Raw genomic sequence first — 72089 nt, forward strand, 5'->3', positions numbered from 1 at the left:
CAACGCCGGGAGAATCCGCTCTTCGGGCGCAACCTGAATCCCGACTTCACCCGAGCTATGAACACGCCAAGCGAAGTCGGAGGGGTACTAGCTCGGATAGCTGATGGACTTCCTCGGACTCCCGACGCCGAGGGATACCGACGCTTGTTCACCCAGGCAGCCAACCATCTTCTACCGCTCGCTCACCCGCCGAACGATCTACGACACGCCATCAACAGTCGCCGAGACGCACGAAGCTCCATCAATGCTTCGCGCGAGCGGCGGCATGAAAACGAGATTCACCGTCGGGAGGAGTACGACCGGGATCATGGCATCCCGACTCAGAGCCAGGCCACCAGGACTGAGTCGGCAACGGCCTCAACTGGCGGAACCACCCGGGGACGGTCGAGGAACCACAATCACAACTCCCCTCCCCGGTACAGACATCGTCCCCGACGACAGGAGGACACGTGCGGAGTGTCCGCTCTTACTCCGCGCCTTAGGGCCATCCAGTGGCCTCCTAACTTCAAGGTATCCAATGTCGACAAGTATGAACCTAAGCAGGATCCAGGGGGTTGGCTAGCCGTCTACACCACCGCTACTCGGGCTGCCGGAGCATCTGAGGACGTTATGACCGCGTATCTGCCCATCGTCCTTGGGCAAGATGTGCTACAGTGGCTACGGCATCTACCCCGACACTGCATCGACGACTGGAGAGACTTCAGTCGACGTTTCACCGCCAACTTCCAGTCCCTCTCCGACAAGCCAGCGCAACCGTGGGACCTCAAATCCATCAAGCGCTGGGGGGATGAAACTCTCCGGTCGTACCTCAAAAGGTTCCAGACCATGAGAAATCGTATCCCCGAGGTCACGGAGGCGGCCGTGATTGAGGACTTCTACAGAGGATCCAACGACTCGGCTTTTGTCCGAGCCATACTACAGAAGGCGCCGACTACTTCCGAGGAGCTGTTCCGGGAAGCCGACCTCTACATCACCGCCGACGAGCGAGCTCAGGACCTCATCGGAGGAGCAAAGCCTGTACCGGCAGCACCACGACGCGACGCGAACCAGCCACCCGACAAACGCTGGGAGAAGAGGCCTCGCGAAGAAGTACGTGCCGCCGGACCGCCTGCCTCTCGCGCCCGAGGAGGACCTCGCGGAGGCGAGCGCACGCTGGACGACATCCTCGACGCCCAGTGCCCATATCACAAGGACATGCGCCACACTCTTCGCAACTGCCGGGACTTCAAGCACTCCATTGGGCATGGCCGACCCTTCCAACCTCTACCTCCTCCTCCGCCGAGAGGAGGACCGGATGAACCGCGACAACCTCATCAGCCGGAGGAGGGAGGAGGAGGAGCTTTCCCACGCGTCGACAGGGAGGTCAACGTCATCTTCGGCGGACATGGGTCGCTGGAGAACAAGAGACAACAAAAGCTCAACGACCGCCAGATACTGGTGGCGACCACCGGTCCTCCCGCCCCATACCGGTGGTCAGAACACCCAATCACTTTCACTCGGGAGGATCAATGGCTCAACTTCGACCATCCGGGCAAATACCCGCTCCTCGTCGATCCGGTGATCCGAGAGAGCCGGGTAAAGAAGGTGCTAGTGGACGGGGGGAGCAGCATCAATGTCACCTTCCCCCGAACACTCCAAGGCTTGGGAGTTCACCTCAAGGAGCTCCACGAATCGGACACTCCTTTCTTCGGCATCGTGCCGACAGAAGGAGAATATCCGCTGGGCCACATCTACATGCCAGTCACCTTCGGAACTCCGGAGAACTACAGAACCGAGTTCCTGAGGTTCGAAGTGGCGAACTTCGACTGCGGGTACAACGCCATCATCGGGAGGCCGGGGCTGGCCAAATTCATGGCCATCCCCCACTACACATACATGGTACTGAAGATGCCAGGACCACAAGGAATCATAACTGTGCGCGCCGACTTCCAAGGCGCCGCAGAATGTTTCCGAGTGGCCATCCAAGCAGCCCTCAACACCAAGCCCTCGACGGTTTCCTCGATACCGGCGAACTCTAAGCCTGGAGAAAGCCTCGCAGTACCGGCAAATGAAGCCCAGGCCACGACCTCTATGCGGTCGACTGAAGATACTAAGAGAATCAACCTGGGGTTCGCTGATGAGCGCAAGACGGCCATCATCAGCTCCAGCTTGAGCGACAAAAAGGAAAGCGCGCTCGTCCAGTTCCTGCAAGATAACCGGGATGTATTCGCATGGCAACCTGCGGATATGCCGGGAGTCCCGAGAGAACTGGCCGAGCACAAGTTCAAGGTTTATCTCCAGGCAAGGCCGATCCGGCAAAAGCTACGTCGTTTCACGCCCGACAAGAGAGAGGTCATTCGCGCCGAGTTAGCTCGCTTGGTTGCGGCCGGATTTATTAGAGAAGTATTACACCCCGAGTGGCTAGCTAACCCTGTTCTTGTACTCAAAAAGAATAAAGTGGATTGGCGCATGTGCGTCGACTATACTGATCTCAACAAACACTGTCCGAAGGATCCCTTCGGGCTCCCAAGGATAGATCAGGTGGTGGACTCTACCGCCGGATGTTCTGTGCTGTCTTTCTTAGATTGCTATTTCGGGTATCATCAGATTAGTTTGGCAAAGGAAGACGAGGAAAAAACGGCGTTCATCACTCCGTTTGGTGCTTTCTGTTATACCTCCATGTCGTTTGGCCTCAAAAACGCTGGAGCGACTTATCAAAGAGCCATTCAAACATGCTTAGCCGATCACTGGGGCAAGCGTGTGGAAGCTTACGTAGATGATGTGGTGATCAAAACAGAGAATTCGGAAAACTTCATCGAAGATTTACAGCTGGTTTTCAACAGCCTAAGAAGATATAGATGGAAGCTCAATCCTGAAAAATGTGTTTTCGGGGTACCAGCAGGAAAGTTGCTCGGGTTTATCGTCAGCCACCGAGGAATTGAGGCTAATCCAGATAAGATTGAAGCTATCATGAAGATGGAAGCTCCTCGATCACAAAAGAAGGTTCAGCGACTCACTGGATGTATGGCAGCTCTGAGCAGATTTATATCCAGGCTGGGAGAAAAAGGTTTGCCATTTTACAAGCTACTCAAGAAGGTGGATAAGTTTCAATGGACTTCAGAAGCACAAGAAGCTCTAGACGCATTGAAGAAATTCTTGACAACACCACCAGTACTGAAACCACCCCGGCGAGCTACGCTGACTCAACCGGCTGAAGATTTGTTGCTGTATATCTCTTGCACGACTCACGTGGTAAGCACCGCGTTGGTAGTCGAGCGAGTAGAAGAAGGACATGCCCATCCAGTACAACATCCTGTTTACTTCATCAGTGAGGTTCTAGGCCCCTCGAAGAAAAAGTATCCTCAGGTTCAGAAGCTGTTATATGCAGTACTTCTAACTGCCCGCAAGTTGCGCCACTACTTTGACGACCACAAAGTCATAGTAGTCACTGGTTTTCCAATAGGGGACATTCTTCACAACAAGGAAGCCATTGGACGAATAGCCAAGTGGGCTTGCGAGCTGGGATCTCATGACATCGAGTTCCGGCCTCGCACTGCCATCAAAACTCAAGCACTGGTTGATTTCGTATCAGAGTGGACAGAACAGCAAGTACCTGATAATCCAGAAACTGCAGAAGTGTGGCGAATGTATTTTGATGGCTCGCTGAAGCTGCAGGGAGCAGGGGCAGGGATCCTCTTCACCGCACCTGGAGGCGAACACCTCAAGTACGCCCTCCAGTTGCTATTCCCGGCCTCTAACAATGCAGCCGAGTATGAAGCTTTGATACACGGATTGAACATCGCCATATCGCTGGGCGTCAAGAGATTGATGGTATACGGAGATTCTCTGGTAGTCATCAGCCAGATAAACAAGGAATGGGATTGTTCAAGTGATTCAATGGGAAAATACTGCGCGGCCGTCCGAAAGTTGGAAGATAAATTCGAGGGTCTGGAATTTCATCATGTAGAAAGAGATCGGAACACAGCAGCCGATGTACTGTCCAAGCTCGGATCCAGTCGAAGTCAGGTCCCACCCGGGGTCTTCGTGCAAGAAATTCTTCAGCCGAGTATCTCAATGGATCAAACAGAAGAGTGCAACATCATAGATCAACCCGAGTCAGACCTTGATGACTGGAGGCGGCCGATTATTAAGTATATAAAGAATGAAGAAGAGCCAGATGACAAGAACTCGGCAGATCGCATTGCCAGGCAGTCAGCTCACTATACACTCATTGAGGAAGTATTGTACAGAAGGGGAGCGTCAGGCATCCTCATGAAGTGCGTTCTCCCGTCCACCGGGAAGCAACTTCTGGAGGAGGTCCATGCAGGGCAATGTGGAATTCATGCAGCATCCAGAACACTAGTCGGAAAGGTTTTCAGATCAGGATTCTATTGGCCGACGGCGAAGAACGATGCGGCTGAGTTAGTCCAGAGGTGTGAAGCTTGCCAATACTTGTCAAAGCAACAGCATATGCCAGCACAGCAACTGCAGACCATACCAGTAACCTGGCCTTTCGCATGCTGGGGACTGGATATGATTGGACCTTTCAAGAAAGCTCAAGGGGGATATACTCATGTATTGGTGGCGATTGACAAATTCACTAAATGGATAGAGTTCAAGCCCATTGCTTCTTTAACCTCTGCTAAGGCTGTGGAATTCATACAAGACATAATATTCAGATTCGGGATACCAAACAGCATCATCACCGACTTAGGATCCAACTTCACCAGTTCAGAATTCTTCGACTTCTGCGAGCAAAAGAGCATTCAGATCAAGTATGCATCTGTAGCACATCCAAGAGCCAACGGGCAGGTTGAGCGAGCCAACGGAATGATATTGGAGGCACTCAGGAAAAGGGTCTTCAATAAGAATGAAAAATTCGCTGCAAAGTGGATAAGAGAATTGCCTTATGTTGTTTGGAGCCTGAGAACCCAACCTAGCCGAGCCCTGCATGGAAACACTCCTTTCTTCATGGTTTATGGGTCGGAGGCAGTGCTACCTGCTGATCTCAAATTTGGGGCGCCAAGGTTGATCTTCGAAAGCATAGCAGAAGCCGAGGCCACCAGGCTGGAGGACGTTGATGTACTTGAGGAAGAACGGCTGAATGCGGTAATCCAATCAGCACGGTACCAGCAGACTCTAAGGCGCTATCACGACAAGGCTGTGCGGCAACGGTTCTTTTCAGTAGGAGACCTCGTCCTCCGCCGAATTCTAACGGGGGAGGGACGGCACAAGTTATCACCCTTATGGGAAGGACCCTTCATAGTAGCAGAAGTCACTCGGCCCGGATCGTATCGCCTCACTCAGATGGATGGCACAGAAGTTGGGAACTCCTGGAACATAGAGCACCTCAGAAAGTTTTATCCCTAGCTGTATTTCAATACAGCTGGGGCGACAATGTATTCTGTAAAATGGAAATATGTCGTCAATAAAGAGAGATTTCAAAGATACTCGGCTCGTTTACGATCGACTTGCATTCTTACTTAACTCGGGGTGACCACTATGCCCTACAAACGGAGCAATCGACTTAAGTCGGCAACGACTTAAGGCGGTGCAACATGTTCACGCTTACTTAACTCGGGGTGACCACTATGCCCTACAAACGGAGCAATCGACTTAAGTCGGCAACGACTTAAGGCGGTGCAACATGCTCACGCTTACTTAACTCGGGGTGACCACTATGCCCTACAAACGGAGCAATCGACTTAAGTTGGCAACGACTTAAGGCGGTGCAACATGCTCACGCTTACTTAACTCGGGGTGACCACTATGCCCTACAAACGGAGCAATCGACTTAAGTTGGCAACGACTTAAGGCGGTGCAACATGCTCACGCTTACTTAACTCGGGGTGACCACTATGCCCTACAAACGGAGCAATCGACTTAAGTCGGCAACGACTTTAGGCGGTGCAACACGCTCACGCTTACTTAACTTGGGGTGACCACTATGCCCTACTAACGGAGCCATCGGCTGAAGTCAAGCGGTGGCTTAAGCTGGCGCAGCATGCTCGCGCTTATGTAATTCAGGGGATGACTTCCATATCCTGCTAACGAATTTCATAATCATCATGCATCATTACCACAAATTTACGAACCAATAAATCCTGATACAATAAGAGAGTAATTATGTCATTCGAACGATAAACTGATGTCTTCTAACAAATACTCGATCATGCTAGCCGCGCGCTCAGAGCACGCAAAATGTTTCTCTATTTCGCAATGTCTTTTTTAGGAGCGACCGACGAAGTAGGACGACTCGAGGAATCGGGAGCAGCATTCACGTCAGCCTTTATGTCTTCAGGAACAACCACGCCGGGTCTCCTCATCAAGATTCGTCCAGCACGAATAGCCTTGTCCATGGCTTTATCGCGCTGGGTTTTGAGAGTAGCTGCAGTTTCTTCGGCAACTTTAGCAGCCAGCCGAGCGGCCTCTAACTCCTGGGCAACGGATTTCTTGGAAGCTCGGAGTTCTTTGATGGTGGCATCTTTCGCTGATATCAATTGCTTAAGGCGGGTCACTTCGTCCGCAGATTCTTGCAACCTACAACGCTGATTGTCCAGTTCCTCCATTGTAAAGCGGTGACTCCTCTCCAAGATGGTCAGCGAGTTGCTAGAATCACGGTACAATCTGTCTAGATTGTCGCGAGAAGCAGCAAGGATATGTTTTTCTTCCTGCCAACAAAAATCAACTCTTTCAGAAGTCAAGCAAGTAATAAGAGCGTAGCAAGGCAAGGCATGGTTTTGTAAGTTACCTTTTCAGAGTCAAGCCGAGCATGAAGAGAAGAACTCAGAGCATTGGCGTCATCCAAGGCAGCGGAGACCTGATTTAATTCAGTTTGGCTCTGAGAGTACTTCTCCTCGAAGTCAGCGCACCGTTGAACCATTTCAGCCTGATCTCGGGAATGTTTTTCCTCAAGAATTGCAATCTGTCGAGTCATTTCTAGCAAGAAGTAGTCAAACAAAGCGAGGTCAGAAGGTAAAACAGTCCATAACAAAGGCGAAGAGAAGAAAAAGGGCACTAACCAGCGTTAGTTGCCTCCAGCTCGGATACACGACGATGAAGTGACACTGGATTCCAACACGCAAGAGACGAAGCCACTTCTGGGACAGAAGCACCCTGCAATCTCAGCTGGCTGGCCATCCCATCCACCAAAGCCTGATGAGAAGAACAGATGAACATAATGACAAAAGTTCATGCAACGTAAAGATCAAACTAAGATACAGCACAGTACCTGGAGGTTGGAAAAGAACGAAGGGATCCCCAAATCAGGAGAAATCAGCTGATAACCAGGCGCAAGGCCACCACCCGAAGCAGCTTGCAACAGACTAGTAGGAATCAGCTCAGTGCCTTCAACAGAGCCAAACGCTCGATCAGCGGGGACGCTGCCCTCTAAAGCGACTCCCTGGTCCAAAGTTTGGGCTACCACCATGCAGCCAGAGTGAGGAGGTGATCCCGCGTGAACGTCCATGAAAGTGCAGGAAGGAGACCCTGCTTGGGCACCCTCGGGGGCTGGGTCATAGTTGGCACTGCCCACTTGAGCCGGATCATCCCCGGCAGCACCCTCGGGGGCTGGGCAGTGGCTTACACTCTTCACCCGAGCTAAGTCATCCCCGGCGACATCCTCGGGGGCTGGGCATGTATCAGCACCATTCTTGGGGTCCAGGCTCTCTGCAGTAACCACCTCTAAGGATGACGGGCCTTTAGCCACTTCCATGGGATCAGGACAATCCAAGTCAACATCCCGACCCTCGAGATCGCGCTCTAAGGTCGACGAGGCACGAGATGACCTCAACCCAGCATCGGGCACGGCAGCGCAAGTCTCTATTGCATCATCATCCACTGGCTCTGATAACAAGTCCTCTAGGACCATATCCTCAAGAGTTTGATCAAAGTTGGCCAGGGACAGTTCTTGCAGACCAATGAGGGCAGACAAAGCAGGAGAAGGAACTCCACTACTTCCACCACTGGCGATGAATTGCCGACTGTTTTTCCGAGTTAAAGGAGCTTCATTTTCTTCCTCCTCATCTTCCACAGTAACAACTCAAGCAGCACCCCCATTGGGATCAGCAACAGATGGAGCACCCCCATTGGGGTCAGCGTCAGTAAGGCCAGTTGCAGGCACATCTTCAGCAGCAGGGACTAAGGTACCGGCGTCCTCATCAAAGCTGGATACTCGCCGGAGGCGTCTTCTCTTTTTCTTTTGATCATCAGCAGAAGGCTCAGGCTGACTGGTTCGGCTGGGGCGCCTCGGGCGAGTAATGACAGGTTTCGGGACATCCAAAGTTGTATCAACCTCTGGAAGGGGCACCACTGCCAACGTACCAACAGGAGCAGCGTCGGATGAATCCTCAGCTAACAGATCAAGCATGTCATTTATGTCCGCATCACTAGGGTTCAGGGGCACTTCAAAATAAACCTGCCGTTCATCATCGGGAATCTCCCCAAGCGAAGCAACCAAAGTATTGACCTCTTCAGCAGAGGGTCGCACTCTAAGGCCCAAATTGCCATCAGTCACAGGCGGATTTGACACAAAAAGGGTGAAAGCTTTGGGAGGAGGTAGGTTCCAGGCCGAGTATGCCACTGGAGCACCAACATTTGAAACCTTACCCCTGAGGATCATTTCAAGTCGGCTTACCAAGTCTACAGAAGGAATTCTCCTATTAGTAACCCGAGTTGAATCGGCTAGCCCTCGATACAGATATGCCGGATAGGCCCTGTCCTTCAGTGGCTGAATGTTCTTGAAAACAAAGTCAGTGACCACAACTTCAGCAGTTAGACCTCTCTCTTTCAGCAGTCCAACTTCAGCTAGCAACACACCTGCCTCAGCCACTTCCTGATCTGTGGGAGACTCGGTCCAGCTCAGAGTGCGAACGTCTGGCTGTCTTCCCGACCGAGAGGGGAGAGAATTTCCATAATTATCAACTATGAACCACTCTAGACGCCACCCCTTAATGCTATCCTTGAGGGGAATCTCAAGATACTCAGTTTTCCGTCCACGGCGCATCTCCAAACTGGCACCTCCGACCAACTGATGTTGTCCCCCGGCCATCCCAGGGCGACAATGATACAGATACTTCCATAAACCGAAATGCGGCAGCACGCCGAGAAAGGCTTCACATAAGTGGACGAAAATGGAGATTTGCAGAATGGAATTAGGGTTCAAATGGGCAAGTTAATGTGGTAGAAATCAAGGAGGCCGCGGAAAAAGGGAGAGATGGGAAGGCCGAGGCCGCGGAGAAGAAAAGGAGCGTAAACTACAGACTCGTGGGTATCCTCTGTTGGGACAGTAGTCCCGCGGCAAATCCGCCAAGAACAGAGTTCCCGCGGAGGAAGAACCCCGATGGATACGAGGTGATGAAGTTCAGCTTCGGAAATAATGGACATATGGTTACCTACGAAAGGCAACTGGCTGTTGGGGTCGATTGGAGGGATCACCGCAGCAGACGAGCTCGCAGTTTTCCTCTTGGGCGCCATCTCGATTTTTACCAGCGAGCAGAGCAGGAGGCGAGTGGCAGAGAAGATTCAGATGCGGGAATGCAAGAACTAGGGCACGGAAAGCAAAGGCAGCTAAAAGCGCAACTCTTATGGGATATTCTCGAGCCAGATACCGTTTCAAAAAGTGCCCAGTCATCACCCGGCGGTTATTTCTGAAACCCCAGCATGCCACGTGGTCATCCGGCAGTTATTTCCAAAAAAGCCGACGTGCCACTTCATCACTCGGTTATCATCCTCAAAATAACTCATGCGGCCGGCTATCACTCGGCGTTGACTCTAAAACGCTGATTTCATATTCAGTCGCTCGGCATTACCTCTAAAATGCCGACGTCACCTCCACTCACTCGGCGTTGACTCTTAAACGCTGATTTTATATTCAGTCGCTCGGCATTACTTCTAAAATGTCGACGCCGACCTTCACTCACTCGGCGTTGCCTCTAAAACGCTGATCTCGCGATTCAATCGCTCGGCATTACTTCTAAAATGCCGACGTCGACCTTCAATCACTCGGCGTTGCCTCTAAAACGCTGATCTCATACTCGAAAGCTCGGCATTACTTCTAAAATGACGACGTCGACCTTCAATCGTTCGGCGTCGCTTCTAAAACGCCGATACCGACTACAAGATTACTCGGCAGCTACTTCTGGAAGCGTCAGTGTGATGCACAAGTTATTCATCTACTGTCTCAAAAGAATCAGTTCTATAATCAGGGAAAGCGAGTCGTCGAGAAGGGGCCAACATCATTTTCATTAAAGGGAAGATAATAAGCTTACAAACCAACTCTTTGCGAGTTGGTGCTTCCCTACTATTACTACATTACTACTACTACTATACTACACTAAACTACCCTACATTACTACTACATTATTCTAACTACACTATACTAATATCTAAAGACCAGTGGCGTTTAGCCACTGGCCTTGCTGCTGCTGCCACCGCCGCCGCCCCTGGTGCTGCCGTTGCCGCCGCCGCCCCTGGTGCTGCCCGTGCTGCTGCCGCCTCTGGTGCTGCCCTTGCCGCCGCTGCCCCCGCCGCTGCCGCTGCCGTCACCGTCGCCGTCGCCACCATTGTCGTCATCGCCGTCGTCGTCGTCGTCATCCTCGTCCTCGCCGCCGTCCGAGTCCTCCTCGTCCAAGGAGAACTCCGACTCATCCGAGCCCTCGAGCCCGGAGCGCTTGACGGCCCGGATGTATGTCCAGACTTCCGCGGCAATCCCCTGGGAGTCGTCTGAATCATCAGACGACGCCGGGGGAGAGACGGGAGCCGGAGACCCCTCGGACTCGGAGGAGAACTCCTCCTCCGAGTATTCCGAGTCGCCGAAGTCCTCCGACGGAGGAGTCGGCTCACGCTTGCGTTTGTTACTCTTGCCCATGGCAGAAGCAGACAGAAGGGAAGAGAAGGATGCAGTAAAGAACAGCGAAGAGATGTGAAAAAACAAAAGGAGCAACGGCGTTATTTATAGAAGGGAAAGGCAACCGCTCACCTCCAACCGTGGTCACTGAACAGTCGCAAAGCATTCAATAAGCACTTCCACCCGTTTGGAGACACGTCAGGCGGCTGACGCCGTTTCATGCAACACTACACCCATTGGGACTCCGGTCAATAGCGCAAAGGATATGATTACACTAGCCGTCCCATCACATTACTACTAAGAAGCAGCCGGATAAAACACTCAGCGTACCAAGCCGTCCCTTGCCCACACCCATTGGGGGGGGGACGCCTAGGAATTATCAGTATATTTTTCAAAACGGTCACATCCGTGCAGGGCACGCAGTAAATACCTCAAGACAAAAATGAGATATCAGTAAGGATCAGAGGAAAGCCAAATATAGCCAGCGAAGTACAATATATGGCCGACAGAAGCGACGTGAAGACTGGACAGAGAACGTCCATCAAACGTCCAATCAGTCGCAGAAGCAAATAAATTGCACTACCTAGCAAGATATGGATGGATTGCAAACTCGGCTGCTAAAGACAAAATATATGCTGACCTCTGCAGCAAAATATTGATGACATAATGCTGACCTCCAAAGTGTAATGCAAATAGCTTCATGCCAATTTCTACAAACGAAAGGGATAATTTTCAGCAAAGAGGCACAAAAGGAAGACCTTCGAATGGATTATCCTTAAAAAATCCATTTGAAGGTCGGGGGCTACGCCCATTGGGTGCACCTCCGGTGCACCCCATGGATTATCATTCCAAGCCGAAATAGTGCCGACTTCTAAGGCGTGGGACAAGATTAAAAGACCAACCCTCAACCAAGATGCAGGAGCACAAATGGAGATAGTTTCTGGGGAAGACCTTCGAGTAGATTGTTTTCCAAAATCTACTCAAAGGTCGGGGGCTACACCCATTGGGTGCAACTCCGGCGCACCCAATGAAGTTCAGAATCCTACAAATCGAAATGCCGACCTCTAAGGCATAGGCACGAAACTAAGCTTCGGTCAAATGAGTGATCGGAGCAAGAGAAGGCAGCAGGAAGTCATTTTTTGGACCTGGGATCTTTGGGTTGATTACCTCTAAATTAACCCAAAGATCGGGGGCTTGTGGGGGATAGATATCCCCCGGGTCCACTAAAGGAGTAAAAGACCTCACGAAAGGCCCAAGGGCCCAATAAATCGTAAGGTCATTCCTTCGTGGGCCTGGGGAGAAACAACCAACAAAGCAGAGAAGACGTAAGACCGGATTGGTGCAAACCCGGACGGCCCACAACGTCGAACGAGTAAATCGCAACAGAGACCCGACTTTCCCGCGCTGGAGCCCTCATGCAACGGAGCCATGCGAGGATAAGTCGGCGAAGGTTACGTAGGGATAAACTCAAGAGGTTCACTACCTTTTAGCTACTTGTTGTTATCATATCCACATGTACTGCCCCACGGTCGAGTATATAAGGCCTAGGGGGCACCCCTTCAGAACGATCGACCCTATCTTACTTAGCCACCCACCTTAACTCTTTGTGTCTTCAATCCAGAGAGCCCTCTTGTAACCTCGTTTACATACTCACCAGGACGTAGGGTGTTACGCATTTCTAAGCGGCCCGAACCTGTAAATCTTGTCCACTGTCCCTCGTGTGATCGGCACGAACCATTTTGCTACAGTCGTCGACACCGTCCTACCCCTAAAAACACCTCGAGGGGCAACCCCGGGTGTGCGGTCGGACCCAAAACACCGACAGCGGCGTCCCCGAGGTCCCGAGGAGGCGGCACTTCCAAGGCCGGCGAGCAAGCGACGCCCGTCGACGTGCGAGTAGCGACGGCGACGCATGAGGCGCGATGTTCGAGCGAGCGGCGTCACGGAAAGCCCGAGATGCGCGCAGCGATGATCGCGCGTGACATCCTCCGATCCAGCGCAGTTTTCTTTTCGATTATAGTGTTTTATGCCTACTACATGTATTATTTACGCCAAAAACTGTACGATTTTATGCTTAAACACGGAGTTCGTATATCAGTTTACTGCATGCACATTGGAAAGGCAATTCCTTGATTTATATTGTTCGTAATTTCCGCGCATGCAATGAAACTCCCACGATTTTTACCATAATTTTTGGATCTGTATAAAAATAAAAACCGCATGCATGCGGCTGCCATGTTTTCGGATCTGTCATAAAAATAGGATAGTAATAACAACCTACTAGAGCTATTAACCTCTCACATTGACTCGGTATTTACGCTTATAATTGAGGGATTTTATGCTCAAAACTTAAGGTTTTTACGCTCCACCCGGAGATGTGTCCACCAGTGAACAACATGCTAGATTTTTTACGCAGTGTAACGAATTGCATACATACCTACACCGTTTAGTATAATTTGTATCAGTATACATCATAAACTAGTTCTAATGCGTTTAGCTGTATGGCGGTTGAATGGATCCTATATTTATGAAGGAAATAAAACATTAAATGTGATTTTTTTTTGTTTTTATGCATGCAATTCATTTTCTTTCATTGCATATTATTTCCATCATAAATTCGTGTGCATGCAGCTGGTTGCAGATTTTTACGCAGTATACCGAATTGCATAATTATCTACACAGTGTAGCATATTTAATATCAGTATATATCATAAAATGGTCATTACGAGTTTTAGTTGCATGTCTGTTGCAGCGATCCTAAATTTATGGAGGAAATAAAGCATTTAAAATAGAAACCGCCACACATATCTTTCCTAAATTTACGCGCATGCAAGGGAACGTGTTTGACTCATGCATGCATTTTGCTACAATTTTTGGATCTGTATAAAAATAGAAACTGCATGCATGCGGCTGCCATATTTTTCGAATCTGCCATAAAAATAGGATCGTAATAACAACCTACCAGAGCTATCAACCTCTCACATTGGCCAGGTATTTACGCTTATAATTGAGAGATTTTATGCTTAAAACTTAAGGTTTTTACGCTCCAACCTGGAGATGCGTCCACCAGTGAACAACTTGCTAGATTTTTTTACGCAGTGTACCGAATTGCATAAATACCTACACCGTGTAGTATAATTAGTATAAGCATAAATCATAAACTAGTTCTAATGTGTTTAGCTGCATGGTTGTTGGAGGGATACTATATTTATGAAGCAAATTAAACATTAAATACGATTTTATGTTTTTATGCATGCAATTCATTTCCTTTCATTGCACATTATTTTCATCATAATTTCGTGCGCATGCATCTGGTAACAGATTTTACGCAGTATACCGAATTGCATAATTATGTACAGAGTGTAGCATATTTAGTCTCAGTATATATCATAAAATGGTCCTTACGTGTCTAGCTGCAAGGCTGTTGCAGCGATCCTAAATTTATGGAGAAAATAAAACATTTAAAAATAGAAACCGCCGCACATTTTTTCCTAAATTTACGCGCATGCATTGGATCGTGTTTGACTCATGCATGCATTCCTTTTTTTGCGCTAACAGACGTGGGGCAAGAGGCGCACCCGACAGGCTGGTTGGGCGCGCTGGGTTGAACCAGTTTGTAGAGTTAGTCGGCCTGAGCTTCCTTTAACTATTGAAAGCCCAGGGCTCCCGTTATACCTGCCATATATATATATATATATATATATATATATATATATATATATATATATATATATATATATATATATATATATATATATATATATATATATATATATATATATATATATATATATATATATATATATATATATATATATATATATATATATATATATATAGTAAATTAATGGACAGCCGTGAGGACTTTAAGAAAAAGGCACAGTAGTGTTGTTTGCAGCTATAGGCCTATAGCTAGTCTATAGTCTATGCATCAACGTGGTAGGGCCGTAGCTGCCAATTCCAGTCGGAGATCTCTTTTGACAGCAGAACGAGCTGCCACAAGATTCCCGGACCGATCTACCCAGTTTAGGCTATAAGCAAACAATAATATTCGCTAACAGACGTGGACCGATCTACCCAGTTTAGGCTATAAATATATATTGCCTTTATATTTATATGTACATTAGCCATTATAAAAAAAATAAGCGAAAAATCTTTGAAATCTATAAGCAAACAATAATACATATTATGTAAAAGTGCAATAGCCATAAATTACGTTACACTCATATATTTTAAAGACTTATGTAATCGTGAAATAAAATAACTATAATACCACGTTCCACAATGTAAATCAATTAAACATCTGATAAATATTTCTTTTAATAAGTTATGAAACATGAAAAAAATGTTTAGTTAACAAATCACATAGTAATAACTCATTATATTGACACTCCATAATAATAAACTTTATTAGTGAAAGCATTTCGGCTTCAGTGGTTTCAGTAATTAATGACATTCAAGATTATTGTGGCTAACATGTGTTTTGCAGCGGTAATTTAAGTTAGATCACAGTAATGAAGATTGCTTAATAAATCAATGGTTTTACGTCCTAAATATGGAATTCATTTTGGTTTTCAAAGGATGGATGAAAAGGTTAAGAATGCACTATTTTTAAGTGTTAAATCAAGTTGAGAGACATTTAGAGTAGTTTAGGACTTTGTTTTTCTTTGATCGTGGTATAAAGAAGGTAACCGGTAGTTTGACTTAGATAAGTCTAATAAGTTAGGTGTGATGCACACTAATTATCTTTAGCCCTCGGTAGATCAAATGAGGCCCAAAAGTAATTTAGAACCAACTCATCAATTCACGAAGTTTTTGTATCCCTGCGGTGAAGTTTCAATCAGCCAGCTTATTTTTATTGATGTAATAATACGATACGAGCGCATGAAGCTCACAGCTCCGCGGTGGCGACGCCGATGGGAGGCCAATTTGCTCGGGTCACACTCCATCGACGTGCTGCTGACCACGACGACGCGCGCCCGCCGTTGGTGTACACACAAGTGGGTGTAGAAAACTCCAGGCGATGGAGTAAGCCGACGCTTATCGCGCGCTAAGATGACGATGAGCGTGCAGGCATTCGCCCATACATGCCAATTTCAGCTTTCGGGCAGCCTTTCGTGACGTTGTTCTACACTTTTTATTCAGCTAGCTAGCCGCTACTCTACGGTAGAAACCAATAAGACTACGGTGTCACGTAACACGCTGCACATATCAACCGCATCAAAAAAAAAATTGCAAGTAAGAAATTATAGATCGTTACTATTAGACACGTGCAGCGTATTGGAAGATGAGTTGGAGTAGCGACACGTGTCGATGGAGACGAAGTAGTGGATCACGATCGTCTTTTTCTCGTACATGATCAGCACAACAGTTAGGGATAAAAACAAATACTTATTTAGATAACGGTTCTTTTATCTTTTTTTCTTTGATTGTGAATAAACATGATATAGAATCGGCTATGTAAATTTATATTCTTGTTTTTAGTATTGAGATTGTAAAAGTAAACCTCAAATCTCTACTACTTACTAGGTAGATGCCCGTGCGTTGCAACGGGACCACTACATTGCAATCATCAATATAATATCGACTTCTATATATGATAGTACAATATGTTGTGACGTCACATAAATTTTTATTTGATAAAATGTTAAGACTATATAGAACAAAATAAATAATACAATGCCGCAAGGGTTTCATCAAACAATGTCACATAGTAACAAGTATGTCACCATATAAAACGAAGAACATGCAAAAACTCTATTCATGTAACCCACCACAATAGAGCCAGAGATAAATGTTCATGAGTTCGAAGGCATTGTAGTGAATGTATGAATGAGCCTAGAATTCTGATTAAGATCCCTTGGTAGTAAAAATTATCTTTCTTCTCGCCATCTCGCCACAAGGTAGGACACCGATTGATTCCCATTCTAACGTGAAAACAACATCCTACACAAATCCATAACTATATTAGCATTATATATAAATAAGAAAAATTGTTCACTTGAGCAGGTGAAGACAAGGGCTTACAGAGGGGTTCTGGGATCTATGTCAAAAGATTTGATAGCATATGCTTTTGCAAGCAATTCAAGGGGTCTCTCATCTCCTAATAGAAAAAGAAGCCACGATAAGCAAAGATGATAAACACTGAACACCGACAATCCGAACACTACATGTACATCTCACTTGCCTTGTTTGACAATTGCAGGGATCCCATCCTCTAAACACACGTCATCACTGGCAAAATATTCTTGTAGACATAGAAGAGATGAGCATCCCACCAGCAAACATTCAAAAATGAGCCATGTTGCAGATATGACTCATGTAATCACACCCATAATACTCATTTGAACTATGTGGTCAATAGGGTGGACTAAAATTGGAGAGTGGTAAGGGTCAACACACCAGCAATAACATGAACTTTCTGCTCCTCACTATCAGCAATGCAGTGACTTATATCCATACAGCCCATGGTACCAATGGACTATGTCACTGCTCAGACTCACTTATTAGATATATGTGGGTGCAAGAGCATACAATACAGTTACGGACCCTTGTAGGACCAACTCATCTCAAAAAAACTAATTATTAGATGAATTTGGATATCTCATATCATAGGACAAAGTTACTCAAGTATAAAACAGTAAATCACTTTCAGAAAAGATGTAAACCAACACAGACTTCTGATTCTTGATTGCATGAAAAGGTTGCTCATTTAAGAACATTCCTGTGGTCGCCAACCACCTCAAGAACCCTAGGACACGAAGCTTGCAAATGCAATAAACTAACAGAGTTTAGCAGGCATATTAATTAACACAAAGTTATCATGACCATGTATCTAGGCATCTTTGATATAGTACTCCTACTTAATTTTTCTATACACAAGCTTGATGCATATTAGATATCATAACAAGAATATAGTACTACAGATATGAATTGAGTTTGGTTTTGGGTAACATTAACATAAGCAAATGAAAAAGGCATCAAAGCATTTCTTCTATTAGAAAATATGTTCCCACTGTACCTTCTTTCCTCGGATGACCACTCTAGGTTCACCTTGGATCACCATGTATTTTGTACCTCCAACAAAAAGACAAGTTGGTGCAAGAGTTCTAGGTTCATCAAAGTCCAACAACTTCCTCATCCTTTAACAGCAACAAGCAGAAAACATAAACATGAGAACTCAGCCAGTCAGTCTAAGAGTGCTTCATATTATATAGATCATAGAAACTTTTAACAGAAGTTCTTAAAACAAAAAAATGTGTCTAAACAAACACCAAGAACTGAAATTTACAACAAAAGTGCACCTTTTTTGTTCAAGGAAGAAATATCGCATTCAAAACAGAGAGTCTAAGTGCATAATCAAAACAGTAAGTGCTTACAAATATTTAAGAAAGTGCAATCCCTTAACTATGGAGGGTCACAGTTTCTACAAAGACATTTAAAATTAGTACTTCAGGAAAACATTATGATTGCGAAGAGAATAATGAGAATACCCTGGTTACCATGGTTGAGAATAACATCACAATTGCAGCACACTTGAAGTGCTGACACAATCGGGCAGTAGGTAGCTTAACTGGAGAACCTAGAATCCTGTTAAATGAACTAAAATTTATTGAAAAAATGCTGACACGATACTGAAAGGGCACAAAAGATATATGCAACAGTCATGAATATCACCTGGTATTTTAGCACATATGTCAAGCAAGATCTTCTTGGTTTCAAGCATTCTAGAAACCTTATTTCCTGCTTCAACTATACACATAAACCGGGTTTCAATGTCCTTCATGCTTGACACAAAATCTTTGGCTCGATGAGTGATGAACTCTAAAGGATCCTTTGCCTCTACACATCATCACAGTCTGCTATATATAAAAAGCTTTCACCAATTAGAAATCCTGTTTATGATAATTAATAGTCTTTGCTCCTTAGATCCTATCAACACCAAAAACAATACTTGTGAGACTATAGAACATATAAAATGTAGAAATGAATCTTGACAGAATCGACCAAAACCAAACATAGAGTACTTGGAATTGGAAAACAATATCATGCCCCCTCACTCTCTTTGCCATATGCTTGTTGCCCGAACTGGAGGCCCAAGGGCTCATATCTAAAAACAAGTATTAGAGGAGAAGAAAGTAAGTACTTGGAGTGGTTGATGCAAAATGACCTCAAGCAATTGAAGCAATGTGTCACCTGCTTATCATTATTATCGCCTGAGAATAATTCATCACTGGCTGCACCTAAAGATGAACATCTGCCCCAACTTTCTCTGTTAGAGCTTGTGAATGAACATGACTCCTCATTGCGCCTACTTCTTTTTCCTATAAGAAAGGAATGCTTCTGATCAGACATTTTGCAAGCAAGAAGTATATGAGCATCAGTTCTCAAGACTTCTAATGTGTTTCTTAGGACCCTAACTGATGGGACATCTCTATATCACACATACTGCAATAAACAATTTAACACAATGGGCAATCCAGTGGAAGCAAGAGAATGCATCGCATGGGTAAAATTGCTAGACTTGACTAAAAAATATATAGGGTCCAAATTCTGTGCAAACTTACTTGAAGTTATAAAGTGAACTTTACCTGCAATCGTGATCCAACACTATCACTATCAATCTCTGGTCAGTTCATAATGTTGACCAAAATTGAATGCAAATGGCAGCCTAAAAATAGCAGCAATCAGTTGATGTGTCTGTTTCCTTCAGAATGGTGGTTATGTGGACGCTAACACTATAGGAACTATTTCTCATTCTACGCGCAATGGAACAGGTAGGCAAGTACCTAAGTACCTTGCTCATTCTATTTCTTTCACGTCTCTAATCTGTCACCGCACAACATCAATATGTCACCTATCATATCCTATCAACATTAAAAGCTAGAAATAATGCACATATTAAGTGAACCGGTGGAAACAGCCAGTTCATAAGAATGCTATTTGCAAGTAGCAAAACCAAGCAGCAGGCAGTTTACAATGGTGGCTAAAATTGCTTCAAAATAGGAACCTGACAATAGCAGCTTTGTTTTGCTGTCAGTTCATAATGTTGACCAAAATTGAATGCAAATGGCAGCTTTAAAATAGCAGCCTAAAAATAGCAGCAATCAGTTGATGTGTATGTTTCCTTCAGAATGGTGGTTATTTTGAGTGATGAACGCCTTCGGCGTCCAGGGGTCACGGATCGACCATATCCTATTCAATTCTCCCCAACTCTGTATCTGTAGCTTATATTTTCACTATACATGGAATTTGGTTCACAGTGGCACCATACTATCTGATCACATACCCAGGGAGTAGAACCAGCATACCACAAACGAGTGCCTGTGCAAAACTAATCTACAGAACAATACAATTAGATGCACTCGGTCGGTCAGTTGTGATATACTAACCTCGTATAGGGATGTGGGAACAAGCCTCTCGTATGATTCATTAAGTGTCACCACACCACAAACTCCAAGCGTCTTTAGCCGGAGAACATCGCTAGGGAATGGAACAGCACCGAGCAGGACATGCTGATACACCAAAAGCGATTGAAGGCGATGAGAGCATAACCAGCAGAAAATTCTAAACGAATTGGAACATAATAGGTCAGCAAAACATTGTAAAACGTTGCATGACCTTTATTCATGTGCTTCCAAAATCAATTAAGAAAAACGAAAACTAATGCGGAACAACATAATGTGTGTCGTCATCTAGCTTTGTATCTTGAATGTGGTAGCAGTTATCTGAAAACACTAAGAATTCAGTGCACAGACAACTGTGAATAAAAAATAGAGAGAACTGTGAAGTTGTGGCATGTGGACTGTTAATATGTTTTTTTTGAACTATGAATTTTACACAGAGAACTGTTTAGTTGTGTCGTGTTGTTTCTTGATAAGTGTTTTTGAACTGTGAAACTGAAAACACACACAACTAAGAATATGCGAACCAAGGGTTTATCTAGTAGCTGCAGTGTGGTGCACCTCGTTCTCATAGACACAGTTAGAGACCTCCTTAATCGGGCCAGGAATAATACTGTTAACTTGTAAGCAGAATAAATGATGTTTGAGGGATGTCAAATTATTTAGTTAACTATTCATCAAACAAAGACATGATTGATACCGTAATTGTAATCTAATCTCAATGAACCTGGATAAAAAAAGTGAAGATATGATTGCCTTCACAATTATTATCCGAATGGAATTTAGAAATGCAAATAAGCAAAAAAAGCGCAAGGATATCTCTTACCAGAAGGTGGGAGTAGGGGCAGTGGCGAAGATGAGCCCTCGTGGCCCCTGTCGTAGGGGTTTATGACCTGAATGGTTCTTGACCTTGGACATGATTGAAGGGAACAACTATATCCATTTGTTTTGCAAATCAGAAGTAAATTTTCAAATTTAAAATAAAAACAATAGATGATCTAGCTAGTTACCAGGAGGAGAGATCCACTACACATATGACCAGAAGAAGCTCCATAAATACATGTATAGGCACCATTAGTTGCTAGTCAAACTTTTTGATTGACTTACAAAACAGGTAAACACATGTCATAAATATCGATATAAATTAGAAGTCTAAATAAAGCACAAAGCAAACAGTTGTACATTCATAGAAAACTGATACCTCCAAACAAATAAATAAACATCTAATATTGTTTACCTCTGATATACGACACCCGTAGAAATTAAAGCATGTCCAATTTGAGGTGCTTACTCAAAATCACATTGGTAAGCAAACATGTATCAGGTCACTCAAAATCACTGATACCTCCAGTAATAAGTTGCAAGCAAATCTAAAGCCTATGAAATTAGAGTGAGTCGATATGCCGAGACACATATTTGCAGTCATTCCAGCAGTGATAAATTAGTACCCATTTCTAGCGAACACAAAGGTGGTAAAACAGTTTTCCCATGGCCCATTGGAGCATGAAAGGGATCACATGACAAACAGTCACATCCAGAAATAAGTATATAGCAAAAACTAATTAAAACAAGAGGTGGTGAAAAGTCACATCTCACATGAACATGTAGAAAACATCTGGAGATATCTTGGGCTTCCTAGGGTCCTTGCCAACCTTCCCCTTCCTTCCCTTGGCGGGCTTCTCCGCCCCCTTGCTATTCACTGCCAACTTGCAGAAACCAAAGTAATGGGCCCACCGCCAACAGAGACAGTGAGGGCAAAGCAACAATGATGAAAAGTCAAATTCAACGTGCGATGGTGGATGATATAAAAGCAGAACCCGATTAAAGAGCTGAAAGTACTACCTCGCAAGCAAATCCACCTTGCAAATGTTGGCCAACGAAAAGCATAACCGATCAGCAATGAACAAAGGCATCCTATACATATTCTACCAACAACCATCTGCCATTTAAAATTGAAGCCTCTTATCTTCAAGAAAAGCAGACAAAAAAACTGCAAGATATTTCTAAACAAAATCAAATCTACCACATCTTACAGAACAAGTAAACAGATAAGTGACTTAGTTAACAACTATCCTAATAACCAATAATAAACCCAAAATTTTGAGCTCTTTTTGTTGTATGCACAGCTAGTTCAGATAAGCACTTGATCAAGAAGACACAATCTGCAAGCTGAATTGCCATAGGTTATTGGCCAACTCAACATCTGAAAATATAGCAAGATTTGTTTAGTTCAATCGAGTTGTGTAGTCTAGCATAGATTGTGGTTGAACTATTCCTTTTAGAATACTGCAACATTGTATTAAGTAAATCCACACCCAAACTTTGTTTAACATTATTGTGGATCTAACTGAGCCCTCTGGGTTTTGTCCATTTTCAAATCAAATATATTTATGATTGAGTGATTGACACTTGGTGGGATAGAGAAGTGAACCATTTATAGGTTAAAAATCATACAATTCTATTATCAGATGAACGCAGATAAGGGAAAAGAATGATTGCGACAAAAAAGAGACAAGCATCAATATAATAGTTCATAACTTTATCCAGTTAAGTATGGAAGTTTTGTGATCAGTAAGCCCCATTAGAGCTTAGCAAAAACTTGATGGAAAAATTGATTGTAAACAAATAGGTCATATCACCATTCAAGAAAACTTACTTGATTTGTCAAAGTCGCAGCAGTATGAGCTCCAACTTCAACAGCTTGTGCTACAACCTACAAGAAAATGATTCATTTGAAGTCCATTATGGAAAAGCTAGAGAAGTTTATTATTCCTTTCTTCTCTTTTATGGAGGCTACCCGAGTATATGGATATGTGGAATCATTTGTGCTATTTAAGAAATAGCGGAATTCTGCTTGATGGTTAAAAAAGGAAAGAGAAAGGTGTATGCTAGTCACGCACCATTTTTTAACACTTAATTGCTTGGTCAGTTTGGTGATATAATGTATCTCATAGCTGTCATATGAATTTGATTTACCAATATGCTATTTACTCAACATTTATCTGGATGAAGCACTCTCTCTAAAAGTTTACATTCTCAATTGTGTGCAGGAAACATGTATGTTTTCTTTTCATGAGTTATTAGCCATCCTCATGTTTTAGGATTTAGCGTAATCACTCCATTTGGTTCTATTTTGCAGATGTTTCTAGATGTCTAGCATTACACATTTTAGTTTGATCTAGAATGTTATGTCTCATGCTGATAACGTGCACTGATCAACATCCATGTTCTACAGAATATATAAGAGGATCCATCTATTACTCCATTAGTACATATATTACTCCATTAGTACACACAATTACATGTTCTGAACCCTAATAGTTGTAATGTATGTTCATCATTTTATTGAACCGTAGTGGACAGGCCAGACAGAACTGATTGAAGAATGTGTAATGAACCTGCGGCATTAAGGATCCCTGTTAAGGTCCTATTTGATTCAGTTGTTGCTTATTCCATGGATGAAATTGACATGGTATTTGTTGCTGTATAAAATTCAATCAACAATATCATACCTTAAATAATTATTGGTGTGTGAATTGAGATATTCATTTGAGTACTAACCTGTCTTTTTTTTGTCTCGTTAAGGTACGACCAAGGTGCTGATACCCTATCTTCCGTACCATGTGCGTGCTTGCTCACTTGTGAAGTATCTTGGTCAGGAGGACTTAGGAGCACTCTTTTTCCCTTCAACATCACTTGTGCTCATGTCAACAGTATTTTACGAGCAACAACATATTTACTGCCACCGGTGTCTGCCAAGCATGGTGTTCAACTGTTCATACTGCAGTTGAGCAGGGTAGCACTATGTATGAATCTTCTTTTAGAATGCAGAAAACACTGCTTACCAAAGCATTTCTTCCCTCGTCTTTATGTAATCCAACCATCCTTTCGCACAGGCAGCAGATTTGGCTGCTGTTCGTCGGACGTCAAGGACCCCAGCAGGGTGTCACAACTGTTGGACGCCGACATCGACGCGGAGGAGGATGCAGACGCGGACGATAGCGGCGTCGATAAGGACGTCGAGCATGGGTGCGAGAGCCTGATAACCTCCCATGCCGCCGTAGGTGGCTGTTTATTCCTGTAGATGCCCTTGGCTCACTCAGGCGTGGCCGCTGGCCTGGCGCAGAGGGAGATGGGCGGTGCTCTCTGCCTCCGTCGCCACTTCGCCACGCCCCCAACAATATGGGAGTCAGAGCTAGGGTTTCGGCTACGAGGCCGCGGCGGGGGCTGAGCTCCCTGGGGAAGTCGTGAGGCGAGAAACGGATGCAAACAGAGATCAAAGGGTGAAGGTTTAGGGTTTGATTGATGGATGTGGTTGGGGAAGGGATGGGGCGGGAGATGCTCACCTCTGCAGACACAACACGCCGGCGCTGGGGCCGCGCGATTGCGCGCCAGTGCATCGATAGGTTGGCCCACGGGGTTGGAGCTGGGGCGGGACGGGAGGGGTTGGAGGGCGCCCACCTCTGCAGCCACGGCACGCCGGTGCATTGGGAGGCGTGCTCGAGGGAGCAGGCACGAGGTGCACCGGGGGAGGCGACATTAGGTGCGGTGATAAAGAGGAGAGGGAGAGGAGCGGTGGCGAGGGCGGTTCCGTGGAGGACGCGCTGCACAGCTTGAGCCCGTGGCAGTCGGACGGTGCACAGCTTGAGCCGCGGAGCTCGGCCGGCCGAGCTCGTCGCGGCGAGGAGGGTGGAAGTTGCAGAGCGCATCGAGGACGGGAAGGGCTGGTGGGCGAGGGGGAGAGCGATGCGGGGATCGTGGGAGGGTGGGCGTCGGTGGAGGACTGGAGAGAGCGCGCATCGGACGGAGGAGGAGCTCCACAGCATATTGGACGATCGAGATAGCTAGATGGCACATGGCAGAACGGCAGAACAGATAGAGGCAGACTACTCTTACATACTTAATAGGTAGTAGAGATTAAGGCTCTAAGGGTAGCCTGCCGTTCTGCCTTCGTTTAATCTGGATCGTCCATCCGCATGGCTGTTGTTCAATCTGGATCGTCCATCCGCGCGCACAAAAGTTCAATACATGTTTACAATATACCACTAACTGATTACAAGAGCTGATTGCTTTCTCTGTAGCAGCCACGTTTATAAGTTGCTGCCGCACTCTTTTGCTAGCCGATATGGTACCATTTATTTGTGCCGCGGTAGAGAACATGGAATTTATTTGGCTGGCTGATATGAGGCCCATCTATCAATTCAATTGTAAACGGCCCATCTAGGAAAAACCCTAGATATGCCCGCGCCCGCAGGCTCTCCGTCGGTCGCGCGGCTCTCGCGCGGCGGCTCCTCACCCGCCGTCGGTCGCTCCTCATCTCGCAGACAGTCGCGCACCTCCTCTCCTCTACCACTGTCGCCCCCTCCTCGCCGCCATTACTGCTCGCCGCGTCCTGGCTCCTGTAGTGGAAATCGGGCGGAAGGAGGTGTTCGGAACATCGAGGCTGCGATCCCAGCGAGCAAGCTCGCGTGGCTTGGTGGGCACAGCCTCCTTCTCGCCGCCAGCTCTCACTCTGGGCCGGCCGGGGTGGTGGGGGACATACGTCTTTGGGATGTTCGGGCGAGCGCCACGGTGCCAGTGTGGGAGGTCAGGGAGAAGGAGGATTGCTTTGCTGATGTTGCCGCGTCTGACGCACTGTCAGCGGTGTTCAAGGTGGGTGCAGCATCCAGTGAGGTGTTCATGGCTGACCTGAGGAGGCTTGGTAACGGTGGTGGCGTTGGATTGGAGCCATGGGTGTGCATTGGCGATGGATAGAAGGCGGCTGCAGCCGCATCATCTGGAAGGAAAGAGAGGAATGGTTGTAGAATTGAGTGCTACTGCAGTTGGGTGTTTGTGGCACGAGGCGCGGACGTTGAGGTGTGGAGTCAGGTGGGATTGGCACCAGAAGCCAGTGGAAAGAAGGTGATGAGGAGGAATTGGGTTGGCAGTGAACTATCCACAAAGCCCAAGATTGTGAGCTGGGCATTTGGTGGCAGCAGGATGGCATTGGCCAGAGCTGATCAGCTGCCTGTGGAGATATGGGATAGTGCTACAGCAGCAATTGGCGCAAATCCCTGAGTAGAGGGAGGATATCGCAAAAGCAAGCCGACGCTTGTCAAATGTTCAATTGCTGCTTGTTCCTCTATGCAATGTAAATTTACTTTAGCGTGTTGTTTGTGATGTATCCCAGATAGTTAGAATCTTGAATGCAATGCCTGGAAGGTATGGAATGATTTTACTGGGGTTGAATATATTCTGTGTTTTCTGATCATGCAATCTACTGAATTTTGTTATCACCCTAGGAAAAAGGGTAATACAGTATCTTTTTAAGCAATTGTGGAAAAAGGTCTTTGCCAGGGTAAACTTTGTTTAACTGAGTTATTCTTTTTGGGTATTGAAAATCTAACTTCCTCAATAAGAATTTGCATAATTGTCTTACATCAGTTATAGATTTGGTGCTTCTAGAAGCTCAACACAATTCCATAGAAGCTCACCACAATTCCAGCATGATATGGGAATCTGTTACAACATGCTTTGCAATAGTTCATGTGTGCTCTCAGGTCTGCAAGATTTTATGGTACTCCCTCCGTCCCATAGTACTATTTGTTTTAGCTCTTATTTTTTATGTTTATATTCAAATGAATGATGATAAATATATACATATATATAAAACATATACATCAAGTATTGTATGAATCTATTAACATCCCAAAATAAATTTTTATTTGGGACAGAGGGAGTACCATTTAGATATGAGGATTGCCTAGAGATTCGTCACTCGTTTGCTCAGAAGTTGGAAATAAATGATGACTACTTAAAGCAAACAAATACTGTGGATGGAACACAAGGTTTGATGAACATTTGGGCGTTTGAATCATTCCTGTTCTGCTGGTCGCCTCACATTTAAGGCCCCGTTTGGTTGTTTGGTTATGGGTGACTAAAGTTTAGTGACTAAAGTTTAGTCACCTTTAGTCCCCCTAAATAAGCAAACATGGTGACTAAAGTGGGGTGACTAAACTTTAGTTCTTTAGTCACCAAGGGGTGACTAAAAGGGACTAAAGTAGTATTTTACCTTATTTGTCCTCTCCACTTCCTTCTTATAGCAAACATCCATTAATTAATAGGGGTAAAACAGTCATTATTCACAGCAATTAATGCTCTTTAGTCCGGTTTAGTCACTGGAACTAAACAGGGTACTTTAGCGACTAAACTTTAGTCACTAAAATTTAGTCTAGTGACTAAAGGAACCAAACAGGGCCTAAATTATCGAGTACCCTGCAACTAAACCATCGAGTTCCACTGAAGTGCAAATTAGTCTTGACAAGCACCTAACTGTTGCAGGGGCGCAGGGGCAGATGTTTCTTGTAGGTAATATATGTGCTGGAATTGGGTATATAGCCCGGTGGTTAAGGGCTTGAGGCTCCAAGGGAGGAGCCGGCCGGCTGCGGTTTGAACCTCGTTTGGCACCAGGCCTAGCCGTGCCAGGGTGGTGTTGTTCATGTGTCATGAAATTGGACGGTTTTTATAGCGAATACCTTTGGCATTTGTACATTTCCTTTGTGCTTTCTGATTGAATCCCTGCACCCGAAAGCTCGCACAGTTTGAAGGTCATTCTGACCATGAAGTTGTCAACCAGCTGCTCTCGGCGTGAAGATGAAAACTCGGGCTGGTTAGTTTGTTGTATTGTATGGGTCATGCACACTCACCAGGCCACAGGAACTTAGGCTCCACCCTCTGTCAGTGCAGGTTTGGCGACAAAGAGAGGATGACGTCCATGGCACCATGCTACTGGATACAAGAATTGTTTAGCTTCAACAACAACATGCGTGTACGTTAAAACATGGAGCGTCTCCACGGAATGGGCGAGCGAACGCACGGAGCCGCATCCTATATATATAGGACGAGTTCTGCTCTTTTCTTATCTTTGAGGCAGGGAGGGCAGCAGAGCAGCGTCGATGGCCATGGATGGAGCTGTGTCTGATCTCCATCTAATCGCCTTCTTTGCCTTCCTTCTCAGTACACATGGTATATATACAATATGCAATGCTCACACATAACATAGACTTCCTTTTTACTTCTGAATTTGTACATGCATATATTTAAGATAATTAGGTAGGTGCCCGTGCGATGCCACAGAACATAAATCTCGATTTGTATATCAGCTATGCTTCCTGTGGAGCAAGGAAGCGAACGCAAGCCAGCCTTTTTGTATTAGTGCATTTTGTTCGGTTCTTACTTGATCATCCTGTGTTCTTGTGTGTGCCATGGCCGAGTGGCAAGCTCAACACTGGTATTGTTGTCTTGTCTCAAATGAAGTCCGGTTCCACAAGTTAACCGGAAATCTTCATGGGTGATAGCTGTGTCAGATTCTTCCGCGCATAGGGCAAGTAATGCAAGTGATAGCTGTGTCAGTTTACCCCTATTTTCTTAGGCATCACTTTTCTCAAATGAAGTCTATTGGAGGTTCGCAATTTATGTTCCGTGGCATCGCACGGACACCTACCTAGTTTATTATATATCTTCTCAAATGATAAAATAAAATCTGAATACGGGTACATATATATTTTTTCACATTTTTGTTGTAGGGAGCACATAATGTAGTTCCTTCGTCTGTCGTGCTTTAGTTCAAAAAATGAACTAGTGGACCATAAATATTTTAGAACGGAGGTAGCATAAAAAAGTCTACGTAAAATTTTATTCTTACTTATAATAATGTGCTTGATAACATAAGAAAAGATTAGCAACAAATTTTATACATATCTATTTTAAAATATTAAATTTGTCCTAACAACTCGAATACGATCTTCATCCCTACCAATAATTATAGTTGAGCATACACTTAGTCCACACGTACAGGGAGCAATATTGTATGTCGGTGTTTTAGCACCGTACATGCAATCACTACCGGAATCGATGGCTTTGTCGAGTGCCTGAAGCACTCGGCAAAGCCTTAAAAACACTCGGCAAACTCTTTGCCGAGTGTCATACTCGGCAAAGAGGGCTCGACACATACACAGTGCATCGACAAAGCCTTCTTTGCCGAGTACTTTTTCTCGGGCACTCGAGAAAGACTTTGCCGAGTCCAGGAAGTACTCGGCAAAGAAAAGCCGCTGTCACGGCGCCGGGTGACGAAGACGGCGTCTTTGCCAAGTGTCCTTGGTGACACTCGGCAAAGAAGTTACCTTTGCTGAGTGTGTGCCGGTCGGCACTCGGCAAAGAATCCGCCAGCGGGGTCCCCATGTCAGGTTCTTTGCCGAGTGCTTTGTATGGCACTCGGCAAAGCGTGCCTCTTTGCTGAGTGCCAGGGCCACTACACTCGGCAAAGAACCTATACCTGTGCCCAGGTCTTGGTTCTTTGCCGAGTGCTATGGTCTTGACACTCGGCAAAGCACCTCTTTGCCGAGTGTCACACTCGGCAAAGTGACCAGTACACACCATTTTTATTTGTTTTTTCTATTCTATCCAAACAAACAAAAGATATTTCACATATATACATCACAGATCATCACAGACATATATAGCCAACACAAACAGTATTAACACAAATTCTGACATAAGTATTCAACATAAGTTCAGAGGTTCTCAACACAAACAATATTAACACAAGTTCAGAAGTGTCAACACAAGTTCACAAGCTCTGACATAAGTATTCAACATAAGTTTTGTAGTCGAAACACTAAAAACATAACTCTCATGGAGGTGGGCGGTTAGACTGGTGCTGCGTTGGACTGTACCCTTCATGAGGGTTGTTGGATGCCGCCCCAGATTGGCCCTGCATAGAGAAGAGATTGCATGTGTTATACCAGATGCATTACCAACATCTAACTACAATTTTGATACTCACAGGAGTATGAAACAGAGCAGAGTCAACTGCAGGGAACAATGGAGGTGGCGGAGCGAAACCCTGTGCGGCGCCAAGGCTCTGCATGTACTGGAACATCTCCGCCATCCTCTGATGATCTGTCAGGCGAGCCTCCCGCTCCGCCATCATCCTTGCCTCCATCTCTTGACGTTCCCTCCTCTCTTCTTCTAGTTGGGTCTATAATATTACAAGCCAACGTTATAGTAACTTAAAGAGAAGGTATATAACTCAAGGAAGGATGAGTTATAGAAGCACTAACCTCGAGTTGTTGTATGCGATGCTGTGAGTTGTCGTGCCGAGGTCGTATGGCTGGACTCGAGCCCGTGCTCCTTGCTCGCACCTGAGACAGAGTGGGAGTGGAGGACGAGTCGATTGCCCCGTCGGCAATCCAGTACCGCCCATGTTTCTTGCCTCCTCCGACCCTCATGAGCACATCGGGGTCGATCTGCTCGGTGCTTGGATCATATTCTGGGCCATGGACCTCCTGTGCCATGGTGGTGTAGTCATGAAGGCGGTTGTAGACGGCGGGGTTGGTGTAGGCCTCGGGCCCGTCATCCGGGTTGTAGGTGACGTCAGACATCGCCTTGCCCTTATGGGCCATAGCATAGGCCGAGAAGATGGAGCAAGGTCGGCCACCATGTAACGCCGACTACAAGAAAACCAACGAGATAGTTAGAAATAATATCTAATCCAGTGCTATATACCTAAATAAAAAAGAGGGCGTACCCATGCTTCTGCATATTGGCCCAGGCTCCGGTTGTCTTGGTGGTGGGAGGGACCTTGCATCATCATACGTCGTTCCCGGCTAGTGTTGTGCGCCTCGTCCCACTCAGCCGAACACCACCTATCCACCATCTGCTCCCAGCACAGAGGATGTGCGGCGCACCAATGTGGAATCATCTACAAACTAAACACGTAAAGTGCATATCAGAAGATAAAATAAAATTCATGCATGGAGTACTGGTACCAAACATGCATGACTTTACCTGCAGGTACTGGTCCCTGGTCAGCGACATGGTTCGGGCTTGCTGCTTGGTCACCTTCTCCCCAAGGACGGAGCCGTGGTAGCTGACGATGGCCTTGATTCGGGCCTCATAGTGCATGTCCACGACGAGCTTCTTACAGCTCGTGGTGACCACCACATCCACCCTAGCCTCGTATCCAGCCTCGCATCTGAAGAAATCATGCATACAAAAACGATGTATCCATGCATTATTTCAAGAATTTGCAACGAATGCGACATATTTTACATTATACTAAGACTTACTCACAACTCTTGCTTCACCCACTCCGCCTTGTTATTGAATTCCCGACCGTCCCGGTCTACTGCATCGGGGCGACGGCGTAGTGGTCGAAGGTGTAGGCTGGGCCTGTCACTCCGGCGTACTCAACCAGTCCAGGGAAGTGTTCCCTGCGCAGTAGGCCGAGGATGCCATTGGGGAGACGACGATGACCCCCAGCATAATCCACAACCGTCTAAGACCTGTCCAAGTGATAAATAAAAAGTATTAGTTTATATTATGATTTTGAACACATAATATGAACAATAATGAAGAACATAAAGTTACATGTCTCTCCTCATCCGGCCGAATCAGCGGCCGCCTATCCCGAAGTATGGGACGCTGAGGGAGACTCGCGGGACCTCGCAGGTAGATGCTCCTCGAACCTGAGGTGCCAGAACCTGAGGCGGTCTGCTGAGCTTCGTCGTCCTGCTGCTGGTCGTCGTCGTCCTGCTGCGTCGCGTGCTGCTGGACAAGGTCGTCCTGCTGCGTCGCCTGTTGTGCCTCGTCCTGCTCTGCCTCGTCCGCTGTCCTGCTCCTCCTCCCCGTCCTCCTCCTCAGCCAACCGCCCACCATATTTGTCCAAAAACCTGCAATTAAGAGTAAACAAATAAGCACATATAAAAAGATATATTTAAAAACAGGTGCGAAATAAAAAGTCATATAGCATTACATCGATTAAAAATAATCTTCATATGTGTCGGGGTTAGCCGGATCATAACTCTCATCATCACTATCAACCATTTCATAGTCAACACCATCGAAAGACGCAAGTTCGTCATTAATGTCATTGCCTTCAAGGATTACTAAGTCATTATCATTTTGCACCTCATCATCGTCCTCATCAACAACCATTTCAATATCTACGTCCATTCCGATAGCTTCGGTTAAGTCTATCTCAAATCACCCTTCTAGCCCATCTTCTTGGAAGAACTCTCCATCATATATGTCCGGGTCTAAGTTATAATCTTCATCGTTAGGAACAGGTAACCTCTCGTGCGGCGATACCTTATACACAACATCCTAACCCTTAAGATGTTCTTTCGTTTGGCACGCATATGGGAGATAATACACTTGTGTGGCCTGTTGGGCCACGATATAGACATCGTCTCCTGGTAAGGTGGAATCTTGTCAAATTTCGACTATCCCAAGATTAGAATGTGTCCGTCTCGTCACTTGAGGGTCAAACCAATGACATTTGAATATCACTGGAGTAAGAGGTTTGGAACCATAAAAAAATGAGTTCATATATTTCTTCGATTCGTCCAAAATAATCGACATCGTCAAGGCCGGGCGTAAAGAATCCAGAACACGTTGTTTTCCGATTGGGCCAACTTTTGTCATAGTTTGTTGTGCGAAAACGATATCCATTGACGTCATACCCAGAATATTTCTTGACCCTATAAGTAAAGCTGTTGGCTACTTGTCTCAACTCGGCACTCATAGACGGATCTCTTTGGCCCTGCAAGTATTCGCAAGTTAAAAGACGCTAAATTGAGTTCATAGATGGATCTCTTTGACAAACTAAGCACGTACCTTACGTTTGAACCAGGAAATGAAATCGAGCAACCCATTTCTCGCACCCTTTCTAAGAAGAGTGTCATATTCCTATGAAGTGGGGTCCCTTGATCGACGCCAGAATTCATGAAGAAATTGTTCCATGTATTGCGTCACCTCTTCAAGGTTGGTCAATACATATAGTATGATATGTCGCCACTCTTCATGTGTCAGGGTCTTGGTGGTCGAGCCACTTGCACTTCCGAGTTGGCCTCGAAATATGCTAAGGTTCGATTCATTATCGCCATCATTGTAACGAGGGGGTAGATTATGCACGCTCGGCAGTTTGTCACCATAATAAGTTGTTGTGATGTTTGACACCTCCTCTAGAATGTATGCCTCTGCAATGGAAGCCTCGATTTTGCATTTATTTCTACATTTCTTTTGAATAGTCTTTAGACATCTCTTGATTAGATAGCACCAACATCCATGCACGCCGCCCCCATTTGTGCCTCATAGGGGAGATGAAGAATCAAATGCTGCATTGGATTGAAGAAGCCGGGTGGAAATATCTTCTCAAGCTTACACAGTAATACGGGTGCCAATCTTTCCAAGTCTGCCACCACGGTCCGAGATAACTCTTTTGCACAAAGCTAACGGAAGAAATAGCTCAACTCTAAAAGCGCTAGCCAGACATGCTCAGGGACATAGCCTCGAACCATCACAGGAAGAATCCGTTCAATTCATATGTGGAAGTCATGACTCTTCATCCCTAAGACTCGCATAGTAGATAAGTTCACCCCTACTCAGGTTAGCTGCATACCCATCAGGGAACATCAACATCTTGATCCACTGAAGTACTTTCTTCCTCTGGGCCCTGCTTAGGACAAAATCGGCCTTAGGCCTTCTCCATGTCTTTTCGCCACTTAGCGGCTTCATCTCTTGGTTTGGTCTATCACACAACGCTGCCAGATCCACTCTTGCCTTTACGTTATCCTTTGACTTATCAGGAATGTCCATAATTGTTGCCCACAGTGCCTCGGCAACATTCTTTTCAGTGTGCATCACGTCAATGTTGTGTGGAAGGAGTAGGTTGTCATAATAGGGGAGCCGAGTCAAGCCAGACTTATGTGTCCACATATGCTGCTCACCATATCCCACAAAACCACCTTCTGTATTGGCCACGAGCCCATCTATCTGTTGATGAATTTCGGCACCAGTCATCGTTGCAGATGGGCGGTCTGTCACTACGACACCTTGCATAAAGTTCTTGATGTCTAAGCGGAATGGATGGTCAAGAGGGAGAAATTATCGATGTTTATCGAAGGACGAATATTTGCCACCCTTTTTCAACCAAATGAACCTAAGAGCTTCCTTGCAAATTAGGCATGGGAACTTACCGTGAACACACCAGGCGCAGAATAGCCCATACACCGGTAAGTCATGCATGGAGTACTAGTACCAAACATGCATTCTGAAGTTTGTCTTCGTACCTCGGTCATACGTCCATACCCCTTCCTCCCAGGGATGACATCCACACATAATTCAACGGCACGATGACCGACAATCACATCTATATGTATTCAATATTAACTCATATTAACTTAATCATACACGAATATAAATTTAACACAACAAGACTACATATTAACCTAATCATACACGTATATAATTAACTCAATATTAAACCTAATCATTTCATATAAATCATACACGTAGAACATAAAGCTTTTTAATTACAATATCACAAAACGAAAGCAAGCAATCACCTTGAAGGTTTGGTCGCGGGCGAGACAGTGGGTCGCGGGCGAGACGACGGGGCGTGGGGGTTTGAGGTCCGCCGCGTGCACTTTCCCGGTGTGCACTTTGGCGGCGGGCGGGCGAGGGCACGGAGGCCAGGCGGGCGAGGGCAAGGAGGGCACGGCGGTCAGGCGGCCGAGTTCGCGGGCAGGAAGGGCGCGGGTGTGGCGCTCGGGCTAGCGTGAGGGCGCGACGGGTCGAGGGCGCGGTGGGGCGATGATGCGGCGGCGGCGCGGCGCGGGCGCGGCGGCAGCCGAGGGCAGGGGCGTGGCGGGACGAGGGCGCGGCGGCGGCGGCGCGACGTCGTGGAAGCGATGGCGGCGCGGTAAGAAGAGAGAGTGAGAGAGTAAGAGAGAAAGGAGTTACTCAGGCGCTATGTACGCGCTCTTTGTCGAGTGTCCGCGATCTGGCACTCGGCAAAGATTTTTTTTTAATTTTAAAATACTCTTTGCTGAGTGTTGGAACTTGCTATCTGGTGCAAGGGGATCCAACGGGGGTGAGTATTGACGTAAACAGGGTTCTCGCACGAGATGGCAAAAGCTCTGTTCATCCAGCCTCTCAAGGGCACTGTGCGGGGGTATTTATAGGTATCTGAGTGCCCAGCGTCCTGTGTTAAGGACGCATGTGCCCTCAGACACCTAGGTTATCCCCGGAATATTCCCATAAAGCGGGGTTACAGACCGTAATTACAGGGATGCCTTTATATATTAGGCCCGTAATGCGCAGCGGCCACGTAGGGCCTGTTACAATGGGCCGGATCACTCGTGGGCCTCCATGCTGGACGAGGTCGCAAGATGAGACGACCTCGTCACATGTCTTCGTTCGGTGACGTATGGGACGAAGGGTGAGCCTGCCCGTTGTCTTGTCTCCGTTGGTCCAGCGATTACGGCGAAGGCATCGAGCGAAGGGTGGCGTCTTCGTCTTCGCCCCAACATTTGCCCTCTGAGGGACCAGTTAGACTAAGTCATCTGGTGCCGAAGACGTCGCTAGATGGCGGAGACGCTGCCCTCGCTCGAAGTGGTTCCGCGGGGGTTTTTGACATGACCGTTGATTGACACCGTACTGTTGGACTGCGGGTTTCCCGAAGCGCCGCGCCCTGTGTATAAAAGGGGACGGGGGGCGGCGCGTTTTGAACTTTATCTTTCCGCGCTCCGCGAAAACCCTAACCGCCTTTTCAAACCTCTTGCTGCTCGTCTGCCCTCCTTGCTCTTGTTCGCCGGAGATCTGGCACATGTGAAGCAGACTGCCCGCCGCCGCCGACGGTACGTAGCGATGCCGACCTCTTCTTCTTCTGCTGCCGCTACGCCGCCGGCCGACGCGTCGTCTGAGGAGACGCTGAGCACTGTGGCGGCGGAGGAGTTGCGCGCCGGCGATACGGTGGATTTCGGTGTGTCGCGAATGTCCTCGGTCCACGTGCAAGATATGCAGCAGCTTGGTTACTTTGGCGGCGGAGTCGCTCGTGTCCCGGGGACGGAGGAGGTCCCTGAGCCAGAAGGCGAGTTGGTTGTGTTCGAGGCGTTCTTTGCTGCTGGTCTTCGCCTGCCTGCGCACCGATTTGTGGGAGAAGTCCTGCGCAGATTTAACGTCCAGATCCATCAGCTGACTCCGAATGCCGTGGTGGCTCTATCGAAGTATGTCTGGGCGATGACTTCGTACGGCGGACAGCCATCGGTCGAAGTCTTCGCGAAGTACTATTGGCTGCACTGGCAGAAAAGGATGATCGGAAATAAGGTTGCCCAGTTTGGGTCCTGTACATTTACGCCGAAGACCGGCAAGACCTCGATGGAGGTAGTTGAGTTGGTTCCTTGCGCCCGCAATAAATGGGGCAACTGGCATGAGTTTTGGTTCTACGTTGCGGAGGGCACAGTCGAAGACCATCCGAGGCTCCCTGTGGCCGAGATGTGCTCGCATTATTACTCAGCATACCCGCCGTTTGAAGTGGCGGAGGAGGATGCAGACGAAGGGGCCCTTCGGTGGTGCGCTGCCGGCCTGAGCAGCGGGCGCGATTTGGTTGAGGAGTTTGTGGCGTATGGGGTGTGGCCTTTGGCGCATGGCTGGGCGCTGGGCGAAGTATGCCCTCGCCAGATGCCTTCCCGTGGTGGGATGGTGGTGCGAAGTCCCGCCTTCGCACTGGATCTGCGTAGCCGCGATCCGGCCGCCTTTGTGCGTGAGGCGGAGGATGGGGCGGTGCGGATTGTCGGGCGGTACGTGCCGAAGACAGAGGGCCAGCGTAGCTGGGATATACGCGGGTCTAATGACCGCTTGAACAGGGTCTTCGAGTTGAACCGTTTACCGTATGGCGGTTATCCCGGGCAAGACGATGTGGATCGTCGCGGGAAGAAGCCGGCGGTAGAGACTGGAGACGACCCCGCGCCGGCGGCCGCCCCATCCTCTAAGAAGAGGAAGCTAGATATTGCTACGGGAGGACTGGGGGTTTCTGATGGTTTTGCTAGGGAATTGATGAGGACATGTGCGGCCCCGGGGGGAAGGATGTCTTCGCCCGAGCTCCGGGAGTCTTCGGCGCGGATGCTGAGGGTTACCGGGGGTTGGTGGCCTAAGAATGTTCCTATCCCCCGCGCGGCCGGCGAAAACTTTTTCACATCTCGCATGGTTCGTGATTGGAGAGTGTTTCCTTACAGGCGGAATATTGCTGCTGTTGTGTCGGCAGTGATGGACAAGGATCGTCAGGGAGCTGCGCAGAAGCGCCAGGCGGTCGTCCTGCTGCATGAGGTCAGGTCGAAGAGGTCGCGGGGGACTGCGAAGGCTGCTGCCCCCGGCGGAAGCCAGCCGACGCTGGCGGCGAAGTCGGCCGCCCCTGGGTCCAGCAGGGTGCCGGAGGCTACGAAGGCGGCCGCCGCCGGCGGTACTAAGTCTGTCCCGGCGGGAGCCGTGAAGGCCCGAGAGTTGCCTCCGCCGGGCAAGCGCGTTGCCGACTTCGCCACCGATATTAGCGTGGATGATTATCTTGTTGGTAATTCGTTAGCTCGAGTTTTTTTTAATCTGTTGATACGTTGCAGGGTCGGGCGAAGGCCAACTTGTTGTCGTTCCGCCCGCCGTGGCGACCGCGGCGGCTACCGTGGTGCCCAGGGCGAAGGGTAGTGCTCTTAGTGCCGATGGTGAGATTCCGGCACTCACTGTCGTCAGGGACGAGGCGGGCGCTGTGTCCCGCCGGCTGAAGGAGGCATTAAGTCAAGTAAGTTGAGCTAGACTTCGGTTTTTACCAGCTTCGTTGGGGCTGTGGTCTTATGTGTGTCTTGTAGGCGGCTGACTTCACAGACCGCGCGGCGTCGGGGGCCCTTACGGCAGTTGTGTCTGCCGAAGTCAAGAGACTTCGGGCGCAACATGCTGACGCCGTCTGGGAAAAGTCGGTCGCCGAAAGCAAGTGCCGCAAGTTGGCGGATAAGGTGGCCGCGCTGGAGGGTGAGAGGACTGACCTCCGGCGCCAACTGGCGGAGGAGAGGAAGGAGGCTAATGAGGCCCTCGCCAAGGCGCAGTCTGCGCAGGCGGAGGCCAAATTGGCGCGGGCGGAGGGCAGTCTTGCCAGACAGCGCGCCGAGGAATTAGAGGAGCGGCTCAACGCTCTGCAGACCTGTGTGGAGAGGGCCGAGGCTTCGACGCGCTCGGAGGTTGAGCGGACACGCAAGCAGCTTATGGACTCATACCACGAGCTGGGCGCGCGGACCGCGGACTTCAAGGTGCCAGACCGAGAGCCCGGACTTCGCTGCCTCGAGTGGCTGCAGGAGGAGTTGTTGGCGCTCCCCGCCATCGTGGAGGGGTTTATGTCCTACGCCTCCCTGGTCACCTGTGAAGGGGCGATGAACGCGCTGTCCCGCGAAGGGTGCCGACACTATGAGGTCTTCGACCAAGCTGATGAGGATTTCGAGCGCGATATTTACAAGGTTGAGGACCCTGTAGTGAAGGAATCCGCGGGAGCCCTCTTCGATCGGATGTGGGGCCCTCACGGTCGGGAGGTGGTCAGGGAGCGGTCCGAGACGGCGAGGGGTCAGGTAATGTTTGACTTTTGTTTGGTGTTGTTGAATGTGGGTTGTATGTGGGTTTGCTGAATCTGTGTGCTGTGTCTCAGGCGGCGCGTAATGAGAAGGTGGAGGACTTTGGGGCTTTGAACAGCGCGCAGCCTGACTCGGAGTCGAACCGGTGGCGGCTGTGTCCGAGGTTGCCCCGGCGCCGCCCCCAGAAACCGTCGAAGGCGTTCCTGATGCCCCCGCAGCCACTGCGGCCGGCGGAGGCTCGTCGCCAACTGCTGCGCCGAGGGATGAGGATCCTGTGAAGATGGCGGCGGAGCCGGCAGCGGAGGATCCCGCGACGGTTGGGTCTTCGCAGGTGGCTTAGTGGGTGTGGGTAGTTAGGGAATTTTGGATATGTTGCTGAACCTTGGTTGCTGCGTAGGTTCAAGATTTTGGGCCTGCGCACGCAACCGCTACTGCTAATTTTTTGGCGGCTTCGACCGTGGATGATGGGAATAAATCGGATGAGTCTGCATCTAAGTTTTCTGATTTTGGTGACTCTGGGAGCTCGGTTGAGTGGACTGAAGAGTCGTCGGATGAGGACTTGGACTACTTTGCGGCCTTGGATGTGGCAGCGGCGGAGGCTTCACCGCATGCTGCGGATGCTGAAGTTGTGCCTGGTCTGAGCGCTGGGCGTAGGCGGCGAAGGGCGGTTGCGAAGCGTAGAGTGAGTGAGGCGGACGGCGGTCGGCTTCGTGTGAGTAGGGCTGGCAGGCAGGAACTGTTGTCCTTGTCGGCCGCTGTGAGTGCAGATGAGGGGGAGCTGCGAAGTCTTTTTGCGGGTGAGGAGCTGAGGATAATGCTATTTAACTATAGGGAGATGGGAATTATTCCGAAGGTTGAGCCGATGTAAAGTGTGATGCCCTCGCTTGTACATATGTAATAGCTTGTATGATGAGGTTGTGTGCCTTCGCACATTCAGCTATGCTCACGAAGGCGTTACGTACTTGGTCTGGTGTATTTGTTATGTTGGTCTGGTGCGCATGTAGTCGGTCTTTGCGCGGACAGTTTGGTGTAGTCTTTTTCGCACTTGTTAAGCTTAGTCCGGCTGCACCCTTAGGCGACTGTTGCATGGATAGTCTTCGCGGAAGACTTCGATTTTTCGCACTTGTTGTGCTAGTCCGGCTGCACCCTTAGGCGACTTTTGCACGGATAGTCTTCACGAAAGAATTCGATTTTTCGCACTTGTTGTGCTAGTCCGGCTGCACCCTTAGGCGACTTTTGCACGGATAGTCTTCGCGAAAGACTTCGATTTTTCGCACTTGTTGTGCTAGTCCGGCTGCACCCTTAGGCGACTTTTGCACGGATAGTCTTCGCGAAAGACTTCGATTTTTCGCACTTGTTGTGCTAGTCCGGCTGCACCCTGAGGCGACTTTTGCACGGATAGTCTTCGCGAAAGACTTTGATTTTTCGCACTTGTTGTGCTAGTCCGGCTGCACCCTTAGGCGACTTTTGCACGGATAGTCTTCGTGAAAGACTTCGATTTTTCGCACTTGTTGTGCTAGTCCGGCTGCACCCTGAGGCGACTTTTGCGCGGAGTTGTCGCACGCGAGGGTAGCTAGCGCTGGGCCTCGCGGTGACTTTGTATTGGTCGAATGTCGAAGACCGTCGGCGTGGTCTTTTTTCGACGTAGATTTTTGCGGGGGATTTTTCACTTGTATATTACATGACTCCGCCTCGTTAAAAACCTCACCCCCCGGGAGGAAAAGAGTGCGGGCCAGAATAAAATTGTTTTTGCGAATTACAATGGCGAACTGGCCCTGATGAGTCAAACAAAAAATTTGCGGAGATTATCGATGTTCCAGGAGTGCTCCAAGTCTTCGCCGTTTGGCGTTGCGAGCCTGTATGCGCTGGGGGAGGCCTTCGTCTTGACAATGAAAGGGCCCTCCCACTTGGGCTCCAGCTTGCCCCTGGACTCTGTCCGAGCTGTTAGGACGAGTACGAGGTCCCCTTCGCTGAATTCCCTCGGGATGACTGCGTGGTCGCGCCATGCTTTTGTCTGGGCTTGGTATTTATTTAGAGCCTGTAGAGCGAAGACTCGGTCTCCATCGATGAGATCCTTCGAAGTGGGTTCGTCCACGTCGGGGACAGCTGACGAAACTGTTCGCGGGGACCCATGTTTTATTTCTTGTGGGGTCATGGCCTCCGATCCATATAGAAGGCGGAAAGGGGTGAACCCAGTCGCCCTGCACTAAGTCGTGTTTAGCGCCCAGACCGCCTCAGGTAACAAATCGGCCCACCTGCCCTTTTTTCGTCGAGGAGCATCTTTTTGACAGCTGTGAAAATTTTTCCATTGGCGCGTTCCACAACACCGTTGGACTGCGGGTGATATACTGAGGTGAAGGCAAGCTTGGTGCTAATGGAGAAGCAAAAATCCTTGAAGTCTTGGTTGTCAAACTGCTTGCCGTTGTCAACTGTTAGTTCGGACGGTACTCCGAAGAGGCAAACAATGTTTTGCCAAAAGAATTTCTGTGCAGTCTTTGATGTTATTGTGGAAACAGCCCTCGCCTCGATCCATTTGGTAAAGTACTCGACAGCGACGAAGGTGAACTTGATGTTCCCCTGAGCTGTGGGCAGGGGCCCGACGATGTCCAGGCCCCATCGCTGGAGAGGCCATGTGTGGGCGATCAGTTTTGTGAATTGCGAGGGGCTGCCTGATCGAGGAGAAAACTTCTGGCAGGCTTCGCAGGACCTTGTGACCCGATTTGCGGCGTAGATCATTGCGGGCCAGTAGAAACCTTGGCGGATCACCTTTGCGGCTAGGGCCCTTGGCCCTGCGTGAGAGCCGCAAGTACCACTGTGGACTTCGCGCAAGATTTGGACGCCTTCGGTCTCGGTGACACATTTAAGCATTGGCTGACTGACCCCCTTCTTGTAGAGTTGGCCCTCAATTAGTGCGAAGCCCCGGCTTCGATGTTTGAGGCGCTTGGCCTCGTTGATGTCGGTTGGGTGGTAGTACCCCTGTAGGAACAGGGTTATTGGTGCCCGCCAGTCTTCGGTCATAATAAGGTTGACTATGTGGTGGCCCTCGCTGTCATTGGTTATTTGGAGCCCTTCGGGGCTCCGGACGGCTGGCGTGCCGATAACATGGTAGAACACGTCAGAGGGCAGGGACTCGCCTCTGGCGGCAGCCTTGGCCAATGCGTCGGCTTCTTCATTCTTGGCCCGGTCCACATGCTGCAGGGTGAATCCCTTGAATTGTCTCTCGAGACTTTGGATGGCCGCGAGGTATTGCATAAGTGCGGGGTCCTTTGCTGCATAGTCTTTCTCGACTTGGCCGGCAACTACCTTGGAGTCTGTTCTGATAATGCAGGTGGTGACACCAAGGGCCCTCAGCTTGCGGAGGCCGAGGATGACTGCTTTGTATTCTGCTATGTTGTTTGTGCATCTGTCAGATCCCAGAGCGAAGCTGAGGCGTGCCACGTATCGATGCTTGACCCCGGCGGGTGAGGTGATGACTGCCGCGGCGCCTGCCCCCGCATGGCACCATGCACCGTCGCAGTGGATCGTCCAAACCTTCTCTGCGGACGAGTCCGGCTGTGTTATTGGCCCAGTCCAGTCGACGACGAAGTCTGCCAGAACTTGTGACTTGATGGCTGTCCTGGGCTCTAAATTGATGTGGTAGCCGGAGAGTTCGACCGCCCACTTGGCAATCCTGACCGATGCCTCCGAGTTTCTGAACAATTCACCTAGTCCCCTATCTGAGGTGACCCGGACCTTGAATGCTTCAAAATAATGGTGCAATTTGCGCGAAGACATAACAACTGCATAGGCAATCTTCTCCAGTTCCGTCATGTTACATTTGGATGGTGTTAGCACTTCGGAGACGTAATAAACTGGGCACTGCCTGATCACGCCCTCAACTGTCTGCTCCTGCACCAGTGCCGCGCTGACCGCATGCGGCGAAGCCGCAACATAGAGCAACAGGGGTAGCGAAGAGTCGGGGCTTGTAAGGACTGCCAACTCCGACAGGTACTATTTTAATGAGGTGAAGGCCGCTGCCTGCTCTGGTCCCCAAGCGAAGTCTTTTGCACCGCGGAGAGTTTTGAGGAAGGGGAGACTTCGCTCAGCGGATTTGGAGATGAATGTGTTGAGGGCGGCCAACCTGCCCGTCAGGCGCTGGATGTCTCTGGCGGACTGCGGAGGCGTCATGTTGATGATGGCCTGAATTTTGGTTGGGTTGGCCTCGATGCCGCGGCGTGATACCAGGTAGCCCAATATTTTCCCCTGGCGAACGCCGAAGACGCACTTTTCGGGGTTCAGGCGAAGTCGTGTGTCCTGCATGTTCGCGAATGTCTCGGCGAGGTCAGCAAGATGGTCCTCCTTGCTCCTGCTGGCGACGACGATGTCGTCCACATATGTGAATATATTTCTGCCGACTTGCCCCTCGAGCACTGTTTTGGTAAGCCGGGAGAAGGTGGACCCGGCGTTCTTGAGTCCCTCCGGCATTCTGATGAAGCAATATGTGCCGAAGGGTGTTATAAAGCTGGTGCTAGCCTTGTCTTCCTCCTTCATATATATCTGATGGTAACCGGAGAAGCAGTCGAGGAGTGACATGACTTCGCATCCGGCCGCGCTATCGACTATTTTGTCGATCCGAGGCAGCGGGAAGTTGTCCTTTGGGCAGGCCTTGTTGAGACTGGTGAAGTCGATGCACATTCGCCACTTGCCGCTCTTTTTCTGCACCGTCACAACGTTGGAGAGCCACGTGGGGTAAGCCACTGGCTCGATAGATTTGGCTTCCAAGAGGCGATGTACCTCGGCCTTGGCGGCTTCTGTCTTCTCGTCGGACATTTTGCGGAGCCGCTGTTTTTCGGTCTCACCGAAGGGTCGATTCCCAAGCTGTGCTCAATTATGGATCGGCTGACCCCGACCAGGTCGAGGGCTGACCAGGCGAAGACGTCTTTGTTCTTGGACAAGCAGCAGAGGAGTTTCTCCTCTTCATGCGAAGTGAGGTCTTCGCTGATGGTGACTGTCTGCTTGGGCGTGGCCTGGTCTAGGGGAACAGTCTTGGTCCCGTCGTTGCTCTGCAGCTGTGCCTTGTCGTGTTCTTTGTCGGTTGGGCTGACGGATGCAGGGACCTCGCGCTGGGCCGTGAGGCAGTGCACATTTCTTTGCCCGGGGACGAAGTCCCGCTCTATGTTGCGTGCAGTCTGCTGATTGCCGTAGACCGTGATGGCGCCTAACGGACCTGGTATCTTCATGCACAGGTACAGTCCGTGAATGGCTGCCTCAAACTTGTTGATAGAGCCCCGGCCCATGATGGCATTGTACGGATACACCATATCGACGATATCAAAGGTTATCTGCTCACTTCGGGCATTGGGTGCTACACCGAAGGAGAGAGGCAGTTCTATTTTGCCGACAGGAAAAGTGCCCTTGCCGCCGAAGCCATACAACGGGTTGTCTGAAGGCTTGAGCAGGCTGTGGCTTATGCCCATGCGGTCGAAGGCATGGAGGAAAATGATGTCTGCTTGACTACCATTGTCGACTAGGACTTTGTGCAGGTCCCAGCCTGCCACGCTGCAGTTGATAACCATGGCGTCGATGTGGGGGGCGCTGCGCAGGTCGACGTCTCGTGCGTCGAAGGTTAGCGGTACGTGGGACCACTTTGTCTGCACGACTGGGCCGGTGATGGCGACGTGGTTGATGCTGCGGTAGTGGTCCCGCTTCTGCCGCTCTGTGTCGAAGTCGGTGCTGGACCCCCCTGTGATCATATGAATGACTCCGCGATACGGCTGATCGGCGAAGTCTTCTTGTTTTGGGGCGTGGGGGTGGGGGATGTTTTGTTGTTGCTGGTGTGGAGGTGGGGGTGGGGGAGGTACGATTTGTACTTCCTGGTGGTGTTGGTATGCGTGGTGCGGTGGATGCAGGGCGGGGGCGTGGATGTATGGTGGAGGGGGTTGCTGATAAGTGTGCGCGACAACTCTAGGGTTGTCGGTTGGCTGCGCCCGTGCCATCCTGTCTCTGGTGGCCTTCGTCTCTGGGCAGTCTCTGGTTTGGTGGGCGCAGTCTTCGCCATGAAAAAGACAGTAGAATCGGCGCGGCGGCTGCGCACGCCCCGACCCCTACCACGAGTTCCATTTCCGCGGCCCTGGGGGGATATTCCTGGCGGCAAGGGGCGTCACCAGCGGGGTGCTGGTTGGCGATGTTGTGCACCTGCTGCTGATTGCGGCCGTCTCGACCGGAGTCTGGCTGCGGAGTCCTCGTCCACGTGCGGCTGGACTGTGGAGCATCTTTGGGTTTCCTCTGAGACTCAACCTTGCGCTGGTGGAGCTCTTCGGATTTGGCATATTTTCAAATAGCTGACATAATTCCTGGAGGTTGTTGGGTGGATCTCTGATGCAGTGGCTGTAAAGGACGCCGACGCGAAGGCCACTGATGGCGTAGTGGATGGCGATCTGGTCATCGACTGAGGGCAGCTGTGACTTGAGTGTCAGAAACTTGCGGTAATACTCCCGCAGAGTCTCCTTTTCCAGCTGCTTGCAGAGTGAGAGTTCGGCCAAGGCGTCGGTGTCTGGGCGGTACCCTTGGAAGTTGAGCATGAATTTGTCCCGGAGGCTTCTCCAGGAGTCAATGGACAGCGGGGGCAACCTGGTGAACCAGGTGAGAGCTGGGCCTTCGAGGGCGATGATGAAAGACTTGGCCATCGTGGCGTCGTCCCCTCCGGAAGATGCAACGACGACCTGATAACTCATGATGTAATGTGCTGGGTCAGTGCTGCCGTTGTACTTGGGATAGGTCCCTGCCCGGAAGTTGGCAGGCCAGGGTGTCACTTGCAGGTGTGGCGCTAGGGGACTTCGCTCGTCGAGGTAGTTGACCCCTTGGAATGGCACGGCGTGTGGGAAGGCGTGGTCGCGCTGGGGGAAGTGTAGGTCTTCCATTTGCGCGCGCTGTTGCAGGGGTGGCCCGTGCTGCAGGCCGAGGTGGCCTTCGCGTATGTCTTCCAGTTGTGCGCGCTGTTGCAGGGGTGGCCCATGCTGCAGGCCGAGGTGGCCTTCGTGCTGCATCAGCGCGATCTCCCGCTCGAGGTCCTGAGCCTTCTGCTCTTCGTCGCGTATCATTTGCCACACCTTGGCTAGTGCAGACACACGCTGGCGCTTGGCCTCCAGTATCTCTTTTTGCCTCTGGAGATTGTGGTTCTTGATGCGCAAGGCGTGCAGCTGTAGCTGTTCTTCCGCTGAGACGCCAAGGACTTCGCCGTCCTCGGTGAGGTCCGCGCCCTCCGGTGGGGCGAAGCCTGGGGGAGGTTGCGGTTGTCCTTCAGGGCCGCAGGTGCGGAGAGCATCGTCTTCGCAGGTGCGGAGAACGTCGTCTTCAGTAGCCTCTTGGTGGGTGGAGTGGGTGAGGGCGAGGGCCTTGCCCTTTTTTGCGGCCAGCAGTGCTGCCTTCGCAGCCTCGTCAGCCTTCGAGCTAGCTTTCTTGGGTGCCATCGCGGGTGGTTTTTTCGTAGCACGAACGGTGGGCGCCAAATGTTGGAACTTGCTATCTGGTGCAAGGGGATCCAACGGGGGTGAGTATTGACGTAAACAGGGTTCTCGCACGAGATGGCAAAAGCTCTGTTCATCCAGCCTCTCAAGGGCACTGTGCGGGGGTATTTATAGGTATATGAGTGCCCAGCGTCCTGTGTTAAGGACGCATGTGCCCTCAGACACCTAGGTTATCCCCGGAATATTCCCATAAAGCAGGGTTACAGACCGTAATTACAGGGATGCCTTTACAAATTAGGCCCGTAATGCGCAGCGGCCACGCAGGGCCTGTTACAATGGGCCGGATCACTCGTGGGCCTCCATGCTGGACGAGGTCGCAAGATGAGACGACCTCGTCACAGGTCTTCGTTCGGTGACTTATGGGACGAAGGGTGAGCCTGCCCGTTGTCTTGTCTCCGTTGGTCCAGCGATTACGGCAAAGGCATCGAGCGAAGGGTGGCGTCTTCGCCTTCGCCCCAACACTGAGTGCCCCAGATCTGGCACTCGGCACAGTTCTCTTTACCGAGTGTCACCCGGGGTACACTCGGCAAAGATTATTTCATTATACTTTGTCGAGTGCCACCCAGTTGACACTCGGCAAAGGCTTCTTTGCCGAGTGTCATCTTTGGACACTCGGCAAAGTATATTTTTACTTTTTTAATTTTGACAATCAAACTTTTTGTGGTATGTTCCTACATATGTAGACCTACATGTACCATTTTGGGACAATTAGAAAAGTGTTTTCTATAGCTAGTAGATTTAGTTCGTTTATTTGAATTTCTTTGGAAAATTCACATTTGAACTGCACGTCACTCGAAACTTGGAAAACCGTGCATGCAAACATAGTATCCATGCTATTTAGCACAAGTTACGACCGATTTCATGAGCAGACCGGAAACTTCGAGCACCATGCTCACTCAACATGGCCGTGAACTTGTCATCCAGTTGTTTAAAAATTGTATAAAACACAAACAAAGTCAAAAAATCATGAAACTTGTCCTCTGGAGATGATATCATATGTAGAGGCTGTGATAAAAATTTGAGAATGTTTCGAGAAAGTTGTGACGTACTATGTGTAGAAACCTAGGAGAACTACATTGAAAGTCTATGATTTCATGTGTAGTTCTTCTAGGTTTCTACACATAGTACGTCTCAACTTTTTCGAAACTTTCTCAAATTTTTATCACAACATCTATATATGATAGCATGACATATGGACAAGTTTCATGATTTTCTGACTTTGTTTGTATTTTATACAATTTTTAAACATATGGATGACAAGTTCACGGCCATGTTTAGTGAGCATGTTGCTCGAAGTTTCCGATCCGCTCCTAAAATCGGTCGTAACTTGTGCTAAGTAGCATTGATATCATTTTTGCATGCACGGTTTTTCAAGTTTTGAGTGACCTGCAGTTCAAATCTAAATTTTCCGAAGAAATTCAAATAAACGAACTAAATCTACTACCGATTGAAAACTCTGTTATAATTGTCCAAAAATGATACATGTAGGTCTACATAGTGTAGTAACATACCACAAAAAGTTTGGTTGACAAAATTAAAAAAATACAAATAAGCTTTGCAGAGTGTCCAAAGAAGACACTCGGTAAAGAGGTCTTTGCCGAGTGCCAAATATCTGGCACTCGACAAAGAAACATCTTTGCCGAGTGCTGACCCTCGGCCCTCGACAAAGGCTGACGACCGTCAGCTTTAGAACGGTCGCTGACGGCCCTTTGCCGAGCGCCACCTTTGACGAGTGTTTGCCACTCACATGTCTTTGCCGAGAGTTTTTTTGTGCCGAGTGTCCTGCACTCGGTAAACCAGTTCATTACCGAGAGCAGGACTTTGCCGAGTGCGGCTCTCGGCAAAGGCTGCTTTGCCGAGTGCTCGAGAAAAAACACTCGGTAAAGAGTCCGGCACTCGGCAAAGGCCCGGATTCCGATAGTGAATAAAGGTTTCACGATCAGATCCAAGGTAAGTGACGATTAGGGTTTTACACGTGTGTTGGAATGACCCCTTCTTATATATTTGTAGAGCGTATTAATGGGTCGTGGCCCATATTAAACCTATTATCCAAATATAAGTTGGACTCTAATCTGAATTATTTATGATTGTTACTTGGACATATCTTCAACATATTCTTTTCTTCTTTCTAAGGTGCAAATATTTAATTCACACAACACTATAGCCAATAGATTATTTATATGGTCGTGCAAAACACTGTTTTATATTATAGACTACAATATATATAGAGTAGAGCTTAAAATAGAAGATAGAGCAAGCGACAACTAAAGACATACGTACCATATCTTCTATATATAAGCGTCGATTGAGCTAGACCGGAGGTGTCTCATTACTGAAAGGCATTATCATCCTCCGGTCGAAGAATAATAGATTCCACGCCAAGGAGCCTAACTAGCACAAAATGGCTCTTGGACCTTGTTCAATTATACGTGGATCAAAGAGGATTAAATCCCTTTCTTATTTATTTTTGACTAGCAAGTAATTTAATCATCTCCAATCCTATTTAATCCACTTTTAAGAGTTTGTTTGATTAGAAGGGGTCGAAGGGGATTGAGAAGGCAGGGAAAATTGGAGGCCATCCTTTGCTATACAAAATTAAACAGTAAGATATTTCCTCCCCTTAAATCCCCCATAGAAAAACATGCAAAAAATAGATAAAAAAATCACAAGTCACACAAATTCTCGTGCAAAAAACACACACTTCATGGCTGCGGGGGCTCGGATTCGGAACCCCAGGGCTCAGGCTGAGTGGAGTAAACAATGAAGGGCTGGTGGGGTCGCGTCCCTCTAAAAAATGAAATTTTGTTTTGTAGTTCTATATCTTATGTTTAAAATAAAAGAGTTAGATTATAATAAGTTAAATTTTATTATGTTTTTAATATATATATATATATATATGTGTGTGTGTTTTTTAATTGTTATGACTAGTGACTGTTGTATATTATATATATACATGTATTCTATTTATTAATATTATAACTATAGTTATATATGTTGGCTCTCTCGAAGAAAAATCCTGGCTAGGCTTGCATGTTCCTTACCAATCCAATTTACTCATAAGACACCCATGTCTATTTACGATATTCGCTCTCCTTATTTTGTCTTCATTCGGTTTTCAAATGAGTTTTTGAGACCCTAAATAAATCTAAATTAAAATGTATCAAGTATAAAGTTTTATAACTATTTGAGATCTACATCTTTGGTTTTGGTGCTTGCTTCATTGAGGTCATTTAAAATAATTGAACTTCATGTTTGAAAATTCAATCGTAATTTTTCAAGCCTAAATGGTTTTAAATAAAAAAGTAGTCAACTAAGAAATTATATATCTTTTCAAATACTATAAATTTTATTCTGACCATCTCATCGTCCAAGACTATTTAAAAATATAAAAATTAATTTCAAATTAATTATAGAAACGCTTGGTTACGAAAAAAGGCCACTATATGTCTTCATTGGTGCTTTTCTTAAGAAAAGAGCTAATAAAAATCATATTTTTGTACTAACAATTTTTTAAAATCCGCTGGTAAAAATGCATTTACAACAGCGATTTGGATCATTGATTAATTTCTATTAGCACTTATACGTACATTATAAACCAACAATTAAAAATAGCTATCATCAACAAAAATAATAATTGTGCACTAGTGATTCCGCCCTCTCTCCCCCTCAAATAGACGAGAGGAATGTTTTCTCAATCCCCTTTCTTTATTGTGCCCTTCTCACTGGCATAGGGCTACATGCTTCCACTACATTGTGCCTCGTGTCGCGCCAATGAACCGAGCTCTGCCCATGGCAAGCTCTGCGTCGGCCATGCCCACGCTAAGGGCTTGTTCGTTTCTATCGGATTGGTGGGTCGGAACGATTCCTGACCGGATTGCTTCTTTAATTTATATAAACTTTGATTAGCTGGAACGATTCCGGGTGCAATCCGACGGAAACGAACAAGGCCTAAGTGAGCTCCATGCCGGGTGGGCCACTCACCAGCCACAAGCTCATCCCCACATTTGTGTTGGCGAGCTTGGCTCTGCGTCTGTGCTAGGACGACGCGCCGACGAGCTCCACGGTGACCCACGTCGGATCGGATGGCCACATCAGCGTTGAGTCTTGGCCATTTAGGAGATTTGAGAGAGGAGAGGAGGGAAATTTTATTGAGTCACTTACACACGGATCCATTTTGCTAGTAGATGGGAAAGAGATATAGTTTTTCTCAGTTTGCAACATCAGGCTTCCCCATTCCCCTTTAATTTTATTTTCTCAATATCTTATATTGATGCTCCATCTTGAGTTGTTCTAACACATGCCATGCATGCCAAATTAAATACACCACTCACAAACAAAAGGCAAGGGCACATAAGCATCTATACATGCTATTTTTCAATTGAGACAGGATGCTACATTGTGTTTGTTGTTGATACCTTTAGATAAATGTTAGGGTGAGATGCTCACATAAATTCATAAATATACCATTACTCCTATTTTAAAAAGATGATTTTTGGGTGTTGCAAACCTACACCCTTAAGATGAATCTCGTTCTTGTCGGGGACCATAATTAGGGGTACCCTCAAGACGCCTAATTCTCAGCTGGTAACCCCCATCAGCATAAAGCTGCAAAGGCCTGATGGGTGCGATTAAGTCAGGAATCAGTCCATACGAGTGACTCGATCACGCTTCGCCCGAGCCTAGCCTCGGACAAGGGCAGCCGACCTCGAGGGACTTCCGTCTCGCCCGAGGCCCCCCTTTAACGGCGGACACATCTCCGGCTCGCCCGAGGCCTTGGCTTCGCTAAGAAGCAACCCTGACTAAATCGCCGCACCGACTGACCAAGTTGCAGGAGCATTTAACGCAAAGGCGGCCTGACACCTTTATCCTGACGCGCGCCCCCCGGCAGAGCCGAAGTGACCGCCGTCACTCCGCCGCTCCACTGGCCGGTCTGACAGAAGGACAGCGCCGCCTGCGCCACTCCAACTGCAGTGCCACTCGACAGAGTGAGTCTGACAGGCAGTCAGACCTTGCCAAAGGCGCCATAGGAAGCTCCGCTCCGCCCGACCCAGGGCTCGGACTCGGGCTAAGACTCGGAAGACGGCGAACTCCGCTCCGCCCGACCCAGGGCTCGGACTCGGGCTAAGACCCGGAAGACGGCGAACTCCGCTCCGCCCGACCCAGGGCTCGGACTCGGGCTAAGACCCGGAAGACGGCGAACTCCGCTCCGCCCGACCCAGGGCTCGGACTCGGGCTAAGACCCGGAAGACGGCGAACTCCGCTCCGCCCGACCCAGGGCTCGGACTCGGGCTAAGACCCGGAAGACGGCGAACTCCGCTCCGCCCGACCCAGGGCTCGGACTCGGGCACAGCCCCAGAAGACGACGAACTCCGCTTCGCCCGACCACAGGGCTCGGACTCCGCCCTGGCCTCTGCCGAACGACCTCCGCCTCGCCCGACCCAGGGGCTCGGGCTCGGCCTCGGCAACGGAAGACAGATTCGACCCCAGCTTCGGAGGAGCCCCCACGTCGCCCGGCCTCGGGCGCGGGCCCGCCACGTCAACAGGGAGCGCCATCATCACCCTACCCCGAGCCGACTCGGGCCGCAGAGAACAAGACCGGTGTCCCATCTGGCCAGCTCCGCCAGATAGGCAATGATGGCGCCCCGCGTGTCCTGTGACGACGGCGGCTCTCAGCTCCCTTACGGAAGCAGGGGGACGTCAGCAAAGACTCGACCGCTCCGACAGCTGTCCCTCCGCCAAGCTCCGTTGCTCCTCCGACAGCCACGACATCACGCCAGCAGGGTGCCAAGATCTCTCCGGCTGCCACATTGGCATGTACTTAGGGCGCGAGCTCTCCCTCCGCTAGACACGTAGCACTCTGCTACACCCCCATTGTACACCTGGATCCTCTCCTTACGCCTATAAAAGGAAGGACCAGGGCCTTCTTAGAGAAGGTTGGCCGCGCGGGACCGAGGATGGGACAGGCGCTCTCTTGGGGCCGCTCGCTTCCCTCACCCGCGTGGACGCTTGTAACCCCCCTACTGCAAGCGCACCCGACCTGGGCGCGGGACGAACATGAAGGCCGCAGGATTTCCACCTCTCTCACGCCCGTCTCCGGCCACCTCGCCTTTCCCCCCTTCGCGCTCGCCCACGCGCTCGACCCATCTGGGCTGGGGCACGCGGCACACTCACTCGTCGGCTTAGGGACCCCCCGGTCTCGAAACGCCGACAGTTGGCGCGCCAGGTAGGGGCCTGCTGCGTGCTGACGAACAGCTTCCCGTCAAGCTCCAGATGGGCAGTCTCCAGCAACCTCTCTGGCCCGGGATGGTGCTCCGTTTCGGGAGTCTTGAGTTCATGTCCTTCGACGGCAGCTACGACATGATACTCCTTCCACCGCCGCGCGACAACGACAATGGCGGCCGACAACCCGCCCGCCGGCGGCGGAATCGACGACATCTTCCCCGCGGGGTGGAAGAACAACATTCGAGCTTACCCCGTCCTCTCCCCCGCCAACGGAGGAGGAGGCGGGGCAACCAAGGCCAAGCGGGAGGCCGCGCTTCGTCGGCCGTCGAGCGAATCGGTGCCCCCGACGCCCCAACGGAAGGCACGCCGGGCGTCGACCTCGCGTTCGAGACGAAGGCAAGCGCCGTCCCCCCGCGACGCGCTGATCCCGAGCAAGAAGACGACGCCAGCGCGCTCGCGGAGAGCTCGCAGGACGTCGCCCTCGTACCTGAGACGACGGTGCAACCAGTCCCCGATGTGACTACGTCGCTCCTCGTCGACCAAAAGGTACTGACTAACTCCCATCTTACGTCATTTCGACTCGGCCTCAACCCGCCTAGCAACCTCGCTTTGGCGGGCGCTCTCATTGAGGCGAGTGCAACCCCACTGGGGTTTCGTATGCGGTCGCCTTGGGACCGATTGACGAACGTCTCGACCTACGGGCCCTCTGGGTCCGAGGAAGATGACGATCCCAGCATCTGTTGGGATTTCTCTGGATTTGGCAACCCCAGTGCCATGCGGGACTTCATGACCGCATGTGACTACTGCCTCTCCGACTGTTCCGACGGAAGCCGCAACCTTGGCGACGAGGACTGCGGCCCAAGCCGCGAATGTTTCCACGTCGAGCTAGGGGATCCCTCCGAAGGCAACCATCTTGGCATGCCGGAGGACGGTGATTTTCCTAGGCCGGTGCCTCGAGCCGACATCCCGCGGGAGCTAGCTGTGGTCCCCGTTCCGGCGGGGGGTCACGACCCACAGCTCGAGCAAGTCCGCGGGGCGCAGGCCAGGCTCGACGAGGGAACAGGGGCGCTTGAGACGATCCGCCGGGACGTCGGGCAGGTATGGGCGGGCCAATCCCCGGCCGGAGAAATACGTCACATGCCCCAAGGTCTCCAGCACCGCGTCGCCAACGATGTCAGGGTCAGGCCGCCGCCCGCATCCAGCGGGGTCGGTCAGAACCTGGCAGCCGCAGCGATGCTCCTCCGCACGATGCCGGAGCCATCAACCACCGAGGGTCGGCGAATCCAGGGAGAGCTCAAGAATCTCCTGGAAGGCGCTGCGGCCCGACGGGCCGAGAGCACTGCCTCCCGAAGGCAGGGATACCCCTCGGAACCTCACGCCGCGACTTCCCGATTCATGCGGGAAGCCTCGGTCTACACCGGGCGCACGCGCAGCACCGCGCCTGCGGCCCCGGGCCACCTCGGCAACGAGCACCACCGTCGCGACCGTCGGGCCCACCTCGACGAAAGGGTGCGCCGAGGCTACCACCCCAGGCGTGGGGGGCGCTACGACAGCGGGGAGGATCGGAGTCCCTCGCCCGAACCGCCCGGTCCGCAGGCCTTCAGTCGGGCCATCCGACGGGCGCCATTCCCGACCCGGTTCCGACCCCCGACTACTATCACGAAGTACTCGGGGGAAACGAGACCGGAACTGTGGCTCGCGGACTACCGCCTGGCCTGCCAACTGGGTGGAACGGACGACGACAACCTCATCATCCGTAACCTCCCCCTGTTCCTCTCCGACACCGCTCGCGCCTGGTTGGAGCACCTGCCTCCGGGGCAGATCTCCAACTGGGACGACTTGGTCCAAGCCTTCGCCGGCAATTTCCAGGGCACGTACGTGCGCCCCGGGAATTCCTGGGACTTTCGGAGCTGCCGGCAACAGCCGGGAGAGTCGCTCCGGGACTACATCCGGCGATTCTCGAAGCAGCGCACCGAGCTGCCCAACATCACCGACTCGGATGTCATCGGCGCGTTCCTTGCCGGCACCACCTGCCGTGACCTGGTGAGCAAGTTGGGTCGCAAGACCCCCACCAGGGCGAGCGAGCTGATGGACATCGCCACCAAGTTCGCCTCTGGCCAGGAGGCGGTCGAGGCTATCTTCCGAAAGGACAAGCAACCCCAGGGCCGCCCATCGGAAGAGGCTCCCGAGGCGTCTACTCCGTGCGGCGCCAAGAAGAAAGGCAAGAAGAAGTCGCAATCGAAACGCGACGCTGCCGACGCGGACCTTGTCGCCGCCGCCGAGTACAAGAACCCTCGGAAGCCCCCCGGAGGTGCTAACCTCTTTGACAAGATGCTCAAAGAGCCGTGCCCCTATCATCAGGGGCCCGTCAAGCACACCCTCGAGGAGTGCGTCATGCTTCGGCGCCACTTCCCCAGGGCCGGGCCACCCGCAGAGGGTGGCAGGGCCCACGACGACGACAAGAAGGAAGATCACCAAGCAGGAGAGTACCCCGAGGTCCGCGACTGCTTCATGATCTACGGTGGGCATGCGGCGAATGCCTCGTCTCGGCATCGCAAGCAAGAGCGCCGGGAGGTCTGCTCGGTGAAGGTGGCGGCGCCAGTCTACCTAGACTGGTCCGACAAGCCCATCACCTTCAGCCAGGCTGACCACCCCGACCACGTGCCGAGCCCGGGGAAATACCCGCTCGTCGTCGACCCCATCGTCGGCAACGTCAGGCTCACCAAGGTCCTGATGGATGGGGGCAGCTGCCTCAACATCATCTACGCCGAGACCCTCAGGCTCCTGCGCGTCGATCTGTCCTCCGTCCGAGCAGGCGCTGCGCCCTTCCACGGGATCATCCCTGGGAAGCGCGTCCAGCCCCTCGGACGACTCGACCTTCCCGTCTGCTTCGGAACGCCCTCCAACTTCCGAAGGGAGACCTTGACGTTCGAGGTGGTCGGGTTTCGAGGGACCTACCACGCGGTACTGGGGAGACCATGCTACGCGAAGTTCATGGTCGTCCCCAACTACACCTACCTGAAGCTCAAGATGCCGGGCCCCAACGGGGTCATCACCGTCGGCCCCACGTACAAACACGCGTTCGAATGCGACGTGGAGTGCGTGGAGTACGCCGAGGCCCTCGCCGAGTCCGAGGCCCTCATCGCCGACCTGGAGAACCTCTCCAAAGAGGTGCCAGACGTGAAGCGTCATGCCGGCAACTTCGAGCCAGCGGAGACGGTTAAGGCCGTCCCTCTCGACCCCAGTGGCGACACCTCCAAGCAGATCCGGATTGGTTTCGGGCTCGACCCCAAATAGGAAGCAGTGCTCGTCGACTTTCTCTGTGCAAACGCCGACGTCTTTGCGTGGAGTCCCTCGGACATGCCCGGCATACCGAGGGATGTCGCCGAGCACTCGCTGGATATTCGGGCCGAAGCCCGACCCGTCAGGCAGCCTCTGCGCTGATTCGACGAGGAGAAGCGCAGAGTGATAGGCGAGGAGACCCACAAGCTAATGGCAGCAGGGTTCATCAAAGAGGTATTCCATCCCGAATGGCTTGCCAACCCTGTGCTTGTGAGGAAGAAAGGGGGGAAATGGCGGATGTGTGTAGACTACACTGGTCTCAACAAAGCATGTCCGAAGGTTCCCTACCCTCTGCCTCGCATCGATCAAATCGTGGATTCCACTGCTGGGTGCGAAACCCTGTCCTTCCTCGATGCCTACTCAGGGTATCACCAAATCCGGATGAAAGAGTCCGACCAGCTCGCGACTTCTTTCATCACGCCCTTCGGCATGTACTGCTATGTCACCATGCCGTTCGGTTTGAGGAATGCGGGCGCGACGTACCAGCGGTGCATGAACCATGTGTTCGGCGAACACATCGGTCGCACAGTCGAGGCCTACGTCGATGACATCGTAGTCAAGACAAGGAAGGCTTCCGACCTCCTCTCCGACCTTGAAGTGACATTCCGATGTCTCAAGGCGAAAGGAGTCAAGCTCAATCCCGAGAAGTGTGTCTTCGGGGTGCCCCGGGGCATGCTCCTGGGGTTCATTGTCTCCGAGCGAGGCATCGAAGCCAACCCAGAGAAGATCGCAGCCATCACCAGCATGGGGCCTATCAAGGACTTAAAAGGCGTACAGAGGGTCATGGGATGTCTTGCGGCCCTGAGCCGCTTCATCTCACGCCTCGGCGAAAGAGGTCTGCCTCTGTACCGCCTCTTAAGGAAGGCCGAGAGTTTCGCTTGGACCCCTGAGGCCGAGGAAGCTCTCGGGAACCTGAAGGCGCTCCTTACAAAGGCGCCTATCTTGGTGCCCCCAGCTGATGGAGAAGCCCTCTTGGTCTACGTCGCTGCGACCACTCAGGTGGTTAGCGCCGCGATTGTGGTCGAGAGGCAAAAAGAAGGGCATGCATTGCCCGTTCAGAGGCCAGTCTACTTCGTCAGTGAGGTATTGTCCGAGACCAAGATCCGCTACCCACAAGTTCAGAAGCTGCTGTATGCTGTGATCCTGACGAGGCGGAAGTTACGACATTACTTCGAGTCTCATCCGGTAACTGTGGTGTCATCCTTCCCCCTGGGGGAGATCATCCAGTGCCGAGAGGCCTCGGGCAGGATCGCAAAGTGGGTGGTGGAAATCATGGGTGAAACAATCTCGTTCGCCCCTCGGAAGGCCATCAAGTCCCAGGTGTTGGCGGACTTCGTAGCCGAATGGGTCGACACCCAGCTACCGACGGCTCCGATCCAACCAGAGCTCTGGACCATGTTTTTCGACGGGTCGCTGATGAAGACGGGAGCCGGCGCGAGCCTGCTCTTCATCTCGCCCCTCGGGAAGCACCTACGCTACGTGCTACGCCTCCATTTCCTGGCGTCCAACAATGTGGCCGAGTACGAGGCTCTGGTCAACAGGTTGCGGATTGCCATCGAGCTAGGGGTCAGACGCCTCGACGCCCGCAGTGACTCGCAGCTCGTCATCGACCAAGTCATGAAGAACTCCCACTGCCACGACCCGAAGATGGAGGCCTACTGCGATGAAGTTCGGCGCCTGGAAGACAAGTTCTTCGGGCTCGAGCTTAACCACATCGCTCGGCGCTACAACGAGACTGCGGACGAGCTGGCTAAAATAGCCTCGGGGCGAACGACGGTCCCCCCGGACGTCTTCTCCCGGGATTTGCATCAACCCTCCGTCAAGATCGACGACACGCCCGAGCCCGAGGCACCCTCGGCTCAGCCCGAGGCGCCCTCGGCTCAGCCCGAGGCGCCCTCGGTTCGGCCCGAGGTACCCTCGGCCCCCGGGGCCAAGGCACTGCACATCGAGGAGGAGCGGAGCGGGGCCACGCCTGATCGAAATTGGCAGACCCCGTACCTGCAATATCTCCGCCAAGGAGAGCTACCCCTCGACCAAGCCGAGGCTCGGCGGGTAGCGCGACGCGCCAAGTCATTCGTCTTGCTGGGCGATGAGGAGGAGCTCTACCACCACAGCCCCTCGGGCATCCTATAGCGATGCATCTCCATCGCCGAAGGTCAGGAACTCCTGCGAGAAATACACTCGAGGGCTTGCGGCCATCACGCAGCGCCTCGAGCCCTTGTCGGGAATGCCTTCCGGCAAGGCTTCTACTGGCCAACGGCGGTGGCTGACGCCACTAGAATTGTCCGCACCTGCGAAGGGTGCCAATTCTATGCGAAGCAGACCCACCTGCCCGCTCAGGCTCTGCAGACGATACCCATCACCTGGCCCTTTGCTGTATGGGGTCTGGACCTCGTCGGTCCCTTGCAGAAGGCGCCCGGGGGCTACACGCACCTGCTGGTCGCCATCGACAAATTCTCCAAGTGGATCGAGGTCCGACCCCTAAACAGCATCAGGTCCGAGCAGGCGGTGGCGTTCTTCACCAACATCATCCATCGCTTCGGGGTCCCAAACTCCATCATCACCGACAACGGTACCCAGTTCACCGGCAAAAAATTCTTGGATTTTTGCGAGGATCACCACATCCGGGTGGACTGGGCCGCCATGGCCCATCCCATGTCGAATGGGCAAGTGGAGCGTGCCAACGGCATGATTCTGCAAGGGCTCAAGCCCCGGATCTACAACGGCCTCAACAAGTTCGGCAAGCGATGGATGAAGGAACTCCCCTCGGTGGTCTGGAGCCTGAGGACGACGCCAAGCCGAGCCACGGGTTTCACGCCGTTCTTCCTGGTCTACGGGGCCGAGGCCATCTTGCCAACTGACCTGGAATATGGCTCCCCGAGTACGAGGGCCTACAACGATCAAAGCAACCAAGCTAGCCGAGAAGAATCGCTGGACCAGCTGGGAGAGGCTCGGGACAAGGCCTTACTACACTCGGCGCGGTACCAGCAGTCCCTGCGACGCTACCACGCCCGAGGGGTCCGGCCCCGAGACCTCCAGGTGGGCGACCTGGTGCTTCGGCTGCGGCAAGACGCCCGAGGGAGGCACAAACTCACGCCCCCCCTGGGAGGGGCCATTCGTCATCGCCAAAGTTCTGAAGCCCGGAACATACAAGCTGGCCAACAATCAAGGCGAGATCTACGGCAACGCTTGGAACATCAAACAGCTACGTCGCTTCTACCCTTAAGATGTTTTCAAGTTGTTCATACACCTCGCGCCCACGCAAAAGTTTAGTCATCAAGGAAGGGTCGGCCTCGCCTCGGCAAAGCCCGACCCTCCCTCGGGGGCTAAAAGGGGGGAGACCCCCTCTGCGTCGAATTTTTTCCTCGAAAAAAGATCTCTTTTTAGCAGAATTTCTTTCGTGCTTTTTGACTACTTCGAAAAGCGGATCCTGGAAACGACGGAGTACACGTAAGCAGCCAAGGCTGACCGAGCCGAGGGACTCCTACGCCTCCGGGATACGGATACCTCACTCATCACCTTCTGCGATAAGTAACTCGCGTTCAGATAAAGTGACTCCGTGGACCGGACAAGTCTTTACGTTCGGAAGCTCTTCTGCCGAAGCGGTCCTTCAAGCTTTCTCGACTGAGTCAGAGACAGGGCCTCATGGACGGGTGAAAGTACGCGTAAGCGGCAAGGCCGACCGAGCCGAGGGACTCCTACGCCTCCGGGATACGGATACCTCACTCATCACCTTCCGCGAAAAGCAACTCTCGCCCGCACAAACATCCCTGTTACCGACGAAAAAGTCCAGATGCTCGGAATAAGAGGAAAAAAGGCGCAGCTTTACAGCGCAGCGAGGGTGTGTTTTCTGGCCTCAGCGGCCGCAGAAGGCACACGCTACAAGGCGATCTGATCCTGCAGGCTCGGGTCTTCACGCTGGAAGGGGGCTATCACCCTCGGCATCGACGACACCTTCAGCGAGATCCGACCCAGCCTCGGATGGCGACGCGGTCCAGGGACTTCTCCGGGAATCCGGCCCGAGCAGGCGGCTCGGCCGGTTACCCCTGGGGCCTCGGCCAACCATCTTCCAAGGGCGCCAGCCCGACCCGAGGCCTCGGCTGATCGACTCCGGCGTCGGCCCCGCTGACGGGCAACCCGGCTAGGCTCCGGCCAACCAGGTTCCCATTTTCGAGCCAACTCCGCCTCTGTTCGTACTGATATCGCTACCCCTGGCCTCGGCTCATCGAAGAGCGGCCAAGGGGTCCCTTTAACTAAGCTAGAGGAGCCTCAGACAACAAGGCCGATCGAGCCGAGGGACTCCTACGCCTCCGGGATACGGATACCTCACTCGTCACCTTGACACGGGGCGACTCATGCTTGGTGAAGCGGTTCAGGTAATCAACAGGCGATACTTAGTGCTCGAAAATAAAGAAAAAACACGGCTCCGTGCCGAAATTACATACATGTTCAGGCCTCGACAGCCACAATGAACAAAGACACTGGCATCCAAGGTGCCATCACAAAAGGAACTCTGGTTCCGTCCCCGTGGGTACGAGCGGCCTCGAGCCTGCGGGGTGACGAACATCGGGAGGCTCGCCAGCGACCTCTGCAGCAGCAGCCATGGTCCCGGGTAGATGCGGCCACCGGAGGGCTCTTGTTCGCGGTCCCGCTCAAGGGACGCGAACCGGCCATCAAAGCCAAAGAGCGGGCCGCTCCCAAGTGCTCCGGCAGATCCTCGCTGCCGTCCTCGCCGCGAATGCGAGGGAAAGGACGGAATGTTGCATCCTAGCTGGACAGCAACAGTTCGCCTTCCCCGGCATGACTGGAGGACGTCTCCGTCGCAGCGCGGGAGGACGATTGCCACCACCAGAAGCTGGAAGAGGAGGTGGTTCGCCGACCCGCGCAGGAGGTAGAGCCCCGGCTCGCCTCGCTCCCCGCCCCAGCGAGGATGACGAACACCCCCGATGCTGAGGGCGGGATCATAGCCTGGTTTGCCTCTCCCCATCCAGGAGCTGGAGGTCACCGTCTTGGGTGACCACCGGCGGAGGGGAGCGACCAGGCTGTGTGATGAAAATCCTTGAAGCCGAACGATGGCTGAAAGGTACCAACTCCCACGGAGTTGCGTTCCTCCAACGAGGAGGCGGAAAGACGGCGGGTACCACCCATCCGGGGGCTTGGAAGATGGAAAGACACAACGCATGAGGGAGGAAGAAGACATGGTTGCCTTCCGAAAGGGGTCACCCTCCTTTTAAAGGCAACTCTCCCTGCGTGCGCCCTCAAACGCCACTGGCTGAGTCTTCTTCAACACGCTCCAAGGCCCTCCCCTGCGGCGCGGGGGCTGGGTCCCGCATGTCATGCAAACCGGCTCAGAGCAGAAGAAGCCAAACCGCCGCACGTGGTGCACACAACCGCCCAGCGGTTACAAGCGACCCCCCACTTTTGCCCAGACCAACGGGCGGAAGGGGCGGGCAGCCATGCAGGCGGCATGCAACCGCGCCAGGTGGACGCGCTTCTCCGACTTCTGACACGCCAGCTTGGAGGCCCAGGCCCACGCGTCACGCAACCAGCGCACCGGATGCTGCATGCGGGCAACTGCACCGCCACTTGCGCCACCGTCGCACCTCTTCGGTTGCGGAACCTGTGCCGCGACTCGAGGCGACCCAGCGCACGACCCAGCAGCGCCAGCCTGGTGCGACGGTCAATGCGGCCGAAAGTGGGCCGGCAGTAGTGACGGTGGCAGGCGGGCGGGAGCAGCAGTCACGTCGTCAGCCAGGCTCACGTCCCATCTAAGGGTAGCAAGAGAGCCTCCTCCCACGGCGTGAAGATGGTGCGCCCGTGATCCGTTCCTCGAATGGCTCGCGCACGCGCAATGGCCGCCCCGCCAACCACTCGCCCCGTCGCATTAACTCCGCGGCGGAACAGGCGGCGTTTCTGGCAGGAGAAGCGGGCGACGCTTCGCCTTCGCCGTGATAACCGCGCCAAAAAAGGTACGCCACGTCGTTCGATTTCGTATCCTTTTCCTTTTTCCTCTTTCTCTATCTCTTGCAACAGGGACCGGGAAAGGGGGATACCCCGAAAAGGATCCTTCCCTGTGAAGGAACCGGGCTCTGAGCCCCCCCTACTGATCAGAGGTTCGAAGACTGGCCCTCCGAGGGGTTCAACAGTCGCCTCAGATCGCGTGGGCCCTACACCCACTACTGGTCAGAGGTTCGAAGGCCGGCCCCCCGAAGGGCTCCACGGCCGCCTCAGGCTACTCGGGCTCCGCGCACATTACTGATCAGGGGTTCGAAGGCTGGCCCCCGAAGGGTTCACAGTCGCCTCAGACGCCGAGCGAGGGATGACCAGGGGTACGTTCGATACATAACCGAGGCTCGGGCTGCGCTCCCGAGGTACCCTAGGACATTTCCGAGACCAGCGGGAGCGATCTTGTAACGGAATCCCATCGGAGGGAGGCATCGAGCCCTCGGACCCCGTCGCCAGGGGACCGGGTCCGGCAGATCACCCGCAGGTACTTTTGGGCGTGCCTCTGGGCCCCTAGCCGACCCCCAACGAACGGGGCACGGACGTCCACTCGGATTACCCGCTTGCAGCTCACCGGAGACACCATGTTCGGTGCCCATCGAGGGTAACATGGCGCTCTCCCCCCTCCTCCTTGCGGAAAGGCGACGTAGGGGCGTATGTAAAAAGCCGAGTCTGTCCCTGATCGCCCTCTCGCCCTGTGCGGAGGCTCGGGGGCTGCTCTCGCAAACCCGGCTCCGGCCAAACCGTTGACAGCGTCAACATACCAGCCCGAGAGCTTGGGCCCCGACCGTGCACCCGGGCTACGACCAGTTCGCATGAGGGAACAACCAGACCAGCCGAAGCATTACGCAAGGCATTAAGACCTCGAAGGAGTGAAACCACTCCTCCGAGGCCTCGGGGGCTACACCCGGCGGGTGCGCTCGCGCGCACCCACCGGAACAAAATGCAACCGAGAAAGGCTGGTCCCCTTGCAAAAAAGTGCGACGAAAGCCTCCAAGCGAGTGCTAACACTCCCTTCGAGGCTCGGGGGCTACTGTCGGGGACCATAATTAGGGGTACCCTCAAGACGCCTAATTCTCAGCTGGTAACCCCCATCAGCATAAAGCTGCAAAGGCCTGATGGGTGCGATTAAGTCAGGAATCAGTCCATACGAGTGACTCAATCACGCTTCGCCCGAGCCTAGCCTCGGACAAAGGCAGCCGACCTCGAGGGACTTCCGTCTCGCCCGAGGCCCCCCTTTAACGGCGGACACATCTCCGGCTCGCCCGAGGCCTTGGCTTCGCTAAGAAGCAACCCTGACTAAATCGCCGCACCGACTGACCAAGTTGCAGGAGCATTTAACGCAAAGGCAGCCTGACACCTTTATCCTGACGCGCGCCCCCCGGCAGAGCCGAAGTGACCGCCGTCACTCCGCCGCTCCACTGGCCGGTCTGACAGAAGGACAGCGCCGCCTGCGCCACTCCAACTGCAGCGCCACTCGACAGAGTGAGTCTGAGAGGCAGTCAGACCTTGCCAAAGGCGCCATAGGAAGCTCCGCTCCGCCCGACCCAGGGCTCGGACTCGGGCTAAGACCCGGAAGACGGCGAACTCCGCTCCGCCCGACCCAGGGCTCGGACTCGGGCACAGCCCCAGAAGACGACGAACTCCGCTTCGCCCGACCACAGGGCTCGGACTCCGCCCTGGCCTCTGCCGAACGACCTCCGCCTCGCCCGACCCAGGGGCTCGGGCTCGGCCTCGGCAACGGAAGACAGATTCGACCCCAGCTTCGGAGGAGCCCCCACGTCGCCCGGCCTCGGGCGCGGGCCCGCCACGTCAACATGGAGCGCCATCATCACCCTACCCCGAGCCGACTCGGGCCGCAGAGAACAAGACCGGTGTCCCATCTGGCCAGCTCCGCCAGATAGGCAATGATGGCGCCCCGCGTGTCCTGTGACGACGGCGGCTCTCAGCTCCCTTACGGAAGCAGGGGGGCGTCAGCAAAGACTCGACCGCTCCGACAGCTGTCCCTCCGCCAAGCTCCGTTGCTCCTCCGACAGCCACGACATCACGCCAGCAGGGTGCCAAGATCTCTCCGGCTGCCACATTGGCATGTACTTAGGGCGCTAGCTCTCCCTCCGCTAGACACGTAGCACTCTGCTACACCCCCATTGTACACCTGGATCCTCTCCTTACGCCTATAAAAGGAAGGACCAGGGCCTTCTTAGAGAAGGTTGGCCGTGCGGGACCGAGGACGGGACAGGCGCTCTCTTGAGGCCGCTCGCTTCCCTCACCCGCGTGGACGCTTGTAACCCCCCTACTGCAAGCGCACCCGACCTGGGCGCGGGACGAACACGAAGGCCGCGGGATTTCCACCTCTCTCACGCCCGTCTCCGGCCACCTCGCCTTTCCCCCCTTCGCGCTCGCCCACGCGCTCGACCCATCTGGGCTGGGGCACGCGGCACACTCACTCGTCGGCTTAGGGACCCCCCCCCCCCGGTCTCGAAACGCCGACAGTTCTCAAGATTTGGATGACAATGGTTCAAAGAGTCATGAATATTCTGACTTCAGATCTTTCCCTGTTTGCCAAATAGCCTCTTCTTCTGAGTTAGGATTCCAGTACACTTTACACATCCTAATGGCTCAACTTCTAGTTACTCTTTTAGCCAAAAAATCCTTACAAGATTTCCTCATACGTAAGATCTTCCCTCACATTAACTTTTATAGAGGTATCGATTCCTCTAGTACAAGCAAACACTTCTTCAGTTTGGATACACAAGAATACATCGTGTATTCTGATGAGCTCCCTAGATGATCAAACTGATAATCTACTTTTTACTTGTCTTTCAAGAACCTTAAAAATCCAATAAACCATGGTTCTAACTTATCTTTTACTTCGAACCTCTTAATTCCTTTCATCGATCACACTTTAAGAACACATAGTCTCCCACTAAAAACCAAATCTCTTCTTTGTGTATTAGGATAACTATTTCTATCGAGATTGTGCCTATTTTAAGTTGTCTCTGACCATCCGTACTTGCTCCTCGACATCTCCAAGCACACCTGGTCCAGACATCTAACTCTCAATAATCTAGTTCTAAAACAATGGGGTTTTCCACTTATGTCCATACAATGCCTCAAAAGGTGCCATCTTGAGACTTCTAGTGACTGTTGTTGTATGAAAACTCACCATAAGGAAAACTGTAGTTCTAGTTGGTAGCATATTGTGTTGCACAAGCTCTCCACATATCCTCTAGTATCTAGTTAGTCTTCTCCATTTCTCTACCAGTTTGGGTGATATGGAACTAAACTTCAATGCAATTATCAAGGATTCATATATGCTTTTCTAGAAATGTGACATGAATTGAGAGCCTCTATCATATACGATCCTCTTGGGGACATATAACTGTACCAAATTAGGTCTAGTTGTAAGTTGTATTGACAAGAAAAAAGTGAGCGACCTTTGTTAGTCGATACATTATTATCTATATTAAAGCATAAAATCTCTAAGTGTGGGGCAATATAACTATAAAGTCCATTCCAACTTCTTCCTACTACATCAACTCAGGTATCTTCAGTGACTGAGGTAATCCTACAGGCCTTTGATGCTCTACTTTAATCCTCTAGAATGTATCTCACAAAGCTACATATTCAACCACATTTCTCTTTAGTCAAAACCACACGTATGTTTCCTTGAGATTTAGATACATCTTGGTACGTTTGGGTTGTATAGAGTATGCTGACTCAGATATCTTTAATTGTATACCATACTATTCCCTGATCATTTATTCTAAAGCCTTGTGCCTTACCAACTATCATAACTTCCATGATCTCTATAATCTTCCTCATCTTCCAACTGACCCTTGTGTATCTCCTATTCCTATGTGGGTGCCACTTCTAGTTCCATTATATTAGTTATAATACTCATGTTAAGTTACTCAAACTCCTTGCACAACTCCTTCAACACAGGTGTTGTTCGTACCTCATTAACATAACTTCATGCCTATGAATGTCGGCTAGCAACCTTGAAGGTCTTAATAGGCAAAAATTAGTGGAGACTAACATGCCGAGGCAGGCAACTCTACCACAAAAGATTCGTTAGTCTACATGACAAGGTCATGAACTCAGATGAATAATGAGCTAAGGGGTAGACGTACAATTCTTCTTGTATGAATAGAGAGTTTCTCTTGCCTAAATCAGTTGTTCGTACAAGTGAAACTCGGGGGGCTACGGTAAAGGATATGTACCAAGGGTATCTCAAGAAGTCGGATATAAATGCAGCGGTTTTAAGGGCACAACTCAGTGAAGCTCACAACTTGGCCAAGACGATAATTCGGTCACATACACAACTTGGCCAAACCCGCGACTCGGATTCGGACAACAGGTCGGAACGACTGAGGCAATAGCATCGGAGAAAAGATCGGGTGTCAAGATGATGAGACTTATCTGCATTATTCTATTGTAACAAACGACATTCGGAATATAAGGAGTCACATCCAAAGTATAAGGAGTCGTTTGGATAGAGAAAAACTCGCATCTATATCCGTGTTTCTTGTAAACAGTCTCCTTCACACGGTTATAAAAGTGAGGGGAAGATGATCTAAGGGGGGACGATCAATCAGAAACATAGTTACCCGCAAACTAGACGTGGGGTATCATCTCATTCTGTATTTTACTTTCGAAACTTTATCTGTGACCATACCTATCTCCAATGTCTTAAACGCTATCGAGATTTTCTCGACACACCTGGAGTGCTTTCAGGACGCTTGTAGTATTATCATTCATCTTTATATGGAATCCGGCCGGCCATCCAACTGCCTGAAAATGAAACATCGAAACGGAAACTCAATTGCCCCGTTTTATTTTTGTCCTGAATAATGCATGCATGTTCTATCTGTACAGGACAGCTAGATGCCTGCAGACGGCAGTACTGGCTAGCTGAACTGTGGCCGTAGCTTTCAGCAGGAATTTTTTTTTTTTGCTGCTTTGCGTCATTATCAGGCAATTTAAATTAACCGCAGATTTGGATTGCACCGTATATATAGTCACACGTGAAAAAGAGCTCGACCTTTTTCTGTGCACACTGTCACTCATTTTCCCGTGTTTATTATACTACAGGAGCTTTATATTTTGTTTTTTTATTCGTAAAAGATCTATATACTAACTTGTGCATTACATATATCACTACCGGAATTCGGGTCTTTACCGAGTGCTCGGCTCTTTGCCGAGTGCTTTTTGTCGGCACTCGGCAAAGTCCTGCTCTCGGTAACGAGTTCGTTTACCGAGTGTAGGACTCTCGGCATAGAAATACACTCGGCAAAGTATTCTTTGCCGAGCGCCGAACACTCGGCGAAGGCGGCGCTCGGCAAAGGACCGTCAGCGGCCGTCTAGAGCTGACGGCCGTTAGCCTTTGCCGAGGGCCAAGCCTTGGCACTCGACAAAGAAGATTCTTTGCTGAGTGTTAACCGGCTGACACTCGGCAAAGCTTTCTTTGCTGAGTGTCATTTCTGGACACTCGGCAAAGTATATTTTTATTTTTTTATTTTCCCAACCAAACTTTTTGTGGTATGTTACTACACTATGTGGACACTCGGCAAAGTATATTTTTATTTTTTTATTTTCCCAACCAAACTTTTTGTGGTATGTTACTACACTATGTAGACCTACATGTACTATTTTGGGACAATTAGAAAAGTGTTTTCTATAGCTAGTAGATTTAGTTCGTTTATTTAAATTTCTTCGGAAAATTCAGATTTGAACTGTAAGTCAATCGATACTTGGAAAACCGTGCATACAAAAATGATACCCATGCTATTTAGCACAAGTTACGACCGATTTCAGGAGCGGACCGGAAACTTCGAGCAAGATGCTCACTAAACATGGTTGTGAACTTGCCACCAGTTGTTTAAAAATTGTATAAAACACAAACAAAGTTAGAAAATCATGAAACTTGTCAACGTGTCATGATATCATATATAAAGGCTATGATAAAAATTTGAGAAAATTTCGAGAAAGTTGTGTTGCACTATGTGTAGAAACCTAAGAGAACGACATTGAAACTCTATGATTTCATGTGTGGATCTCTTAGGTTTCTATACATAGTGCGTCACAACTTTCTTAGAACATTCTCAAATTTTTACCACAGCCTCTACATATGATATCATGGCATGTGGACAAGTTTCATGATTTTCTGACTTTGTTTGTGTTTTATACAATTTTTAAACAACTGGATGGTAAGTTCACGGCCATGTTTAGTGAGCATGGTGCTCGAAGGTTCCGGTCTGCTCCTGAAATCGGTCGTAACTTGTGTTACCTAACATTGATATCATTTTTGCATGCACGATTTTCCATGTTTCGAGCCACTTGCACTTCAAATCTGAATTATCCGAGTAAATCCAATTAAAAGAACAAAATCCAATAGTCATAGGAAACAATTTTATAATTGTGCAAAAATGGTAACATGTAGGTCTACATAGTGTAGCAACATACCACAAAAAGTTTGGTTGACAAAATAAAAAATATATTTTGCCGAGTGTCACACAATGGCACTTGACAAAGTGTTCTTTGCCGAAAGCCAGACGGGAGGCACTCGGCAAAAACTCTAAGGACATGCTTTGCCGAGTGCATGTCAGTGGACACTCAGCAAAGAGGTCTTTACCGAGTGCCGGATCCGGGGCACTCGGCAAAATGTATTTTTTAATTAAAAAAATCTTTGTCGAATGCTCACGATTTGGCACTCGGCAAAGACTTTTTCGTTGACAGTAAACAAAGCGCCGCCGCACTCTCTCCTCTCACTCTCTCAATCTCACCACACTCTCACCCGTCGCACGCCGCCTCACCGCCCGGACGTCGCCTCGCCACGCGCACGCCACCCAGCCGCTGCCGCGCCCCCGCCATTCTCACGCCGCCCAGCCCCTCCCCGCCATCCTTAGGCCGCCCGCCCTTCCCCGCCGTCCTCACGCCGCCACGGTCGCCGCCCTCCCTGCCATCCTCACGCCGTCACGGTCGCAGCCCCTCCCCGCCATCCTCACGCCGCCCCGCCGCTCCCCGGCAAAGGTCACATTTATTTATTTATTTATATGTGTACATGTGGTATATTTATTAGTAGAATAAAGTGCATGTGGTATATTGTTTTGTTTGTCTCGATTTGATATAGTGTATAGATGGATGTATTTGTGATTGACGACCATTGTGTCAATTTGATAAAGTGCATGTGCTATATTTATTTGTTTGTCTCAAATTTGATATAGTGCATCGTTTGATGTGGAGGTGCTGCCAAAAATTTAAAAGTATGGAGGACCGTCAGTGTATGTAGTATATATAATAAAAATGTAGTTTGCATGTAGTTATGTAGCCATCCCCGTGCGTCAGCCATCGTGCTGTTACTTATATTTGCAGGCTTTGGAAACCTCCTCGTGCAAGGGAGGTGCTGCCAAATTTTTTTGTTGGTAGGCTTCTTTATATATGTTAGAGGATGGAGGACCGTGAGTGGATGTACACGGGTCGTGTAGGAAGGAATGATGTCACCCCTGAATGGATTAGAAAGACCGATGATTTCGTGGAATGGGCGTATGGCGAAGCTACTAAAGGAGCAAGTCTAGTCCCATGTCCGTGCAGCAAATGTGTTAACCGGAAAAGAAAATAAAGAAGTCCATGGTATAACATATTTCAAAGAATGGATTTACGCCGAGCTATACTCGGTGGATCTTTCATGGTGAAGCGCATCGTACGAGAGAGGAGGTGCTGAGACAACGCGTCAAGGATTATGATGCCGATGTGGGGGTAGCGGATATGTTGAACGACTATCACGAGGCATAGTACGCCGGAGGATGTACGGATGACGAGCCAGAGCCGACTGCAAAGGCGTTCTACGACATGTTTGACGCGGCACAAAAGCCCCTTCACGACCAGACAAAGGTTTCTCAACTGGATGCCATTGGGCGTGTAATGGCGTTCAAGTCGCAGTACAACATGAGTCAAGACACATTCTATGGCTTGTTGACGGTTATTGGGAGCCTGCTTCTGGAGGATCACGTTCTACCAAAGAGCATGTACGAGGCACAAAAACTCCTTCGTGCACTCAAGATGACGTATGAGCAGATTCATGCTTGTCTGAAGGGCTGCGTGCTATTTAGGAAAGAATACGCGGAGGCAAAGTACTGTCCCAAGTGGAAATCGTCTAGGTTCATGGAGGTAGACTCTGGTGATGGACAGAAGAGGCAGCTCGACATCCCCTTGACAATCCTACGACACCTTCCGTTCATACCAAGGATCCAGCGTCTATATATGACAGAGGAATCCGTGAAACAGATGACATGGCACAAAAATGGAAAACGATACAATCCTGACAAGATGGTGCACGCATCCGATGGTGAAGCATGGAAACACTTTGATGCCATTCACCGTGAGAAAGCCAAAGAGGCTCGTAATGTACGTGTTGCGCTAACCACAGATGGGTTCAATCCCTATGGAATGAGCGCTGCCCCGTACACATGTTGGCCCTTGTTTGTTATCCCAATCAATCTCCCCCCTGGTGTGTGCTTTCAAAGGCAGAATATATTCGTGTCGTTGATAATTCCCGGACACCCGGAGAATAAAATGGGCGTGTACATGGAGCCTTTGATTGATGAATTGGTACGTGCCTGGGAGGAAGTAGTATGGACGTATGACTGAGCTACGAAGACAAACTTCAGAAAGCATGTTTGGTACCAATACTCCATGTATGACTTACCGGCGTATGGGCTATTCTACGCCTGGTGTGTTCACGGTAAGTTCCCATGCCCAGTTTGCAAGGAAGCTCTTAGGTTCATTTGGTTGAAAAAGGGTGGCAAATATTCGTCCTTCGATAAACATTGACAATTTCTCCCTCCTGACCATCCATTCCGCCTAGACATCAAGAACTTTACAAAAGGTGTCGTAGTGATAGACCGTCCACCTGCAATGATGACTGGTGCTAAAATTTGTCAACAGATAGATGGGCTCGTGGCCAATATAGAAGGTGGTTTTGTGGGATATGGTGAGCATCATATGTGGACACATAAGTCTGGCTTGACTCGGCTCCCCTATTATGACGACCTGCTCCTTCCACACAACATTGACGTGATGCACACTGAAAAGAATGTTGCCGAGGCACTTTGGGCAACAATTATGGACATTCCTAATAAGTCAAAGGATAACGTAAAGGCACGAGTGGATCTGGCAGCGTTATGTGATAGACCAAACCAAGAGATGAAGTCGCCAAGTGGTGGAAAGACATGGAGAAGGCCTAAGGCCGATTTCGTCCTAAGCAGGGCCCAGAGGAAGGAAGTACTTCAGTGGATCAAGATGTTGATGTTCCCTGATGGGTATGCAGCTAACCTGAGTAGGGGTGTGAACTTATCTACTATGCGAGTCTTGGGGATGAAGAGTCATGACTTCCACATATCGATTGAACGGATTCTTCCTGCGATGGTTTGAGGCTATGTCCCTGAGCATGTCTGGCTAGCGCTTTCAGAGTTGAGCTATTTCTTCCATCAGCTTTGTGCAAAAGAGTTATCTCGGACCGTGGTTGCAGACTTGGAAAGATTGGCACCTGTGTTACTGTGTAAGCTTGAGAAGATATTTCCACCCGGCTTCTTCAATCCAATGCAGCATTTGATTCTTCATCTCCCCTATGAGGCACGAATGGGGGGCCCGTGCAGGGAGTTGGTGCTATCCAATCGAGAGATGTCTAAATACTATTCGAAAGAAATGTAGAAATAAATGCAAAATCGAGGCTTCCATTGCAGAGGCATACATTCTAGAGGAGGTGTCAAAATTCACAACAACTTATTATGGTGACAAACTGCCGAGCGTGCATAATCCACCCCCTCGTTACAATGATGGCGGCAATGAATCAAACCTTAGCATATTTCGAGGCCAACTTGGAAGTGCAAGTGGCTCGACCACCAAGACCCTGACACATGAAGAGTGGCGGCATATCATGCTATATGTATTGACCAACCTTGAAGAGGTGACGCCATACATGGAACCGTTTCTTCATGAATTCTGGCGTCGATCAAGGGACCCCACTTCATAGGAATATGACACTCTTCTTAGAAAGGGTGCGAGAAATGGATTGTCCGATTTCATTTTCTGGTTCAAACGTAAGGTACGTGCTTAATTTGTCAAAGAGATCCGTCTATGAACTTAATTTAGCGTCTTTTAACTTGCGAATACTTGCAGGGCCAAAGAGATCCGTCTGAGTGCCGAGTTTAGACAAGTAGCCAACGACTTTGCTTATAGGGTGAAGAAATATTCTGGGTATGACGTCAATGGATACCGTTTTCGCACAACAAACTACGACCAAAGTCAGCCCAATCGGAAAACAACGTGTTCTGGAGTCTTTACGCCCGGCCTTGACGAT

The 72089-nt window shown here is 50.2% G+C and overlaps 2 long non-coding RNA genes across 6 annotated transcripts; both read right to left on the reverse strand.

The window, feature by feature from the left end:
• Window positions 1-16440: 16440 nt before the first annotated feature.
• Window positions 16441-19150, reverse strand: LOC103637775 (uncharacterized). Of its 5 annotated transcripts, none has more exons than XR_002264930.1 (7): window positions 19022-19150; window positions 18853-18935; window positions 18503-18687; window positions 18328-18415; window positions 17847-17967; window positions 16853-17072; window positions 16441-16771 (listed from the first exon to the last, which is right to left on the reverse strand). It is a non-coding gene; the product is annotated as an uncharacterized lncRNA (long non-coding RNA). The 5 variants fall into 5 exon arrangements; XR_002264931.1 differs by having other exon boundaries at window positions 16853-17059; window positions 18319-18415; XR_002264928.1 differs by having other exon boundaries at window positions 18319-18415.
• Window positions 19151-19415: 265 nt separating this feature from the next.
• Window positions 19416-21489, reverse strand: LOC109942242 (uncharacterized). The gene is made up of 4 exons (XR_002264932.2): window positions 21240-21489; window positions 21056-21162; window positions 20218-20340; window positions 19416-19496 (listed from the first exon to the last, which is right to left on the reverse strand). It is a non-coding gene; the product is annotated as an uncharacterized lncRNA (long non-coding RNA).
• Window positions 21490-72089: the final 50600 nt, after the last annotated feature.

Source organism: Zea mays, chromosome 9 (assembly GCF_902167145.1).
Source record: "Zea mays cultivar B73 chromosome 9, Zm-B73-REFERENCE-NAM-5.0, whole genome shotgun sequence".
In the NCBI taxonomy this organism is placed as follows: domain Eukaryota; kingdom Viridiplantae; phylum Streptophyta; class Magnoliopsida; order Poales; family Poaceae; genus Zea; species Zea mays.